Below are 58166 nucleotides of genomic sequence, written 5' to 3' on the forward strand. Positions count from 1 at the left end.
ATCACCTGTGGTGTGGTGTAAATCTTCGCCCCTTTAATGCGACTTTTTAAGATCAATGTGAAATGATGTATTCAGTGCTGTAGCATTAGGCCAGTCTATAAATAGGTCTTCCGAAGTGGAAAAACTTCAGAGTAAATGAATTAATTTTCTCGGTCGTCCCCCCACCCAGCCCCCAATCGTGCCTACAATGAGTTTAAATTAGATTAGCAGTGATTTGAGGGGGGGGAAGTCGAATGCCTTAATCTAGTTTTAGAGTATTTCTCCAGCTACTTTACAAACCGAATCTTCCTTTACTCCACCTGCTGTCCCAGGGCTTCCCTTGGCTACTCGACGCTGATGAATCAAGTTTCCCGTGTGGCTCTTTCAACAAGAAGGCAAAACGATTTTAGAAAGGGGCCGTGCCATACCCAGCCCCCTGCCCCTCACTTCCTTGAAAGCAAACCTGATCGCTGGAGCAGCGCTTAGAAACGCTGAAATAAACATTCCTGCTGGAAGGACACCTTCGCTCGCGTCTGAGGTTTCAAACCGAAGGCTGAGATCTTATCCTCCCATTTCCATCTAGCCCCCTTGTCTGAGATTGTTTTTGTTGCGGGAGTGGGTGGGGGGAGGGAGGTTGGATGAAACTGTTTTGGCGGTAGGTTGAATGTAGACGGATTCCTGCGAAAATTGCGTTGGTAACACACAGAAAGAAAAAAAAAAGCCAGTAAGTTGCGGGTGCTAGGAGAGAAGCGAGTGATTAAATCATAAAGGGGCCTTTTGTTCACTTACTAATCTAATAACCGTGCTGAGAGATCGCCTCGTTGTCTTTTAAAAGCGGCGCAATACACGAACCCGGTTATTTTCTATGGCTCTCACAGAGCAGTCGTGAAGTTGCCACAGTAAGGCCATGCAGAAGGCACCGCCATTCTGGAAACCTGTTGTTTCATAAGTATACAAAGTTTACTTTATTTTTTTTTTGAATATTCCTTTAAAAATCAACAAGAAAGCGGCGGTGCAAAGGCCGCGATTTAAATATTTTAGAACGCGGCACATGATCAAGAACTGCGAAGGATCGGAAAGAAGATCTTCTGTAAGCTGGGGGAGAGACTTCTCAAATAACTCAACTCAAGTGCAGACACATGTTCACAGTTCTACCCAGGTTAGGGGAAACCAGATCCAGGGCTCGGAAACTTGTGACTAACATCTAGAGACAAGACACTGATGTTTTGAAATCACTTAAGTTTTTGAAACAAAACTTTACTGGGCTTGGAGTTTGAAAAGCAGGATGGTTGGGAAATGGGTTTGTCTGCTGTAGGATCTGGCAGAGTCCGAGTTCCCGAGACAGGGCTTTTGAATCTGAACAATGTTTGTAAAACAAAAAATAAAATAAAGCAAAAACCAAACAAATCCGAACAGTGCGAGTAATCTACTTTCTGTCACCAGGCCAAGTGACTGATTCATAAGATCGAAAAAGAATTGTTATGCAATTTACAGCCATTCAAAACATAGGCTGCGAGACGACCATTCTTCATGAAGGAAAAACTGTAACTTCTAGTTAATCCTCGTGAATTTATGAGGTGTCAGAAAAAGCCGATGAAGATTTTCCCTTATTTCCCAGAAATATTGTCAAAACCAGAAGCCCCGGACAGGCCTTAAAAACTGGGCTCCTGCCCAGGCCGAGAACAAACAAATATCCCATTTTCCAACAATAATTATTTCCAAACGTGAAACTCCATAAATTGCTTCAATAGTTCCCACTTAAACAGCTTTGAGCGATTTTTTTTTCTCTCTCGCTAATTTACATTTCAATTGCTTGGAAAAATTAAAGATAGTTAAAAATTAGTGCACAGCTTTTCAGTTTCCAGAGGGCGTATATATCAGCGTCATGGTTTCTATAATCCATGCAATAAAAGGAAGTTCTCATTTAAAAAAAAAGAAATCTTCTTTTTAGTGTTCAAAATAAATTCCACTGTTGTGGACAAGCGTCTCAGAGTGATATTAATTTTTAGATAGAAAAGTCTCTGTCAAATCTCCTGACTGTTATGTTTAAGCTTAATTTACAGTTTAAAGGATATTTTAAGTTTACTTTTGGAACCCACATTTTAAACTATGTCTACAGTAAAATTTGTTGTAGCATATTTCAGGGTTATATCGAAAGGAATTGGAATCAAAGGTTGGGTGTATATCACAGTTTTGGAAAACTTTAATCCATTGGGCTGTATCAACCCGAACAGAGAGAGACTTGTCATAAATCAGGTGATACTGGGTACACAGTCTCCACCTGTAGTCTTTACTCCGGCAACCAACACAATTGCTTTCAGTAAGACTTTTGCAGAAGGAAGGACTGCAAGATATGGACAGAGATATATTGGACTGAGTTTACCCTCTGAACGTCCTGGGCATGTAATATCATCATAGATGTTCTTTTGTACCCTGCTCTGTTTTAAAAAATTCTTGAATACCAAGCTAAAAAAGTAAAGCAAACAAAACAACCACAAAAAAAATCCCCCAAAGACTTTCTTTGGAGGACTCTCCTGTATCACCAAACCACAATCATTCTGCCTTCAGTAGCTTCTGCCGAATGTACAGGATTATTGTTCGCATTTTAGTTTGACATCAGTGGATTTGCTCATTTGGTTAGGAACTTGCGAAAATCAGTCTCTGTATTTCTTGATGCGTAACCTATTATGCAGTGGCCAACTTAGTTCAAGGGTAGTAAAACTGTCTTGTAGGGTGGTGTCTGACACCGAGCTGTGACTCCTAAAGTCAGACATTGCCGGTAATAGCCTTCGGTGTGTCTGCCCCATTAAAAGAACGGTGGACTTGGGACTTGCAAAGGTCAGCTCAGTATATAGAGCTCTGCTGAATAGAAAAGCGCCAGAGGTAAACAGACTCTTAACTTTCAACTTGGCCTTGACCTTCAGATTATGTCTGACCTTTATGCAAAGGAGCATCTTAAGACTTTAGTGTGTTTTTTCCCCCCTGTCTGCAAACATTTGACTAGTTGAATGGTATCACAGCCCGGTTCCCAAGCTCGGAGAATGATTTGGAAACAGGAGTGAATAAAGACAATGGCTGTTTTTAAATATAAATTTAAAAAAATAGCTTTGAAATGAGAATAGCATAGTCTGAAAAGAGAGATTAAATAAAAATTAGGACCATTTGCCAGTTAAAAAGAAATCGAAGGAGAAACCAAACTAAAATTTGGCCAAGACTCATGCATAAGCGACTTCAAGGCTCTCTAGAGAGTGTGGAACAAAACTGATGACAGGCCCTGTTTTGATCTCCAGATTTCGTGTGTGTGGTGAACCTAGAGCCCAATCCTGCTGTCTCCGAGTCCAGTTGCAAAATAAAATTTATCGTTGATTTCGATGGGAGAAGGACAGGACCTTCTTTCCCCCCCACCCCCTTACGTTTTTAAATACATTAAATGACTTTCCGCAGTGAATTCTGCCTGAGAGTTTCAGGGCCGGACTCCGCTTGTCTGAATCCTTTATTTAAAATGGGTTCCTCGTGTGAGTAAAGCAGAGAACTTGCCCGTGATCATGGTTAACTGCAAAGATAATGTCTCATTCCGTCATTGATCTAAAATAGCTAATTAATCGGACACACACACACATACACACACACACACATAGGGGTATATAGATAGACGAGAGAGAGATTATTGGAAACAAGCCTTTCTTTTGAATTCCTTTGCTAAACTGATTTTTTGGGTAAGGATGTCATGTTTTTGGCTTACAACTAATGATTATTTAAAGCTTTTGTCAGAGACCAGAGCTATGGCAAATGCCCCCAAAATATGGTTGCAATAAATTACACAGCGCAAGACATTGTATAAGAAAAGCCAGCCTCCGAACAGTGCTAAGAACAAAGCCATAATTTAAAATCCGTGGACGTTTTAAAGATTTGAGCGACTAGACGTTTGAAAATTTACTTGGACGAATGCGCGCTCAAGACCTCCTTTTAATCCATTCCCTCATTAGCAGCCTCGCTTTATTTCTGATGTGCCCATCCCTATGTTTAAAATATTCTTATTTTTTTTAAAACTCTGGGACATGGTTAAAACCTGTGTTATTATTTGATTGTTAAAGTCTCAGGACGGGGCGGTTTAAGATTTGTAATCGAAAGCAGAAGTCTCCCCATAGGGCGGTTCAGCGTTCCAAAACTTTCTCTTTGCACATTAAAAATAAAAATAAACCTAAAAGAACAAAATCCACTCAGACTAACCTCAAATAGTCATGTGAGGCAAGCGTGTCTGGAAATGCGCGTGGTTTTATGAACACTCTCCTCTGGGCAAAAAAACAGGCGAAGTGGAATAAGTTTCAACCAAACGGCTTTTTTTGAAGGAAAAACAGACACATATTTGTGTGTGAGGGTATATGTGCAGCATTGCAGATACACAATTATTTATTCACGTGTGTACGAGAGAGGAAAACACAGAGATCTGGAAAAATTTCGGATGAATTCATAAATCAGAGACGTGTGTCTGTATGAGAGAGGGTGTGTATATATATTATTTATTCGTTCAAAAACGTTAGATACTCTGTTCCTCTGTCTGGTACACACACCTACGTCTGAATTGTGTATTCATTCAAAAAACTTTTCCAAACTTCTCTGGCAGTGCATGCCCGAACTATTTACTCGCTCAGAAACTCTTCCAGATCCCGAGGCAGCTCGTCTGTAAGCAGCTCTCATTGAAAACCTCGATTTTCTTTAAAAGTGCAGTTATGTTAGCTGAGACAGCGTTCAGTGCCATGCCACCACCCAGTGAAAATAAGAAAAGGCTGTGTCTGGTGTGGATTAATGCAGCTCTTAAAAAAAAAAATCCTCCCAGACTTTCCTTCTGCACATAGTTAGTGCAAGAGGAGTTTTGAGCTTTTGCAATTATATGGCAGACCCAGTATTTTGTAGCATTGCTGATTGCTCCCACCCTTTCCTTCATGGCCTTCCCCTCCCTGTCTCTTCATTCTTTCCCTCCCAGGAGACCATTGTCTTTTACAATTGTTATGTAAACCCTCTCGCTCGCTCGCTGTTTTAAATAAAAAACATATTTTAAAAAAATCAAAAATAATTGAATGAACATTTTCAGCCAGAGAGAGGGGGAAAGAGAGCCACACACTCTTAGCGATGAAACAGTCAGAAAACAGTGCGGTTTTGGAGAGCCGTTATGAACTGCACCAACATGCGAAGGCCTATATTAACTTCTCCAGTTATTCTAACTTTATTCTAAATAAGACAGAAGTCATTCTAAGGACTTCTAAAGTTTCAGAAACAACGAGATTCTGATTTCTTAACATGTTCGGACAATTGTTCTGTCTCCTCATGGGGAAAATATTCCTGCCTAGGTATAGTTTTTGTCTTGTTTGTTTTTTTTAAGTGTAGTTTCTAGTGCAAAAGCAGATCTGCCTGAAAGAGCGTAGACAATGAATTACAGTCATTCCATTTCACCTTAGATTTTTTCTCACTGGGAATATTCGTATATTCCCAGCTCCTTCTCGGTAAAATGCAGTTTGAAAAGCAAAAACTCCCCCGCTACCCGTTTGATTTTGTTTAGCCTATCGCTTGTGCAGAGGTTTATTTTTCCCACAACTGGAATAAAAGCATTTTCGCAATAAGACTATTCGAATGTTTTTTTCCTTCTCTTCCCTTCCCCCTTCACTTCTCCAGTGGGTTCTCAGCAGCCAATGAGTAACTCGGATGGGAGAGCCACGTAGTTTGCGTCAGAGCAGCTTGGCTGGAGGAAATGCAGCCTCCTCTGCAGTTCCCAGCCTTTTAAAAAGATTAGGAGCCGTCCCTCCCAGAGCCCAAATGCTGCGGAGTGTGGTCTGACCAATGCACCGGCCTGCAAGCCACGCTGCATGGACCCGGGGACTTTCGCACGCGCCGAGGAGCTGGATGAAAGCACCAAGACCATGGAGGGGCTCATGGGGGCGGGCAGTTTTGCTGCAAGCCAGTGCAGGAATCTGGTGGCTCACTCTGCCTTGGGAGGGCCCCCTCCTCCTGCCTTGATGCAGGGGTCTACCTACGCCACCCTGGATGCTCCCAGTGCAGGCCCCGGGGATCCCTCCAAGCAATGCATTCCGTGCCCTGCTATCCCCCAGAGTTCCTCCACCACCCCGCCTTTACCTTATGGATATTTCGGCAGCGGTTATTATTCCTGTCGGGTTGCCAGGAGCTCGCTGAAACCTTGCCCCCAGTCCAGCTACTCTGCAGAGAAATATATGGACACCCCAGCGCCGGCTGATGACTACCAGACCCGACCGACAGAGCTGGCTTTCTACCCCGGCTACGCAGGCCCTTACCAGCCCTACCTGGACGTTTCTGTAGTTCAGACCATAGGTGGGCCGGGAGAGCCCAGGCACGAGACTCTTTTACCCGTGGACAGTTACCACCAGCCGTGGGCTTTAACCAGCGGTTGGAACAGCCAGATGTGTTGCCCCAAAGATCAAAGCCAGGCTGGGCACTTCTGGAAATCTGCCTTTGCAGGTAATGTCCCCAACCCCTTGCCCTGCTTTCTCGGCTTAAGGCGCCTCTCTCGGAAGCTTTAGGTAGACGGATGTGCCAGGCAGGTGACTTTGCTGAAATGGTTGCTCTAGTGTGGAACGAGGAAGGGATCTATAAAGAAGTTTTCAGATGTGGATATTCCAGGTCAGGGATGTACAGTGGCAACGTGTCACACTCCAAACAAATAGAAGGCTACCGATATAATCCTGATGTAATAATGCACAGAACTCTGCACACCTAACGCGGTCTAAGAAGCAACTAAATAGACTCCAGGATTGATTCTGATTTAAGAAGGTTCTCTGCAACACGGCAGTGTAAGCAAGTAAACGCATCGATATTATTTTGGTGCAAGAATGCACTCCGCAAGATGCCACAATCTAAGCAAGTGTGTGTGTGTGTGTGTGTGTTATTCCCCTTCAGACATGTACCTTGCAATATGGGACATTCTAAGTGTGTGTGTGTGTGCGCGTGTGTTATTCCCCTTCAGACATGTACCTTGCAATATGGGGCATTCTAAGTGTGTACACACACACACACACAAAAAAGTCAAATAAGTTGCCAGGCTTCCTGCTGGAACCGAATCACATTAATACCTATTTACTCGCTTAGAATTGAGGCCTATTCCAAAGTATATGTTTGAATAGGGGTGTGTGTGTAGGTGTGTGTACATATTTTCCCCTTCAGACATGTACCTTGCAATACGGGGCATTCTAAGTGTGTGTGTGTGTGTGTGTACACACTTAGAATGTACCTTGCAATACGGGGCATTCTAAGTGTGTGGCACACACTTAGAATGCCCCGTATTGCAAGGTACATGTCTGAAGGGGAAAAATACACACACACACCCCTTCAAACATATGCTTTGGAATAGGCCTCAATTCTAAGCGAGTAAATGGGTATTAATGTGATTCAGTTCCAGCAGCGAGCCTGGCAACTTCTTTGACTTTTTTTTTTTTTTGTTTACTAAAAAAGCAGGGCAGGGTAATTGAATGGTGATGAACTCATTCTAGAAAAGTAAAGGGAGGCTTCGTTGTCCCATTTAGAGGAGGGAGCCCACTGGAACGGGATAGAAGAGAAAAGGAGCCATATTTGAAAGTAAAAGCAGGTAGCGCAGCGACCGGAGCGAGATTTCTCTGGGCACCCAGTAGAATCAGGCAAGTCCTGGCCACTTTATCCAGGAGAAAGAAAGGAAGGAGGGGGTGGGGGGAAGTGTTGGCGTTGGTCAGTTACACGCCCTAGCTGCAGCGTTCTTGTCTCTTTCCCCGGCCCCTGTGCGTCCAGCTGGGCTTTCTCCCCGGCCCTAAGCTCTGTTCTTTCTCCGCGCTCAGATGTGGGCCAGCCCCCGCCGGACGCCTGTTCCTTCCGCCGGGGTCGCAAGAAGAGGGTTCCCTACAGCAAGGGGCAGCTGAAGGAGCTGGAGAAGGAATACGCCAGCAGCAAATTCATCACCAAGGACAAGAGGCGGAAGATCGCCGCCGCCACCAACCTGACGGAGAGACAGATCACCATCTGGTTTCAGAACAGGCGGGTGAAAGAGAAAAAAGTGGGGGCCAAAGTCAAAGCGAGCAGTACCCCGTGAAGCAACAAGGACAACAACCCTGTCGTGACAACACAACCGCCCCTGCTCCGCTGTTGGATCTGTGTGGGCCTGAGATGTAAAGAAAAAACAATGAGGGGGGGTGGGGGGGTCATCACTTGGAAATTTGACTTATCTGCACACACCCGCCCCCGCCCCACGCCCGCCAGCTCCCTCCCAGTGAATCCAGGCGAAGGACGCGCTTTTCGGTGCTTCATCTCTATGGCCTTGTTGTCGATCCTTTCATAAGTTAAACCCCCCTGTAAATGCCGATGATTGAGGAAGACGCGACGTGACCCCGTCTGTCTGTAGCGCAGTGTGTGCTGTTTGCCCGTTTGCCTTCTAGTGCGACATGAACGTCCTCGTCTCTCTGTCGCTGTCTCTTTGTAGGGGCTCCGCTCCCGAGAGCGCTTTAGAAAACCGCCTCAATGAACCGAATTAATAAATTCCAAATGCGTAAGAAGGCTCTGAGTGGCGTCGCGTTCCGCGTGTGCACCAGACTCGCCCGGTAGATTGCAAACTCCTCCGCTGTGGAGTTGAGGCATTTGTAAAGGGAATCGTTTTAACGATTTCTTAAAGACTTAGGTGTCAGGAGAAAATTAGTCTTATCAACTACAGTCTGATATATATATATATAGTTATAGTTTAGTTATAGTTATATAGTTATATAGTTATATATATATAGTTATATAGTTATATAGTTATATAGTTATAGTTATATATAGTTATAGTTATATAGTTATATATATAGTTATAGTTATATATATAGTTATATATATATAGTTATATATAGTTAGATATAGTTAGATATGAATACACACATGTGACTGAATATACAGACGTATATATGAACATACACATTTATACACGTTTGCATTCATAAATATGCTTATATATAAATACACTCACTACCGAATATATATAATACTCAAGTGTGTATGTATACAACTATATATATACACTATATATATATATAGTTACAACTATATATACAACTATATATATACATACACACATATATGTATGTGTAAATCATATAGATGCTTATATACAAAGACACATGACTGAATATATATTTATAGTCGTGTGAATTTATATATAGTCATGTATGTGATCTATGTATGTATATATGTGTGTACAAGGCATATATATATATATATATATACATACACACGTGCATACATTATGTTTGTCATATATATTTACACGCATACGTATGTACACACATTTATACATAAATGTATGTAATATAATAATGTCTGTGTGCATAAATGCTTGTATATATGTGTATGTGCATACATGAGTGCGTATAAATATAGGAGTGCGTTTATTTAGATACACATACACACAACTCTATGTATATATGTATACGGACATACACACAGATACAGTTGTGTACTATGTGTATATATTTATACATATCCCTCGCCGTCTCTTCATAATATCCCGTCATATTCGTACATTTGATACCATATGCTGAAAGGATCCCCGGTATAATACCAGTGTTAGATAATGTGAGACTTTGTAAAAAAGGCCTGTAACAACATAATGAAATAATATTGCTAGACCTGTAAGCTTATTTTATCTGTTAGGGTTTGGGGTACGATTTCAGAGAAGCAACTGGTATATTAATTGCTTTTTTTAATTTAAAGTACATCATACAGAATCTTTTCAGTATTTAGAGGAAGAAGCTTCCAGCAGTGATTCCTCCACCACGGATGTATTTGAACTTGACTCTAGCGACTGGCACTTTCGTTTTATGTAGAGGCGAGTCAAATACAAAATGTCCTCTGTCTCCCCCACTTTTCTGGGGGGGGGGGGGAAGCCCTACCCACTCAGCTCACCGCGTGTATCCTAAATAATGACAGACCATTGTTTAACAGCTTCCCTTTGTTCTTCCTTTTGATGGTGTATTTCTCATATTTACAAGATGCCATAATCTTCAATCTGTGAACCCTGACTCGAGGGAAATACCTTAAATGCAGTCCCATAAATATAAAGCGTAGGGTTAATAGATTGGGCAGAAATATCTGTGTGTGTGTGTTGCAATTAGTAATAATTAATCTATTTCCCCAGTGCTTGTACTTTCCCCCTGCTCTTACACATGTCAGTATAACTGCGTAGTAAACTTGTGTGCCCCGACTCCCCCAGGAATGAGTGAATGTTGATGGTGGAAAAAAAAACCACGCAAAAAAGCCAAACAAGATTGTGACATTTGATTTTCCACGAGTGGCTGGTGGGAGGAAGCCCAGGTGCGATAGGTGGATGGGGGGGGGGCGGTGATCAAACTCTCTTGCTCAGTCAGTACTGATGGCAACAACCTAGAGGTGGTTGTGATACGGATGATCGAAGGGAGAGTGGATGGCTGGAAGGGGGGAGGAGCAAATGTCTGTCTCTCTCAACTCTCCAGAGGTGGAGCTCCCAGCTGCGAGTGGGAGGGGCCTTCTCTGAGCCACAATAACTCAGCCCTTAACTTTGACCTCTGAGACCGAGTTCCCTACACCATTAGGCAGCAGTGACCTTGACTCTGAGCATCCCCCCCCCCGCCTCCCCACGAATAATTAGGAAAGAGCCTCCTAGGATCAGAAGACGTTTAGAGATTGGTGTTAAACAGGCGCCTGCTTATTAGAAGTCCAAGAGCTCCATCTTCTGTTTGCTAGTGTAAAAGGTGGCATGAGGTAGGTCTTGCCTTGTAAAATTCAGAGCGCAGTGCCCATCTCACGGTGTCTGTATGTTTTGTCTATTTCGAGATTTGAGTTTCTCTTATCGGGCGTCCCGGGGACAAAAAATAAGAAAGCTCAACACTATGGAAATTCCTGGTGCAGGAATCTGTATTCGCGCGCTCACACACACACACAAACAATTACACACAGTCATACAAATATATATATATATATACACACACACACAAAGAGAGAGAGACCCACACAGACATCCACACACAATCACATACACAGAAACATGCAAACATACAAACAAGCCACAGCCATACACGTCAAAACACGTGCACACAAACACGTTCAGACAGAGACATACAAAGATACACAGGCATATACCAAAGAAATACCTACACACAAATACAGAACATTTCTCTCCTCTGGTATATCAGGACACAGATAGAAGTACGTGTTTAAACATCAGCCCATTTCCAGAGCGACGAATGAGCAGGCGAAGCAGATCTCTAACTTGGCAGCTGAAATATTGACACTAGGGCAGGGATGCAGGGGTCCACTGGAATCCGGAGTGCTTTGCTGCTAGCCTCGGTCCAAATTCTGCTCTGAGTTACCCCGATGAACATCCGGAATAACTCCGGGTTTACACCAGTGAGATCAGAATCTGATTCACTGGAGAATGCAGTGCAGCCGTCAAGATATGGGCTTCGTGGTGGTTTATTTAGTCTCTCTGAAGCGACTGAACTTAACCCCAATTTACCAGCACTTTCCTTTGTTACTTACAAAACATCACGAGCAAGCAGGTCAGGAAGAGCGGTTTCTAGGCAGGGCAGAAGAATTGCTTCCTGGCTTGCAAGACAGAAAGAAGGAAAAAAAGTGAAGAATCAGGCAGAAAATGCCTTTGATGGAAGCTAGCGTCCAGGCATGGGTCTGAGCCACATATGTGCAATCCGCTTTCTTCCAGTGAATGAGTTGGGTGCGGTTGACATTCTAAAGCAAAATAATGGGCTGGGAATTATATCTCCAATACCTTGAAACAATGGGTTTCAGAGACTCAGCAAACCAAAATACTGGCCCCTGTGGGTTCAATTTAGAAACCCCCATTTTGTCTGGTCTTCTGGCGTTTGGAATCGCTCTTGGCTAATCAATTAATTAGAGGAAATCAAGACTTTTACGTATGTTTGGGAAGGGATGCATCTCCTAAAGGTTCCTTCTATGTATCCTACAGGATTAAAGCCATTGATCATATATTTCCTCCCCCCCCCCGGAATCTAAAATAAACAAGCCAAAACACCCGTGAGCAATAATGTAATCAATCAAATTACCATTATCCCCGCCTTCATTAATATTTGATTTAGGATCCTTTCTAAGCGCAGCACTTTAATCATTTCTGAACTTCTGGGGCATGGAAAACGCTAGAAATCTCCCGAAATTTGCATTCAGGTATATTCGCTTTTATATCTAGTCTGAGATCTATTTAATGGAAACCTGGTTGGCGAGACAAGCATAGCGATTTAATTAACGGGTTGCTTTAATTTATTCAATGCAAATAGATTCGGCAGAAGCGCACGGTACAATATGGTGGAGGTCACGCGAGGGTTTGGTTTCTAACAATGGGCTACCTGCCTACCTGTTTGTGTCAGAGGGGTCCTTGGCGCAATGCTTGATGTATTCCATAACGCACACAAGGTTTGTACAAGGGTCTCCTTCATGGAAGATCTTGTGTGGTTTATAACCCACGCACGCACATATACGTATAAGAGGTATAAGAGGCATCTTTGAGCAAGGACTTCTGTATCCTAGTTTTGATATTTTCACACACACACACACACACACACACACACACACACACACACACACACACACACACACACACACACACACGACTCTATACAACTGAGTTGCTCCACGCCTGAAATATACCACTCTGATTTTACGCTTCCTATATTATCGTCAGTTACATCCGCTTCGAACTGAGACGAAAAAAAATGCAGTGGGAGGAAAAATTCAAAAAAGATCTTTTAAATAATAGGGTGAGAGTTATGAAGATCTTTACAGGGCGAGCGCAGAAAAAAACGCTTGGAAGTCTTGTAAAAAAAAGGGTGGGGGGAGGAAACATTTAAAAAAAGGTGAAAAAAGAATTTTCCAGGTAGAATGAATGCCCTTTCTTGCGTCCCGCACCGAGAAGGAAGAATTTTCTGGATTTCTCTCTAATGGCTGCTGAAAGTGATTTTCCCATTTAACTTGAAACCTAGACAAGCCAGAGTGATTGACGTGTGTTAGGTCTACCCAGTCCACTCATATACACATGTACATGCAAGGTAAGAAACGCTTTAAGATAAATAGCTGGGCAGGTTTTTTGACTTGGGGCTGCGGGACGGAGTGAGCAGGATCCTCTGAGCTGTGGGAAACAAAACAAAACAACTACCCCACAAAACCAAACCCGAGCAAAATTGTTATACAAGGATATGAAAGGAAGAAAAAGAGACAAACACGATAAGAAGTTGTCAGCTCTAGAGGGGAAAATGGAAGGGGATCCAGGAGAAAAGACAAACAGAACTACGAATCCTTGGGAAAAGATCATTATTGTTTCCTCATCTAATTGTAGACTAGACATGAATCTCTCTGCTTGGGAAGAAAATCCACTTGGGGAATAAGAAAAAAAAATAGGGTGATTCTCCTAAGCATTCAGTGTATACAACACATGTTGGAGTTGAAAAGAATGTACCTTGTGATGCACTTGGGTGCCTGATGTCTAGCACCACTTTATGTCCCAAGTTCACCAGTATTTCAGTTACTAGGATAACCAGACAGCTTTTCACTTTTCCTGAAATGTTTATTTAGTTTGGGGATTTTTGCGGTTGACACGAAAACATTATCCAGGAGACAAGGAAATATGAGAATAAATCAAGCGGGTCATTCCAGTTCTGCAAATCTAAATGCAAAACCTACAATTCCGGATTTTTTAAAGTGGAGACAAAATATTCTTAATCTAACGCTTCAACCAAAACTGAGCCAGCAGCCATTTAAGTGGGATAGAGTAAAATCCCCTTCTCTTATTGAAAATATTTCAAATAACACTGGGTTCAAAAATCTTCTTTTCTATGGAGCACTGCTTCGCTATATTTTTCTTATCTGATTTAACCGGCGAAAATCAGATAAAAACAGCAGTGACCATATTTTCTTCTTTTCTTAAAAAAAGACATTATACCGCACTTAATGAAAACACATCCGACAGAGCCTTTCATTCAAATATTTGAACCAAAACCGCATCCCTTTATAAATTCGGCTGTTGAATTCAATAAAAGAGCGTGGGACCCTGAAATTAAAGTTTAGAATATACAATTAATGCTAAAATAATTTAGCTATTGTGAAAATTAAGATAATTATATAAACTGGAATACATCAGTATACAATAATTACATATGTAATTACCTATGTGTTCGTATATATAGTTCAAACAAGCCTTTAGTATAATCGTTACTGATTGTTTTTAAAGATCAAATTTCCAGCTTTATATCAAGAAAACGCCTGCATTTTATTGGCATATTTTCATGTTTTTTTCCCCACTCTGTTTCATTTTTATATATGCATATAAACACGCAAATATATAAGTGTTTCTGAAAATCCCAACTGCCTTGCATTGAGAGCGATGGCTTTGCAGCGCCGATCACTGTGAATTTTAAATTAGATAAACATTGTGGTTCTATTGTTGTTGTTGTTGTTTTTTCGTTCTGCTATTTTAAAAGTCGAGCTTAGATCCTTTTAAAAATAGGACCCTAGCTGCATGCTGGCAAGCGGACAGAGATTCATTTCTAGAGTTTCCAGAACTTGCACCGATTCTTGTTTGTTTTTAAAAAGCTAACAGTTCTCCTGCGTTCCTCTCATCCCAGAATCTGAGAAGCGGTATTTGAAGCACGCACTGAGATGACACAGGCTCGATCCTGCTTCCACTGAAATCAAAGACAAAATATCTACTCCAAAGGCACGTGAGGAGAATAAAAACTTCCTTTCCCCCTGTAGTTACTGGAAAACTTAGGGAATCTTTTAAAACAACAACAACAACAACCCTGCAAATGTTGAGGGCTCTCACTGAGAGATGCGTCGCTTTCTTATTAATGGACTGATCTTGCGATGAAGTGAAATACAGAAATGGAACAAATGATCGGGCTGCGGCCAGTGGCATGGGAAGGATGTTAACCCCACATGACTTTAGTAGGAACGTGTCTAACGTCCAGCAGATACATTTGAAACAGTCACTTACTTTCATTCTCTTCCACAGGCTTGAGAGTGGCCATCATGGTTATTCAGTGCTATTTACAAACTCAGTGCCACGGTGGGATCACCATGCTGCTTGTGTGGACTTTAATTTCTGTGGGTTTGTTTTCTTTTCACTCATGGAAGGCGCAGACCCGCCTTGCTGGTGCACCCAAAACTCCCATTAACTACAATGGGAGACTTGGATGCGAAAGGGAAAACAGTATTGGCTCCATATATATTCTTAATCCAGAGAGACATCTGGTAAGGAACATTCTCTGTTCATTCATATATCAAGGCCCAGGTCCAATTTCTTTGCTAATTTTAAATCTTTGAAATCTGCATGGAAGCGCTTCCCAAAGTGCATACACACGTGGGCATTTTCTTTCTTTCTTTCTTTCTTTCTTTCTTTCTTTCTTTCTTTCTTTCTTTCTTTCTTTCTTTCTTTCTTTCTTTCTTTCTAACTAAAATGATCAGGGATACCGTTGGATGTGAGAAAATTAAATATTTCCCTAGGGGGTAACATCTTTGTAGAGTATTTTCTCCATTCCCAGCTTTCTGCTCCTTTCTTTTGTTCAAGTTCACGCTCACCGCACACCGAGGCGGGGTTGGGATTTTTTTTTTTTTTTTTGCTGCAGAGGTTTTTGTCATTGAACTTGACTCCATGTTGTAAACATTCCTTTGACCCCCACAGGCATCCTGAGAGATCCCATTAAAGAAGAAACCTGACTGCTCTGTGTGTGTTTAGCCCTTTTGCAAGTCCTAACAGAATCACAAGCAAACCCAGTCAGGAGAAATCAAAGGTAAATCTTTATTCGACGATTTACAAGTTGAGTTACAAAAGTAGACTTATTTTGCAATAACACAAAACGGTATTGACCTTCTTAAGTGTTACGATGATGAGCATCGTCCCATCATTTTAGCTTAAATAAGAAAGCGCTTAAAATTGCCTCCAGTAATGATCTGAACACAGAGAAACTAAACTAAATAACGTTATAACAAGACATTTACAGGGGAATGTCTTTTTAGTGTGTTATAATGCAAAGAGAGACAACGCAACTATTTTTCTCCACCCCGAATATCAAATCCAGGACCGCTACCCAAGTTAAATGCTGGATAATAACAAAAAGAAATCAAATAAATTAGAATATTGTTTGCAAACTGAATTGCCATTGATAAGTAATGACACCACTGCCGGCTACTGGCATAAAATGTACCATCCAGGGGAAATAAAGCGGATTGATCAGATTCTAACGCCGATGTAGCAGACTGCACACTGCGCACTGAAATGAAATATGTCATTTTCTCCCCGTTTTAAAATTCGAACACCTACAAGGTTTGCCAATCGGTTGCGCTTAAGGAACATTCAATACATGTTAGTTCCAAGTGCAGGCGATCCTGTGTTGAATATAAACATAAAATAGAGGATTGTAACGTATCGTATCCATTCTGCATTGCAACGGATAGAAGCAAGACACGGGTTAATTTCAAGGACAGATTTGCCCTCAGTGTATTTTCTTTGTTGCGATCAGTTAAACAGTGGGGATGTTTTAAATCTTAAAATGTACAGTCATTGGAAAATACACAATGACAATCAAGACGGTGTCGGCCATTTTCTTTCATCGGTAGATGGTGGACACAGTATATTCAGCGACAGGGGGAATGTAGCAAGCTCCCATGGAAATCAATGAGCGTTTTCGCCCAGAGGTGTTTTCAATCTACGATGTCAGTCTTAGGCATCTATTTATAAAAACTGCGTTGTTCAGGGATGTCGAACTGGGTCCAAAATATGCAGCCCATTGCACCGGAGTCAGATCTTGTAAACAATCCCGTTTCCCTTAAATCTGCCTTTGATACGGGTTAGACAATGATGAAAGAGGGCTGGTGTTAGCAGGAGCACATCTTACTCCTGCTGCAGAAAGTTGCGCCTTCAATCTTCTTTTTTTTTGGTCGGGAAAAGCGACGCAGGCGAAAGGCCGCGGCGCGCTGTATGATTAGTTCCGCGGTGCAAATAAGGCTTGCTTTCTTTGGAAGTTGTAGCCTGAATAGTGGCATTTTAAAACTGTGACCCGCAGACAAATCAGGTGCCTTAGGTGCTCCTGGAAGTTTAAGGAATTCCCAGGAAAGACCCAACGAAGAAAGAAAAACGATTTTCTTCCGGGGAGGGGGGTAAAGGCCATCATTTCATTTTGTAAGAACCCAACAAATTACTCTATTTGAATCAAGTATCAGAGGGGTAGCCTTGTTAGTCTGTATCCACAAAAACAAGGAGGAGTCCGGAGGCACCCACACTCTGTTAAAAATCCTTTTAGCTTTCTGCACTGGGACATTTCCTCACAATTCCCACAGGGATTTTCTTTTCATAAGAGCCAAGTCTGTAAAATTCTCTTTATATGGATTTGCTTTTATTGCACAAACTAAGGTGGAAAAGGCACCTGGATAGCCAGAGACAGGTTAACACGCTTAAGGGAAGTTTTAGTTGTTCTTCATGTGAAAATGAGTTCACATTATGAAGAGAGTTAGTTATTTCTGCCTACAAATTAAATTAGTGGGATCACAGTTATTTTCAGGCGCCTGCAGCAGACCAGGTGGCCCTTTCATGGCGTTTGTTGCAAATTAATTCTTAGACACCAACACCATCATCATATTTTGTCAACATTAGATCATTCTGCGGCATAATGTTTAGCTACTAGTGCATTTTCTGGATCATGAGGGTGCCATAAGACAGTCATTATGAAAAAAATATGAATCAAAATGCATTTCTCTGCAGCACCTTAGCTGCTGCACGCTGGCGCAAAAGCACGGTAGCCAATCAGAACGCTGACCTTATGCCTGTGGTTGTAGAGTCCATTATTAATAGTTAAGTGTGTCACCTTTATAGTGTGGCTAGCTGCTGTTGGGCCTACCACCTTATATGAAACCCGTTCAACGCTGCCAGGTTCATAAGAAGCAGCTATATCAAGGTGGTGTAGCTTACTAGAAGTTGGTTCAATAAAAGATATTGCCTCACCCACCTTGTCTCTCTAATATCCTGGGACCCACACTGCTACAACAACTCTGCATTACAGCTGCGGGTGCGTTTGCATCTGCATGTTGCTTTAGCACATTAAACATGCTATCATGTGAGAAAGAGGATGCATAAAATGCAATTGCACATGTATAAACAGAACGACACAGTGAAATTGGTTGATTTTGTGCTTCCGCTGTCTTACTGATTGCATTAGAAGGAAAACTACCAGTCACAACCACCAAGAAAGTCGTGCTAGAAAAACCTCTCACCCCAGCCCCCTGGATATGCTCTCTGTAAACAAAATCATCATATATTTCTTTTGCTACATGCAGTTGTTTTTTTTAAATCAGTTCTGGTAATCTTAAATGCTTTAAGGTTGTGTGCAAAAAGGTAGAATAACACACTGATAATCTCCTTAATGAGAAATAATTGTAACAGGCATAAACGCAAGCCTGTGTGCTATGCAAGAGGAACAAATATGTGTTTAAAATTGATTGTGAACAGCTGAAAATGAAAGATAGATGTTTTGCACATTTAATCAAATTAAAATGTTGGAAGATCTTCTAGTAAGTAATACTAGAAGAAACATTATAGTAATGTAATTCAGCTGTTGATAGTATGTAATTCCTTTTAGACACAATTTGGACATAAGATTTGGCATTTTTTCTCCTTAAAGACACTGTTCGGCAAGGTACATAAGCAACTGTCAAACTTTAGTCACTGAAGGAAGTAAAAAAGTACTTTTCAGAATCAGGGCCTAAAACTTGGTGATATTGGCCCTTAAAATTAAATTATCTGATGCCCGTCTTTAAAATATAATTGTAAGAGAATCAGAATTTCCATGAAATCCAGTATTTATTCAAATTGGGGTGGGTTAAGAAAAAAAGCCCTCAGATCTGGAAACATTCCAATATCAAAAGAATGTCTAGAAGAAATACCATACTGTGAAATTAAAGCTTAGTCTATAAAAGTACATGGGAATAGGATCTGGCTCAGAGACCTGAAAAACACTCTCTCTCTCTCTCTCTCTCTCTCTCTCTCTCTCTCTCTCTCTCTCACACACACACACACACACACACACACACACACACACACAGTATTCGCCCTGCATAGAATTTATCTGAAAAGTGATTGTATTATTTTTATTCCACATTTAATTTAACCTAAATTTGCAAAGTGAAATAAGTAAATACAGTAAAATATGAAAATTGGGGGGAAAATAGATTACATGCTTTTTCCTTCATCACAGAAATGGTTCAAAACACACGCCATTAAGCATGGGACACTGGAACTTGAAAGCTTTAGGTTCCATAGCTTTTAATCATCCGGTATGTCACAGGTTTCAGAGTGGTACCCGTGTTAGTCTGTATCAGCAAAAACAATGAGGAGTCCTTGTGGCACCTTAGAGACTAACAAATTTATTTGGGCATAAGCTTTTGTGGGCTAGAACCCACTTCATCAGATGCATGAAGTGGAAAATACAGGAGCAGGTATGAATACATGAAAGGATGGGAGTTGCCTTACCAAATGTGAGCTCAATCTAATGAGACAATTCACTTAACAGCAGGATACCAAGGGAGGAAAGATAACTTTTGACGTGGTAATGAGAGTGGTCCATTTCAGACAGTTGACAAGAAGGTGTGAGTAACAGTAGGGGAAAATAGGTTTAGGTTTTGTAATGACCCAATCACTCCCCGTCTTTATTCAGGCCTAATCTGATGGTGTCCAGTCTGCAAATTAATTCCAGTTCTGCAGTTTCACATTCGAGTCTGTTTCTGAAGGTTTTTTTTGTTAAAGAATTGCCACTTTTAGGTCTGTTATTGAGTGACCAGAGAGATTTAAGTGTTCTCCAACTGGTTTTTGAATGTTATGATTCCTGATGTCAGATTTGTGTCCATTTATTCCAGTAATGCCCCTCTGCCATGTACATTGGCCAAACCGGACAGTCTCTATGCAAAAGAATAAATGGACACAAATCTGACATCAGGACTCATAACATTCAACACAGACAGATTCTTTTCTATATTGAATGCCTTTACTGTCCAGTAATTTCTGTCTTACAGCAGAAAAAACAAAGTTGGAGACACTTTGATTCTATAACTCAGAGGATACAGTGCAAAAAGAGACCAAAAGTGTGCAGCAAAACCTGAAGTTTTCTCAGCAAAAGTCAAATTGAGGTGTGTGATTAGCTACATTCAGACTGTGTGGAAAAAACTATACAGCGTCTAATCATTTGAAACAATATGTAAACAGATGTACTTGGTTAAGTTTAACAATTTGTGTAAAGCCATAAAGGCCAGTGCTAGGCTGGAAGGCATCCAGGTGCTTCTTGTTAAAATTCCACCACCAAACCGAATGGCAAGTTCAGGTGTAAAAAGAACGAGGAGTACTTGTGGCACTGTAGAGACTAACAAATTTATTTGAGCGTACGCTTTCATGGGCTAAAGTCCACTTCATCAGATGCATGCAGTGGAAAATACAGTAGGAAGATATATATATACAGAGAACGTGAAAAAATGGGTGTTGCCAGACCAACTCTAATGAGACTAATTGGTTAAGGTGGGCTATTATCAGCAGAAGAAAAAAAACCTTTGTAGTGATAATCAGGGTGGCCCATTTCAAGCAGTTGACAAGAAGGTGTGAGTAACAGTAGGGGGAAAATTAACATGGGGAAATAGTTTTAAGTTTGTGTAATGACTCATCCGCTCCCAGTCTTTATTCAAGTCTAATTCAATGGTGTCCAGTTTGCAAATTAATTCCAGTTCTGCAGTTTCTTGTTGGAGTTTGTTTTTGAAGTTTTTTTGTTGAATAATTGCGACTTTTAGGTCTGTAATTGAGTGACCAGGGAGGTTGAAGTGTTCTCTGACTGGTTTTTGACTGTTATAATTCTTGATGTCTGATTTGTGTCCATTCATTCTTTTGAGTAGAGACTGTCCAATTTGGCCAATGTACATGGCAGAGAGGCATTGCTGGCGCATGATGGCATATACCACATTGGTAGATGTGCAGGTGAATGAGCCTCTGATAGTGTGGCTGATGTGATTAGGGCCTATGATAATGTCCCCTGAACAGATATGTGGACAGAGTTGGCAATGGGCTTTGTTGCAAGGATAGTGTTAATGTTTTTATTGTGTGGTGTATGGTTGCTAGTGAGTATTTGCTTCAGGTTGGGGGGTTGTCTGTAAGTGAGGACTGGCCTGTCTCCCAAGGTCTGTGAGAGTGAGAGATTGTCCTTCAAGATAGGTTGTAGATCCTTGATGATGCTCTGGAGAGGTTTTAGTTGGGGGCTGAAGGTGATGGCTAGTGGCGTTCTGTTACTTTCTTTGTTGGGCCCGTCCTGGAGTAGGTTACTTCTGGATACTCTTCTGGCTCTGTCAATCTGTTTCTTCACTTCAGCAGGTGGGTATTGTAGTTGTAAGAATGCTTGATAGAGATCTTGTAGGTGTTTGTCTGAGGGGTTGGAGCAAATGTATCTTAGAGCTTGGCAGTAGACAATGGATCATGTGGTGTGATCTGGATGAAAGCTGAAGGCATGTAGGTAAATATATTGGTCAGTAGGTTTCCAGTATAGGGTGGTGTTTATGTGACCATCGCTTATTAGCACAGTAGCGTCCAGGAAGTGGATCTCTGTTTTGCCCCATCCCCAATCTATCTATTATTTTCAGATAGCACCAGTCTTCATGGTGTCTACATCATTCGGACTCTTAAAAATTTGAAGACCAGTATTTAATCTTGCCTCCATGCAGACAGATGAACGGGATGACCTCTTGGGTGCCTGTGCAGCAGTACAGTTCTATGCGTCTATGATTTTTATCCCCTTTGGTATGCATCACATTGCCTTGAATGTCCATTTTTTCCCCTGGGAAAAAGGTATGTTCATTCTTTAGACTCACCTAAAGGGTCTTCTTCACGCACACAGCCCTCCCATCTTCAGATCACAAAAGTGAGATGCTATGCTGTACTATCAATATGCTCTGTATATTTTTTCAGGAACAAAGTAGAAACATTTTCAACAAGTGACTCGTAATATAAGTTTGTATGCCCAGTTCTGTGACCTCTCCATGGTTATCATTAAGAGAAAGTGCTTTTGTTTAAATAAGAAAACAAATACATTGATTCCATAGCCCTTCTCTTTGAGCACAGGGAAACAAGGTAAGGGAATTTTTATGGGAATCCCTGGTTAAAGTATTATCACACACTGATAAAGACTCTTGATCTTACAATTCATTCTTTCCTTCCTTATTTCAGACAGCCTCAAAATATACTAGGTCGGGGTGGCCAACCTGAGCCTGAGAAAGAGCCAGAATTTACCAACATACATTTCCAAAGAGCCACAGTAATAAGTCAGCAGCACCCCCGATCAGCGCGTCCTGCCCACCAGCAGCCTCGCTGATCAGCGCTGCTCCCTTCCCTCCCCGCACCTCTCAATCAGCTGTTTCCTGGTGTGCAGGAGGCTCTGGGGGTGGGGGAGGAGGGCGGACACGGCAGGCTCAGAGGAGGGGGTGGAGTGGGGGCAGGGCCTGTGGCAGAGCCAGGAGTTAAGCAATGAGCACACACACACACACACCCCGGGCACATTGGACAGTTGGCGCCTGTAGCTCCAGCCCCGGAGTTGGTGCCTGTACAAGGAGCCGCATATTAACTTCTGAAGAGCCGCATGTGGCTCCAGAGCCACAGGTTGGCCACCCCTGGACTAGGTGCTTCACACAAAGATAAAATGTGTATAGTTAGCAGCAAATGTGCACTCTACCAAATACACAAAAGAAACATTGCATAAATAGCAGTGCTGGTGAAAACCTTGTGTAGATACTGTTCTATTGTCAGAAAAAGTCCTTTTGCTGGTAGAGCTTATTTTGTTCCAGGAACTGGTAAAATAAGCTGCATCTTCACTAGGAGGGTTTGCTCCTATAGTTACACAGGCCTGTAGATAAGGCTTTAGTCTTTCGTATTCCTTATTCAGGGGCCCTTTCTGCTGTTTTAGGCCTCAGGGTCTAGTAGTTGCAGCCATTCAAGTTTTTTCCTTGAACGTGACTGGCCTTGACATCTTATTTCAATAACTCGCATGGTCAACTTCCAAACTATTACTAGAGCCCAGTTCCTCCTGCATCCTAGGAATCTCAGCCTTTCCGAATAGCATCTGAGATGCTTTCCATGATTTGTGCCAGATCCTCAGTGGGGGGTTAATTGGCATAGCTCCATTAAAGCCATTATCTTGGAACTGGAATAATTTAATTTTCCCAGAATTTTTCAGTCTGGCTTTCTCACTTATGCTCTTAAAAAATAAATCTAATGCTAAAGTTCTTTCAAAATGTTGGTGTTTGGAATATTAGCTCCCCTGTTCTCTGTTCCTCTCTAACTGCCCATCTACAGAGGGTCTGCAAATGTACAGCGAGGCTCCAATGTCCATGGTATCCATTCCTGCTGATGCAGCTGTTTATCCTCAATTTTTTGTCTTTTATGGGAGAGCTTTTGGCCCCCTTTTTGGTTGTCTGTGCCTAGTCATCATTCCGGCACATTCCACTAAACCTAGGATTACACAAATGCAGAAACCCAGTGGTGGGTGTGGAAGGATCTGGAGATTGGGCAGGGAGGATTGGGTATGGCCATTCTTATGTTTTTATTTTAATTTTTAATTTTTTAATTTTTTTTTTTTTTAATAATAATTAAAAAAAATAAAATTCTATTTGAAAATATTTTTCAAATAATATCTTTCTAAATACTCAAACTTTAACTAATACTCTTTAATAATACTCAAATAAATACAAAAAAAAAAAATACACAAACAAAACACAAAAAACACAAACCAAAACAGGGGAACACTAAGTTGAGGGGTGGGTTGCCTGCTTGCCTTTTTTGTCCACTTGTCCACATGTGTGTTGGGTGCCTTGAGTGCTGTTCCCAAAATTCTCAGTGAGGTGGCAGGGCAAGCAGCTGCTGGACTCTCAGGTGAGCAGTTGGTGGTTGTTGGTTTTTGAGAGGTGAGAGAGGACTGGGAGAGGAGATGAGGGGATGATGGGATGGGGGATGCTGGCTAGGGTGCTGGTCCCCCAGCCCAGCCCAAAGGTCAGGGCTAAAGACCAAATTATTACCAAATGGGGGCAAATTGTGGGGCCCTGGAGCCTGTTTTGCATTCTGGGAGCATGTTGTTGATGATGTTGCATCTCTTCTCTCTCTTCTGCATCTCCATCTTCTTCTCCATTTCGCTTCGCCATGGTGATACATTCCGACCACATTGGCACTGACCTGGCCTCCTGGCCTCTGTGACCGGCCTGGAAAGCTGCATTTCCTTTCTTTCTTTCTCTCTCCTCCTCTCCTCCTCTCTCTCTCCCACTCTGACCAGTCTGTGACCAGCAAGTTTTTCCCAAGTTCAGCCCAGTCTCCTCCCGTCTCCTCAGTCTGTTGGTTGGCAGTAGAGCAGATAGAGGCTCTGTCCTTGATGGACTGCTCATTGCAGGAGCTATGGCTGTAGGAGGAGGGGGGAGGGTGGGAGATATACCAGACAAGTTAGAGATTTTTTAGAGAGCTTTTTTTTGGATTTTTTTTTATTTCTATTAGACTGATCCTTTTCCATTCATTGGGGAACATGGGGAACCTCCCCTCAGACCCACCCCCCCCACCCCACCCCAGGGCTGGAGAGGGGAGCAGGGAGAGCTCACAGCAGCTACTCACCATGTGGAGAGTGGAGTGGAGGGGAGGGGTTGGGCAATGGATGGAGCATTGGCTCCACCTCTCCACCCACCAACGTGGTCTCAGCACAGCCAGCACAGGAGTGGGAAGTGGGACTGCAGGAACACCAGAATTGTCTTGCCGTGCCAAACAAACATCAAATCAGGTGGACTGACTCTAAAATCACACTTCAGTCCTTGCCCTGCTCCTTACATGGGCTGGATTGCACAATGACAAACCCGCCCTACAATTAGTTTTTTACCCTTTATGTTTAAATGTTAGGGTGAAATTCAGCCCTGTGCAGGAGGCCAGCTCCAGGCCTGTGCAGCATTGGAGACCTCAAAATAGAGCTACAGGAGACTTAGGTGGTGCATAGCCCTGGGGCTGCCTCTCTATACTGGACTGAATCCTACCCTTCTTGAACAGCTTTCACATCCTTTAGCTGATTTTCCTGTTCCTCCCACCGGAGGCTGCGGAATGAGACCCCTTTGAACCCAGGGCCCAATCTCTTCGGCTTACCTAGATGCTGAAACTAGAGGTGGGGGGATGCTCTCCATCCCCTGGCTTGAAGTGGTCTCCATTATACACAGGGTTTACAGCGTTGTTCAACGGCTCTCAGCCCCTGCACTATGCAAATTGCTCCAGCGCCCCTGTTGGCTTAAGTACCTTGTTTTGCAGAACTGATGCTGTCCTCTCAGCCTCCTCCATAACATATTCGCACTCACGCACTTGTGTTTAATAAGGAATCGAGGCAAGTAATGAAGTGGGTTTTAGCCCACGAAAGCTTATGCTCAAATAAATGTGTTCGTCTCTAAGGTGCCACAAGTACGCCTTGTTCTTTTTGGAAATAAAACTAGTGTGTTCCAGCTCCTTTCCAGGACTAATAAAATGTTGCTACAGCTCAGCCTTGCACAACCGACACTCCCATGAGAATCCTGGGGAATTTTGAGCCAGATGCATTGTGTAATATACCTGCAGTGATCAACAGAATCCCTGGAGGTCTCGATGCACAGAATTCCAACCCATCGTGGAGAGCTGGGAAAGTCTCTTGTTTTCTGCAGAATCTGACCTTTCATTTTAAAGAGTTTATGGCTCCCTGAAGATCCTGTGGCCCAATGGATCAGGCACAGGCAGTGGTTTGGGGCTCAAGGGAGCAGGTTTGTATTCCTGATTTTATTGGTGACCTAGCGTAAGCCAGTTCCTCCTGTCTCTCAGCTTCCCCAAATTGCCTTCTTTCATAGAATATCAGGGTTGGAAGGGACCTCAGGATGCCCTCTAGTCCAACCCCCTGCTCAAAGCAGGACCAATCCCCAGACAGTTTTTTACCCCAGTTCCCTGAATGGAACCCCAAGGATTCAACTCACAACCCTGGGTTTAGCAGGCCAATGCACAAACTGCTATCCCTCCCCCCTAGATGAAACGTGCTACATGAGAGCTAGTGTTTATTATATTCGACGTTTCACAGCAAACCTTCCAAATATGAGCGGAGGCAAGCTTGGTTCTGATGCAATACCAGGACCGAATCAATATTAAATTTTGCAAAAATCACTGCGGTCCATAAAAGACTGAAGAGATTGCGTGTGAGGGTGGGACACCTTTAATAAACATGCTAGGGGGAGCATGGCAATTTTCCCCACTCTAGCCAAGGCCACGGAGAACTTGCAATAAACACTCATTCTTTCAGCTGCAAGGGATACGAGCGCTGAAACGTGTTGCAAATGTAACTGCCAGCATTAACGGAATGACTGCTGTTTGTCTTTGGTCAACACGTCCGAACCAGCCCAAATGAGCAATCAATTTCCCCTCCGCCCTGAGATACCAGTCCCTCCTGAACCCAAGGAGGAAAAAAAGTCACCGCCTTACCGCGCAGAACCATTGCTCGGTCTTGAGCTACACCTCTATGGGTGGGTGATATGTTAGGGTGAGCCCTAGCACAGCGTGCAGAAGACGTGGGTTCTGATCTTGGCTTCGCTACCTCACTTTGGATGGGGGGGGTCTATCGATAGTGGCTAGTATTAATGGAGTCCCAACCCTGGCTGACGCCTCTTGGTGCTACTGTCATATTAATAATGAAGATACACAGTTATGTCAGGTACAAAGTGCTGCTGTGTGAGGTTTTGTAGGACTTGTCTGAAGTTCGATCCAGTTCGCTTCCACCACTTCATTCATATTTTGGCATGAGCTCACATGTATTTGCCTGGAGACCGGATGACAAAATGCAGGAACAGGTTGAAGCTTAAGATGCGTGTGTGTGTGGGGGGTGTCAAAATAACTTTCAAACTCTTGCCCCCCTCCCTCACTGCTGCCCCATCTCTCAGTGAAATTTCATGGGTACTGAGGAAGCCCCACTGATTCCCAGTAAATATTGATTGCGCCAACATTCGGGACAGATTTCGATTGCCTATTTAGGCACCGATTCAGCAAAGTACTTAATCCTGTTGCTTCCTGCGTAGGTACCTTGCTGAATCAGGGGCCTTAGTTTTGTGCTGTTGGGCAGCCCATCCCTCCCCCCGCTTCCACACACATACTGGTTACTTCGGGGGAAGTTCTCCGCAAAGTAAATTCCAGCTCCGAACGTCCCTTCGGCCAATGGAATCTTGCATTATTTATGGAAGAGCGGGAGGGGGGGGGTCTCTTTTCATTTGGAAGCGATAATTTATCGTAATGCTCATTATATTTTTCATATGACTTGCCTGAGTGGAAGGTGAACAAGAGATATTTAGTATCAGAGGGGTAGCCGCGTTAGACGTATTGGAGCATGAGCTTTCGTGGGTGAATACCCACTTCGTCGGATGCAGGTAGTGGAAATTTCGTGGGTATTCACCCACGAAAGCTCATGGGTCCAAGAGATATTTAGTAGCTGTTAGTGCCTCCTGTTTCAGGTGATTTGAATTCAAAGTAATAACTTCCTTAGCTGGGAATTAATTTAAGGATTTGACAATAGAGCATCCGTTGGATTTCTTGTCGTGGGCAAAGACTTTGAGGTCCGCGGGGTTGCGAGTTCGGTAGCTCTTTTGCTAATGGGAAGCGCATCACCAGTTACAGTTTCATTCATCAGACTCAGGAAAGAAAAATCTAGCGCTTCAGACTTCTGGTTTTCTTTCTCGGATGAGCTTTTGGAATTGTGTTTTCAACCCCATTCTGGCTTCCACGTGCACTTCTCACTCCCTCCTTCTTCCCTCTCTTTCTCCCGTCCGCCCCGTCTCGGTTTGGGGGACTCTACCCCTCAAAGACAGCCGCCATTTGTCCCCCTCTCCAAACATAAGGCTGAGACTTGATCAGGGAGTGAAATGAATTAAGAGAAGGAAGACTCCATGTGTCTTTCTTTCTTTCTTTCTTTCGAAGAAAAGGAAATTGCCACATTCCCTCCTCCGGTTTTCTTCCTTTTTACTGTATATCCCTCCCCAGCCTAGGACTGTCAAATCCAAAGGGAGCACAATCGGAATCCCATTCTGTTCCACCTCACCCTGGGATCCACCCAAATCCTCCAAAAGGCGATTGGACGCGGACTTTGTGGAAAACATCTCCATGCCCCCGTTCTTTCTTTAAATCCCATATTTCGCACCGGCGTCGCCAAATGCTACAACGCCTCTTGCAGCATTAATTCGTTTTCCGTGGGCAAACCGTCCCACGCGGTGGCATGTCCCCATCGCTGCTGACTCTTTCCTTCGTGGCAAATCCCCGGGCCCTTTTCGAATGACACGCCGCTCGTGCAGCTATTACCCAACGCTGAATCCCGGGGGCGGGGAGGGGAGCAGGAGCTGTGGGATCGGAATGTAAATTTGACTCTGGGTTTTGATTCCCACCTCCAACCTTGTAGAGTCCTATCCTGAAAGGCGCCTGATTTGGTGGGTGTACGCTCCTTTTAATCTCAAACCAAATGTAATTCAATTTAAGGGGACGTTTCCCCGCAACCCCCCCCCCATTTTAAAGCAGAAGTCCTTCTCCATTGGAAAGCTCGGACCGCGTGCACTTCGGCGGCACTGCCGTACTTTGTATTAATTTGTGGGAAGCACAAACCTTTTCTTATGGGGTGGGAATGAAATTGCTCCGTATCGGCTTCTTATCCAACTCCGCAGATGCCTGGGGCCCAGATGTGAATTCAAGCATCAAGACCCACAGGGACAGAGATGCAGAGAAATAACAGCCAACACACACACAGAGATGCAGAGAAATAACAACCCCTCACAGAAATACCCCCCCACACATGCAGAGAAATAACAGCCAACAGAGAGAGAGAGAGAGAGAGAGAGAGAGATGCAGAAAAATAACACACACACACACACACTTTCCTTCTTTTCCCCCTTGCAGTCCCCAGCATAGGATGCATGCCAGAGTGACAAGTTTATAGCCATCCAAGGAGCGGTGGGGAGAAGGAGCTGCCCAGGGAAAGATCACGTTTTGGGTGACAAACTGTGACTAAACTTAAATTATTTGGGACCTTTTAATGTACAAGCCTCTCCAAAAAGGGGCGTCTTAATTTTTACAGTAAATCTGCCAGTGGTTTTGTTTCCCAGGGCTGAAGCATAAATTTAATATTTACACTGTACTATTATTGCTGTTATTATTCTTTTCGCGTGTGTGTGGTGGGGGCGGGGAGGGAACGTTGCCATCTGGCTGAAATTTATGTCTCCCTCCAGAAAGGGCTGAACTGTAGACATGCAAAATGTAACCCCACAGCAAAAGGAGCGGGGCTGAAATATCCCGGGGATCTCAATTTTGATATTCCTGGGTCAGTGTACTGCCGTTTCGTCAAATGCTTTGAAATCAGAGCAGAGGGGGAGATTTTCTGCGCCTCGAATACAGTTAGATGGTGATTTCCCCTCCAGCTGCAGTATAGTTGGGCATGTTTCGGTTAGTGCCGAGTTTATAAAAGTTGCCACCTCTTAGAAATGCCAATTCCTTTAAAGATGGCCCTTTGCAAATAATACTAATACTAATACTGATATAATACTAATACTAATGGTTTCCGGCTATTAAAACGCGGACAAGCTGATCTCACTCGGTTCCCGCTGTTCGATTCCACTGACTTCAAATTAACAAAGAGTCCCGTGGCACTTTATAGACTAACAGATGTATTGGAGCATGAGCTTTCCTGGGTGAATACCCACTTCCCGCATGCATCCGACGAAGTGGGTATTCACCCACGAAAGCTCATGCTCCAAAACGTCTGTTAGTCTATAAGGTGCCACAGGACTCTTTGCTGCTTGTTACGGATCCAGACTAACACGGTTTACCCCTCTGATACTTGACTTCAAATTGGGACACAAAGCACCGTTAATAGGGAAGGGAATTTTTAAGCCATTAAATACGGATGATCTAGTCCAGCCACATAATTTATTAGATAAACTTGAATGATTATTATGTTTTTAAATCCATAGCAATCGAGGTTTTAAGGGACCTCAGTGGCTAGATGCAACCCCCAAGATGTTGACTTTGCTGTGTTCCTCAATAATAACTCAGAGTGCTAATCCCCACTGTTTTCAACCCTAAATCCACAGCGACGCACCTGAATATAAATTGCCTATCAGAATTACTGAGCGCACACCGTCCCTGTAGATTCTCAGCACCAGTAAACGCCGGGCTATTCTTAATTAGGTGCTTAGCTCTAGTCTGCAGAGGCCAACTTTGACCATGCTGACCGCACATCATCCGGATAATTATTACTACAAACTATATGCAATAGTTGTTAGAAATTTGATCCTGCTCTTCTCGCCTCCAGTAAATTGGATTTAATATACAAACCGAGAGCCTTCTCAGCTCCTGATAAGTGTCAGAAACACAAATCAGCGAGAGCGGGCAAAAAGCTCAGTGCCTTAATCTCAAGATGTGGTGATGAACAAGAGACTGAAAGTATCAGAGGGACTAACAGACGTTTTGCAGCATAAGCTTTCGTGGGTGCAAAGCTTGCATCTGAAGAAGTGGGTATTCACCTACAAGCTCATGCTGCAAAACGTCTGTTAGTCTATAAGGTGCCACAGGATTCTTTGTTGCTTTTAAGAGACTGAAAATGCAGCCCCTTCTTTAGCTGGGTGAGTTTATTTCATGTGGCCGTTTCAAACAGTAAAGCTGTGTCTTCACCGCGTTCTGACCGCCAGCTAGCTAGTGGAGGTAAGGCACAGTCGGTGTGGGAGAAGACCTAAGGATTTTGTATGTTGGGATGTTGCTTCATCGTTTGTGAATTGTGCACGCAGCTGAAGGATTGTACAGACAAACGCGATGCAAATGGAAACTACAAAGAATGGGGACTTTGGCAGGTGGTAGCTTCTTGCTGTGTAAGCTGAAAACAAACAGGGACGAACACAGAGGCTGTCCTTGACCTCAAAACTGGTATTTGAAAATGTTCAGTGGAGTTCAATGATCAGGGGAAATCTTCGATTCAGGGATCGGCGGGATCGGCGGGAATTTTCGTTTGAATTTCTCCGCCCTGGGCTGCAACAGACAACAACAATCACGGGGATTTCACATCACAGGATCTTGATATCTACGACTGGACTCGCTGTCCCTTCCCAACCTGATAAGCGAGCGTCGTCCTGCCAGTGAAGGGTTCATTTCTTTAACAGAAACGTTTGGCTTTAAAATGATGACGAACAAAACCCATATTTCAACGATCACAATAGCGTTTTTCTCCTCCAGCCGTAGCATCGTATCGAATTACTGCACTGGACTGTGAAATGAGAAATTGACCGAGAAAGCTATTTTCCCAATCTTCGACATAACGACTCATAAGGAATAATATCAGCGTGTACCAAAACTAGACATTTTATCAGCAAACTAAGCTGGCTTTGATTTATGTTGAGCCACAGTAACTTCTGGACTGGAGACTCCCTCTTCAGAAATTCAGAACACCTTTTTCAGCACGCAAAAGGGAGCTGTTCCTGAGATGCTAATTGCGTATTCCGGCTCGAATTGTATTAGTCGCACAATGATCCGGCGATTATCTTTACTTTAATTAGGCAGATACATAATCACAACTAACAATAAGCATGTATTGGCTGGCCTTGGGCGGAATATTTAAAAGGACTAGAGGGCGTGCGATTTCATAAAACACTCCCACGTTACAACCTTGAAAATACATCTGTTAAAGGCAACACTGATCGTATCGAAGCCTGTAGAAAACTATTGCAACAATTCAGAGCCCGTCTCCAACAATTTGTCTTGTTAGAGCCAGAAACCACAGATCTGTATCTAGTTTTGTGTCTACAAATTCTTGAGCCCAGGCCGGTCCGACTTTTCTTTGCAGTTACACTTTCTACCATGATGTTACATGTTTAATGTGTTGGGTGAAGGCTTTTCTTTGCTTTGTTTTTTGGCAGGGTGGGGGGGGGGAAGCAAACGAGCCACATACAGTTTAAACATAATTAAAAGTTGTAGGTCGAGATGAAAAGAGAGAGGCCAGAGACACAAAGTTTCATGAGGAACAGTAAAAAGGAAGTCACTTTCGCCGCCAAGTAAAGGTAGAGGTAAACCTGAGTTGTCCTTGAGTTCAAATGTGCGTTACGGATCAGTTGGCCTCTTCAACAAAGAACCTTTTCAGCCAGCAAACCTTGGCTGCAAATATTTTTAAGCACCGCAGCAAGTGTAGATGGGAAGCGAAAGGTTTGGACCAGACAGTATTTGTTCCAGGAACATGCCGGCTCGCTGTATTTAGAATACGATCGATCAGTCCATTACAAACTAGTGTCGCATTGCTGATCTGATCTGTTATGAAGCCGCAAAAGGGGTTTTAACCGCTGTGTGACTTCGTTTTAAATGTTACTTGCCTAATGCAAATGAAAACACTTTTGTTTTCAATCGCAAGGCCAGTTATGTCTCTATTGGATTGTTGTTTTCAGTATTGTATATGTTTGGTCTCAGGATATTAGAGAGACAAGGTGGGTGAGATGATATCTTTTATTGAACCAACTTCTGCAGGTGAGGGAGCTCTGTGCAGCTCGAAAGCTTGTCTCATACACCAACAGAAGTTGGTCCACACCTAACCCGCCTTTTCTATTGCATCGTGTGATTATTTAATAGCGATTAAGCAGTTAAAAAAAACCCACAAAATGAATTTCACTCTATGTCGATCGCTTCTGTGTTGTTTCAGGAAGCCATGACTTCTTCACTGGAAATGCTTCACTTTATTATCTTAGTGCAATTGCAGAACAAGATTGCTTTTCAGTCCATTAATTGTTATTATTGTTTTCAAACTGGGATCCATATTTCCTAATAAATTCTCTGGAATCATATTTTTTTTATTTAAAAAAAAAGGAATAAAAACCCTGAAAGTGAAAATTTTATTTAAAAAAACCCTAAAAGAGAGACATAAATATGGGTAATCTAGGCTGCATTAAATCTTGGGATGGTGGCTTTTGAAGTAGTGTACCTGGGTGAGAAATCTGTGGCTATTATAACAGAGAGAAGATTTGGCACATGCAAACAACCTATTTCCATAAAAGCCTTCAAACAATTCACAATTTATGTTCAGATAGCAAGGAGAAGCTGGGTACCTGTCAGGAATATTTTTTCTTTTAATTACAAAGTCAGTGATGTGATGTGACTGACGCCACTAATCTTTAAAAAAACCTGCTGGTAACACTCGGCTGCTAATGATAAATACCATGGATAATATTGGTTATTATTCTGAAATTGGATTGGATCTCAAAACAAGCCAGAGTTTCTCAAGATAATTCTGCTATACATTTTCCTTGAAGGGTGATGCATGTGTTTGTTTTTGTAAGTGTGTGTTCATAGACATTTGTGTATGCTTATATGAATGCATGTGTGCATATTCCACTGTATTTTTGCATGTGTGTACGTGTGTATATGAATGCATATATATGTATGTATTCTTGCTTATATATATACACCTGCCTTCCTATGCTTACTGCTTGAAGAAGAGAAGAGTGGGTATTCACCCACGAAAGCTCATGCTGCAAAACGTCTGTTAGTCTATAAGGTGCCACAGGACTCTTTGCTGCTTCTACAGAACCAGACTAACACGGCTACCCCTCTGATACTTGACATGTATGTATACAGTATATCTGTGTCTCTGTAAGGGTGTATATATGTGTATGTCTGTTGATCTCTGCATGTAGGTCTGTTTGTCTCTGTGTGCCTGAAAAAATGTCTTTCCTTTTTCTGCCTTGCCAGTCCCTGGCTGCTTATGGAAATAAACTCCTGAGACTGTCTTTAGATTTAAACTGCAGAAAAGCCATCAGTCTGAAATGTGTCCGAAATTGTAACCAGAGAAAATGCTACTGACAATAGATTGCAATGGGGTTGATGGCCTTTCCTGTATACATGGAGCTGGGATCATTTGGGACATATAACAAGCTGAACCAGGGAACTGTTATGGATGTGAGCCTGCAATCCTTGTCCAGGCAAAACTGCCATTTGGCCTTGTCTAGATTAGGATTCTGGGGTGATATTAGCATGCTTTTAAAAGACAAGCGTAGAAAAGGAACACTGCCTTTAACATGTTTTACTGGTCAAGTTAACATGACTTGATTTCATCATGATAAAATCTCATACATAGCCTGTTATGGACCAGACCATCAAACCCTCAACCAGTAAAGTCTTCTGCTTTAGGGATCCAGCCATGAGTCCTGTATTCTTACTGATCTGTTGTATTAACACCATCTTTTCTCTCAGTCCCAGATGTCTTGGGGCAGGGGATAGGGAGTGGGCTTGAACTGTAGGAATAGGGAGTTGGGGGGAGAGGAACAGAGTTGCATTACATTGTCTGGCAGGAAGCCATATAAAGTGTAAATGGGGGCCATTTCTTGGCTCCCGCCACAGGTTTGCAGCTCTCTAGAACCTGCAAAGATTTGTTCTCTTTTTTTTTAGAATGTCAGTTGCAGTTTTGTGCTTTTGGGTTTTAAGTTCTTGGACAGGCACAATCCAGAAGGCACATGCCTTGTACAAGGTGTTTTTTTTCTGGTTCTTCTTTGATGAGCGCTTTAAGGTGAGTAGTGCCGCCATCAAGTGGGCACTCAGCTTCTCTTGTCCAAGGGGATGCCACATTAGCTAAGGTAACTTCTGCTCATGACAAGCGACTGGTGTTCCTCTACAAGCTCATGGCCTGAGCAGGAGCTTGAAGGAGGAATGGACTTGTATGATGGGCACTGAACAAAGGGAAGTACCCTAGACCCACATGCATCCATAAGCCTGGGCCAGCAGGGGACTTACACCCAACCTGTGAAAGGATTTCAACATGGGAGTTGGACGGTCCTTAAAGATGAGGCCCATTCCTGGAATTGTCCTTGGAAAGTGAAGTTGGATTCCTTAGAGTTGCAGACTAATTGTCTGGCTCTTTGTTCATAGGTCATGTGGCTTCAGAGCAGTGCAAATCTGTCCTGAGGTCTTCTCCAGCAGTTGAACTGGGACCTTGGTGCTACTTTTGACTGAGGACAAAAATAAGGGTCATCTCCCTGAGGACACTCATGGGTATGGTAGACTGTATTGAGGCTCAGATGTTACATTTCTAATCCCTTCCAGACCACCTCACATTTATAGTTATCATGCCAGGCAAGTCCTCCTACGGCTGATTTGGGTTTGAAACAGTTCATGCCTGCACGGCTTTGTGCACGATTGTAAACATGAAGAAGGATATGGTGGCCTGGACCCAAGTTTTAGACAAAGGTGTTGTGATTTCCCTTTGATGGTCCACTAGAGGGTGTCACTAGACCTTTGTTATTACTTGGATAGGCATGATTTTTGGTGTTTATTTCACTAGTGAGTGTTGTATACAATTGTACCCCTGCCCAGCACTGGGAAATGACATCATATAGGACATAACATTTTTTGGAATATTTTCCTTTTCAGGTGGGATGTCTTTTTGTAGGTCAAACCAGCAAGATACAAAAAGCTGGTGTTTCTGTGTTATTGACACTCAGGTGGTGAATCATGAAATAACCTAAACAGAAGGATGGATGGCGAGCATCTTTTTCTTATATTGCTTGTGTCTCATAGATCTTGACTGGGGCTTCGAGGTGCTACTCTAATGCAAATAAGAATGTAGTTGAGATCCCCCCGCCCCCAAGTTTTCTATTTGAAATCCTCCTTTCATGGTTTAAATATCTAGGGACATCTTTAAATAAAATTACCTTGTGGTGAAATTTGGCATGCCAAATCCCGGCTGACATGGGAGAGACTGGGCAGAGTAGGGCAGAGAAAGTGGCAGAATTTAAAGTGTAAATAAATAGGAATTATTGAAACTGCCTTCTGAACAAGAGACGGGCTTTGTGATACTTAAAGGAATTATGCTCATTTAATTCCAAAGGTGGTTCTGGTTTGTTGTTGTCAGGTGTGTTTGTTTGTATACCTTGCAAGGGTCACACAACTCACCTGTACCTGACTGAGACCTTTGCTTACTCACCTGAGACCTGACTGCAGCCCCTGTCAACGAAGTACTCTCATTGTCTGTTAGGGCAGGGGTTCTCAACCTTTTTCTTTCTGAGTCCCCCGCAACATGCTATAAAAACTCCATGGCCCACTTGTGCCACGTATAAAAGCCAGGGCTGGCATTCAGGGGTAGCAAGCAGGGCAGTTGCCTGGGGCCCCATACCACAGCAGCACCCAGAAAGCTACATTGCTCAGGCTTCGGCTTCAGCCCCATGCAGTAGGCCTTTGACTTTCTGTCCTGGGCCCCAGTGCATCCAGGGGGCCCCAGACCCCTCGTTTACAACCACTGTGCTAGGGCATAGTACCAACATCTACAATTGTGAGTCACGCAATCAAGGTTATAAGGAAAGCAAATCATGTTAAAAGAATTCAGGGCACATTATTTCAAAGCTCTTTTTTTTTACTGTGACCCTCTTACCGTGTCTGTTCACAAATTTTACTACCCATTGCTTTTGATGTGGTTGTGTGTGTGTTCATCATACGTTTTGTGTAACATGTGGGGGTGCTGAAAAGCCAAGAATTTCATGGGTAATTGAGCCATAATGAGAATCAGAACAGTCTCCTGCTTGTTTTGGAGACACAAAATGTGCTATGCCCATGAAGAACAAATTCTGAACAACCAGAACGTTCTTTCTATATTATTATTTAGCTGCTTTTTTTCCCCTTTCCCATCCCTACATCCAGAATTGCTCCTTTACTGTTTCAAACAACCATGCTTCTATATAGCATTTGTTTTACAGTGACACCTAGTGGCTCCTAGAGGTAAGTGCTTAGGTGCATTACCGACACAAAGTAACAGACAATCTAGTCCCCAAACAGCTAACAATCTACAGAGGCAAGGGGGAGGAAGTGACATACCCCCATCAGCTGCAGAGCCAGGAATGGAACCAAGGTCTGCTGATCCCAGACCAGTTGCTCCAGCCACAAGCCGCTTGTATCTCTCCATGATCATCTCTTTCTGTCCTAGACATGGCATGACACTGAGTTTCTTTGTTCTTGTCCTTTTCTGTCGAGACCATCAGCTGGAAAAATGACAGACAATGGGCTCTATGCCTCTCGTCACTGTACGACTCAGGAAGAGCAGCCGCATGCAAACGCTGTCCGAATGAGACACAACCACATGATGCGCTCCCACAGTGAGGCTCTGGCAGTGGCCTTCACGTGCAAGCAACACCCCATTGTGTCTCCACCCAGGGACAGGGCGGGCAAGAGGGAGACAGAGCCACTCTTAATGCTGCTCAAAGTAGCTTTGACCTCTGATCTGTGGTGACTTCTAACTCCCTGCCGAACATTCATCCAGACACTGGGAGACCACTGGTAGCCCAGACACCACATCAACCTGGTTTCCAGAGATGGAGGGATGGGAGCCCTGCCAAGGGACAAACACTCCATATTGCTGCTCTGAGAGCTGTAGTGTTGCGGCCAAGTTCCCCGATGGTCTCCAGGGAGTCCCATAATTAGGGTAGCCCTTCCACATGCTCAATCTCATCACCACCTTGGCGAGGGCAAGAATGACTTGGGGTTTAATCAGCCTTGTGCATTTTTTAATGTAACATTCCCCCTATTTGAGATCATTCTCCTACTTATTCTGTCCGTTGGTGGTGGTTGCGGATGTCAGCAGGGTTATGGGTGAGGATTGATTCCAGATGTTCTTTCCACATTGCAGTAGAACCTCCTTGTTACGACCTAGGGAATGGAGGTTGTTCGTAACTCTGAAATGGTCATAACTCTGAACAAAATGTCCTGGTTGGTCTTTCAAAAGTTTTCAACGGAACATTGACTCAATACAGCTTTGAAACTTCACTATGCAGAAGAAAAGTGTGGATTTTAATCCTCTTAATTTAAATGAAACAAGCACAGAAACAGTATCCTTGCTTTGTCAAAAAATTTTTTAACTTTTCTTTCTTTCTTTCTTTGTAGGTTACATTTAACATGGTACTTTACTATATTTATGTTTTTTTCTTTGTCTCTGTTGCTGCCTCATTGGGTACTTCTGGTTCCAGATGAGGTGTGTGGTTGACTGGTCAGTTTGTAACTCTTGTTGTTCCTGACTCTGAGGTGCTACTGTAGTTGTTTTCTTATATTTGAAAGATCCATTTAAAAATAAATATGTAATTTTCCCCCTTCTGTGGGTTTTTCTACAGAAGGGGATGGATTCCGAGATGTTAAGGTCAGAAGGACCCACAATGATCATGGCCTGCTGCATATCACAGGCCCTAGTGGAAGTATTGTGATTAGGGGATTAGGCTAGTTCTTAAGAGAGCTAGGTTTCAACCCTTAATCTGCTATTGACTTTCTGTATGACTTTAGCTTAGTCACTTAGCTTGGCTGCAAAATGGGGATATTAGCAATTCTCTATTGTGTGGGATTGTTGCGAGGATAAATGCATTAAAGATTGTGCGGCACTTAGATACTATGATGATACAGGCTCCCTTACTACTTCAGGCAGAATTTCACCATGTTGTTCATGCCAGGAAAGGAGTTATTCTCCCCTGAACACTCTGAAACCCAATAACTCACTGTTGAACTGTTTCAGAAAAACATTGTAGATACCGAGATTGTAAACTCTTGGGGGCAGAGACCGTCTTTTTGTTCTGTGTTTGTACAGTGCCTAGCACTCCACAGGTTCTTGGTCTATGACTGTGGTGTTTGGGGCATGTAGCGAGGTAGTGACTCACGGGCTGGTGCCTCCTGCTGGTTGTCTTGGGAATTAGCTCTCCAGCATATGGAGCGCCCTCTGCAGGCCGGTGTCTCTCCTGCCGCTGGCCCAGTGTCGCTCTCAGAACCTGGTGCTGTTTACCTCAGGGTTCTGCCCCAGCAGTACCCCCACACTCTGGGTCTCCTCTCCCAGGAGATCCCCCACCCCTCTATACCCACCTTGCCGCAGTGGCTTCTGCCAGTCGTCATCCAGCCCCCGCTCACTGGGGCAGACTGCAGTCTGTAATGGCCACTCATCCTTAGCAAGGGTTAGGATCCGCTGCCTCTGCCTAACCCCAGGCTGCACCTCTGCAACCCCAGTACCTGTGCAGGCCTTCACCAAGGCCCGCAGCCTGGGGGTTTACCAGGCTGGAGCTCCCCAGCTCCCTTGCCCTATTCCCCAGCACTGCTCTAGTTTCAGGTACTGTATGTTCCCCGGCAGCTAGGCCCGGAGAGACACTCCTCTAGCTTCTGGCCCAAAGCCCTTTTATCAGGGACAGCTGGGCCCTAACTGAGCTGGCCACAGCTGTGGTTGCTACTCCAGTCAGCCTAGGTTGGCTGTTTTAACCCCTTTTCCCCAGCCATCTCCAGGGCTGCTTTTACTGTCGGCTACCCAGGGCTGTTTTAACCCCTTTAGGGCTGGAGCGGGGTGACCACCCTGCTACAGGGGATCATAGGTGATTTGTTCGGAATCTTTTGTAATATTCCTCTTCATCAGTAGATCAACTAGACACTCATATGCCAGGCTGAACAAAGCTGCTCAACTTCAATCAATAAATGTTTCCACTTAGCGGAGTGACCTTTGATAGATCATGATAGAGTCTTCCAATAAATCAGTTATGCAACTGCTGCTACAAATCACTTAACTGGATCTCTCTCTAACCATATATACTAACTCTGGGCAAAGGTTTTCTCTGGGCAAATATGAAATTTATGACCTTCCTGGTCATGGGAGTTCCATGCTAACTGCAGATGTAAGAGTGTAAACTACGAGTTCATGTTTTGCATGCGTGAGTGTTTCATTAAAGTACCTCGTAAATTCATCCAGGCTTTAATGTGTTTGTCTTTGCTTCTATGTTATACTGGGGTGGGTGTTGTTGGTTTTTGCCTTTCCAAAGCACCTCATTTTGATTGTCCATTTAAGCTCTGTTCCATGGAGATGAGTACACAATATTTATGCTTGTGTGTGTTAAATAAGGGTAATTTCTTGTCATATAAGATGAGAAAAAATGCTCAGTGATGTGATATCCCTTACAGTAACATGATGGCCTATATCTTCAAAGGTGACGAGTGATTTTGCGTGCCCCGGTCTTCAAAAAAAGTAAGGTTCTGGCACAGCCTTCCAATAAGCATAGTGGGGGCGGGGGGGAGGGGGGGGAGAAGAACGTACCTAGTTTTAAGATGGAATTGTGTGTCTGGCAGGCCAGGTGCCAGTTCTTGCCAATGTCCCCATTTCTCAACTGGACACTAGCAGAAACATTGCTGGAATCTGTCTGGCTCACTTGTGGCTTAATATTGATAAAATATAGATTCGAAATATAAGTAAGTGTTTAGATGATCTTGCATACTTGCGAGTTGCTTCCTGCATTAATCTTACTCATAATATCTGTGATGCATACTGTAATGTGCTGTTTGAGCAGTTGTATTGCGAGCCGCTGTGACCCTATCACTCAGCCTACAGAAGAGGGACATTCATTAGTGTGAAGAACTGCTCTTCTACAGAAATTGTTATGCCCCTCCTGAAAGAGGAGACCCATCAATGCCAGAAGGGTTCTGGTTGGATCTTACAGCTGGAAACGCTCTACATCTGGATTGAGGAATCGTCAACAAAAGGGCAACATACTTTTATTGTTCTTCTCTCCTCCCTGTGAAGATGAGTCATGCAAATGAACTCCTCCCAACAGCTGAGTTTGCAGCTCAGAGCACATGGCAGGAGGGGGATAAAAAACCCGAAACAAAAGGAATTATGTGGCTGTATGATGCTTGGACTCTGGAGGAGCAAGGTGTTTCTAGGCATAAGCAAAAGATCCTCCTCTGCTTAGCATGGGTTAGTCCTAAAGGACAAATGGAGCTTGTTGATTATAGAGGCCTATATTCACTTTTGAAACCTAAGACTGTAATTCATAGACTCGTAGAAATGTAGGACTAGAAGGGACCTTGACAGGTCATATAGTCCAGTCCCATGCACTGAGGCAGGACCAAGTATTATCTAGACCCTCCCTGGGAGGTGTTTGTCTAAACAGTTCTTAAAAACCTCCAGTGACAGAAATTCCACAACCTCCCTAGTAATTTGTTTCAGTGCTTAACTACACTTCTAGTTAGGAAGTTTTTCCTAATGTCTAACCTAAATCTTCCTTGCTGCAATTTAAGCCCATTGCTTCTTGGCTTGTCGGCAATGGATAAGAACAATTTATCACCTTCCTCTTTATAACAACCTTCTATTGTGTCCCCTCAGTCTTCTCTTTTCCAGACTCAACAAACCCACTTTTTTCAATCTTTCCTCGTAGGTCATGTTTTCTAGACCTTTTATCATTTTTTTTTTGCTCTCCTTTGTACTTTCTCCAACTTGTCCACATCTTTACCAAAGTGCGGTGCCCAGAACTGGACACAGTACTCCAGTTCAGGCCTTACCAGTGCTGCGTAGAGTGGAAGAATTACTTCTAGTGTCTTGTTTTCAACACTCCTTCTAATACCTCCCAGAATGATGTTTGCTTTTTTTTCTTTTTTTTTGTGTGCAACAGACTTACATGGTTGACTCATATTTTGTTTGTGATCCACTATAACCCCCACACCCTATTCTGCAGTACTCCTTCCTAGACAGTCATTTTCCAGTTTGTATTTGTGCGACTGATTATTTCTTTCTAAGTGTAGTACTTTGCATTGGTCCTTATTGAATTTCGTCCTGTTTATTTCAGACCATTTCTCTAGCTTGTCAAGACCATTTTGAATTCTAAGCCAGCCTTCAAAGCACTTGCAACCCCTCACAGCTTGGTATCATCTGCTTACTTTATAAGCGTGCTTCCTATGCCATTGTCCAAATAATTTCTGAAGCTATTGAATAGAAGCAGGCCCAGGATAGATCCCTGCGGGATCCCATTCAATTTGCCCTTCCAGCTCAGTTGTGAACCATTGAGAACTACTCTCTGAGCATTGTAAACGGGTCGACTCACCCCTGCGGCACCTCCTGCTGGTTGCTCTGCGAACTTTAGCTCAGTCCAGCCCTGGAGCACCCTTCTACATGGGGTGCTGCCCCCTAACAGTAACCCCTTTCTCTGGGTCTCCCCTCCTTAGGGAACCCTCACCCTCTATCCCTACCTTGCCTCAGTTTTTGGCTACTGCCAGTCATTGTCTAGCCCCACGCTCTGGGGCAGACTGCAGTATCAGCCTACTCATCACAGGCAAAGTTGGGTTTGGACCTGCTGCCTTGGCCTACCCCTAGGTTGCCCTCTGCAACCCCAAGTACCTATTGGCCCACTGCTAGGCCGCAGCCTGTGGCTTTCTAGGCTGGAGCTCCCCGGCTCCTCAGCCTTCCCCAGCCCTGCTGCACTCAGGTATCCAGTCTCAAGCTCCTAAGCAGCCAGGCCCATTTCTCTCCACAGCCAGAGAGAGACTGTCTGGCTTCTGGCTTCCCTGCCTTGTTATAAGGCCCTGTTCCTCAGTTTGGGGCGTGGCCCCCAGCTGCAGCCACTTCCCCAATCAGCCTAGCCTGAAGGCTGTCTTCTCAAGCCCTGCCAGGCCACTTTTTAAACCCCTTTCCAGCAGGAGCAGGGTCCACCCTGCTACACACCTCCCCCCTTAAAACCCCCAACCCTGGGGATAGGGAGGTTTCTTGGCCTGGCTCAGTCGCCCATGTGCCTCCAGTGCCACTCGCTTCTTCTCACTGTCCTGCAGTTTGCAGGCCAGGGCTTCCTTCTCCTGGCGGACCTTTCGGAGCTCTGCCATGGCTGTTTTCCAAGCCTGCTCCATGGCTGAGTCCCCCAGGCCCTCTTCCCTCAGGGTCTGGGTTCCCTTGGTGGCCTGTCCCATAATCACCTGGGTCCACCTTGTTTCTAGGACCCGCTTCTTCTGAGCCCCCGCCTCCTGCGGGGCCCACTCCGTCTGGGTCTCCATGTTAATGACCTCCCTGGTGATGGTCTGGGTCTGACCCTCTCGCAGGGTCCCCACCGTCCCAGTTGCAGTCTTTGCCACCTCCCCTGGGTGGCCCACTGGCCGGTCAGCCACTCTCTCGGCTGCCTCCAGCTGCATTGCCCTCCCCACTAGGGGGAAGTCTTTCTTCAGGTGGCCCAGCTCCCGGCAATGCCAACAGGCTCCCCGCCTCGGTATTGCCCGGGCCTCCTGCTTCTTCCCATTGTCCCTCCCTGGGCCAACCCTTCCTGGGTTGCCCTGGGTCGGGTTCCTCTGGGCCAGGCAGTCCTGCCAAAAGTGGCCCCGCCTCCCACAGGCCCAACACACCCGCAGCCACCTGGGTTCCCTCACCCAGCGTGCCGTCTGAGGGACTGGGTTTTGTCCCAATCTGGGCTGAGGCACCCTGCCCCTAGCCCCATAGGGACAGTCTCGTTTTATGTGCCCACTCCTGGCACAGACATGACATAAGTCTTTCGTTCTGCCCTAGGCCTCCTGGCCCTAGAGCCGGGCTCCTCCCTTGGCCCTTGGCGGTTCCTCCCGAACACATGCCGTAGGAGCTTCCGCAAGGCCCGCTGTTTCTCCACCAGCTGGGCCATCTGTCCTTGGAGGGCCCATTGCACCTCCCACATGTCCTGGTGGGCCTCCCGGATCCCCTGCAAGTGGTCGGTCCCCTTCCTCTGGGGCACCGATGCCGGGGCCCAACCAGAGACTGCATCCGGGGCCTCCGCATAGAAGACCCCCGTATAACAGGGATCCATTATCCCCTGGGTTTCCTACCCTGGCCCCTTGTATCAGGGGCGGTTCTTACTCCTGCCTGGCTTGCCACGTGTAAAAGGGTCGACTCACCCCTGCGGCGCCTCCTGCTGGTTGCTCTGCAAACTTTAGCTCAGTCCAGCCCTGGAGCACCCTTCTACATGGGGTGCTGCCCCCTAGCAGTAACCCCTTTCTCTGGGTCTCCCCTCCTTAGGGAACCCTCACCCTCTATCCCTACCTTGCCTCAGTTTTCGGCTACTGCCAGTCATTGTCTAGCCCCACACTCTGGGACAGACTGCAGTATCAGCCTACTCATCACAGGCAAAGTTGGGTTTGGACCTGCTGCCTTGGCCTACCCCTAGGTTGCCCTCTGCAACCCCCAGTACCTATTGGCCCACTGCTAGGCCGCAGCCTGGGGCTTTCTAGGCTGGAGCTCCCCGGCTCCTCAGCCTTCCCCAGCCCTGCTGCACTCAGGTATCCCGTCTCAAGCTCCTAAGCAGCCAGGCCCATTTCTCTCCACAGCCAGAGAGAGACTATCTGGCTTCTGGCTTCCCTGCCTTCTTATAAGGCCCTGTTCCTCAGTTTGGGGCGTGGCCCCCAGCTGCAGCCACTTCCCCAATCAGCCTAGCCTGAAGGCTGTCTTCTCAAGCCCTGCCAGGCCACTTTTTAAACCCCTTTCCAGCAGGAGCAGGGTCCACCCTGCTACAGCATGCTTGTCCAACCAGCTGTGCACCCACCTTACAGTAACTTCATGTAGGGTACGCTATGTTTTTCTAGTTTGTTTATGAGATAGTCACATGAGACTGTATCAAAAGCCTTACTAAAGTCGAGATATACCACATCTACCGCTTCCCCCCATCCACAAGGCTTGTTACCCTGTCAAAGAAGATATTTGGTTGGTTGGACATGATTTGTTCTTGACAAATCCATGCTGACTGTTACTTATCACCTTATTTTCTGCTAGATGCTTACCAGCTGAATGGTTATTTGCACCATTATCTTTCCGGTTACCGAAGTTAACCTGACTGGTCTATAATTCTCTGGATTGCCCTTATTCCCATTTTTATAAATAGGCATTATCTTTGCCCTTTTCCAGACCTCTGGGATCTCCCTGTCCTCCACAAGTTCTCAATGATACTCACTAATGGCTCAGAGATCTCTTTAGCTAATTCCCTAAGTATTCTAGGATGCCCTGCTGACTTGAAGACATCTAATCTCTCTTTTAGGCTCCCTGGAAAATCCCACCTTAAACAAGCACTAGATGTTGTTATCATGACTAATTTTTATGATTAAAAATATCATAACTGACTATGAAATAGGAGGCTAAAAGTGGAGAGCTGCTCAGGAGACTGGATTTATCACATTGCATAAAACATTCATCAGCATGATTGAGCTTCCTGTTACCTCTTTACAGCTTGCTGGGTGAAAGCTGAGAGCGGACTTTGCCCGGGCTCTGAAACCCACAGAGGTAAAGGTGCTCCTGATTATTATTGCTGTTCTCTAGACTTCAAGGAGTTAACTCCTGACTTGACTCTGTCTCCATCTCTCCCCTAGTGAATTTTATGGGCTCCTTTAACTCACAGCACAGAGATTTGACACTCTGGCCTTTTGTAATAATCCTCTAATTCATGTTATTTCTTCTGGAAACGTCTCTTGCTGGCCTGTGCCATAAAGCCCACATTCCAGTCCTCCCGGGCCAAGGTGGTTTGATCTGAGCCCTGCTTTCCTTTTACACTTAACTCTTAGCAAGAATGAGAGAGAGAAAAGCACTCGGGATTTTTTACCATGGTTTTCCACGTTTATTTTCCTAATACCCCTTCTCTCATCACTCACCAACAACTTTGATCATAGCCTAGCAGCAGGGCCCCAGCAGGAATAAACTGACATCACTCCATGCCCAGACATTTGTATTTGTAACTTCAGTTTCCCACACACTCTTCTTGGAAGTAGCCACCAAGCCACGAGGGTTCATCAGCTGTTTGATCACACATCATAACGGTGCTGGTGGGCCCTGTACTCTGATGAAGCATTTAGGTCCCCAGCCCAGTAAATACTTAAGCCCATGTTTAACTTCATGCACATGAGTAATGACATTGAAACCAATGAGACTACTCATATGCTCAAAAACAACCACATGGATCATGACCTTAGTTCAGAAGAGAGTAGGACTGATGAAAAACACCTAGCTCTTATATAGTGCTTTTCATCACAGTAGATCTCAAAACACTGTACAAAGGAGCTCAGTATCATTATCTCCACTTTACAGATAGGAAAGCTGAGGCCCAGATCAGGGAAAGTAACTTGCCCACAGTCACTCAGCAGGCCAATGACAGAGCCAGAATAGAACCCCTGATCAGCACCTTATCCACCATACCACACTGGCCACCTCTATTTCAGATCAAGCTGTGTGTGTTTTAAGTGCATGAGAGCATGTTGCTTTAAATAAAACAAAATGTGTGGCTGCAATCAACTATTTTGGAACATTTTGACAGCTAGCTGCATACAGGTGTGCATGTGTTTTCCAGAGAATGTACATGCGCCTAGCGTCTCAGAGAGGCTCTTTTAATTATATCAAAATAAATGACGTCATTTAGTTCATTGATTAAATGGGAGCGTCATGAAAAGAAAAGATTAACTCCAATGATTAGATCACTTGCTTGTTGTGGCCAATTAGAAAAAAAAATCTTCAAGTTATTTTGACGGTTTCCTTGTAACTGCAAATAAAAGCAATTTGTAATTACAGAGTGCTGCATGGTAAATAAACACAAACCTTTCCCCTCCCCCTTTCTGCAATCTTACAAACCCTTCCTCCACCACTGTAACTGAGCCCTGGCTTGGAGAGGGCAGCAAATGACAAGAGACATCTGACCTTTAGACCTTTAATTTACCAGCCTGCCTCAGTTCAGTTTTAATCAGAGACTGCCCCCTCCTGGACTCAGAAGGGAATTCATGTCCCACACTCTTGCAATCCCTCCAAAGTCTTGGTTGTATCACCCTAATCCTCTCACAGACAATCTGTTAGGTTAAGGGAGAATTCACCAGCCTTATTGACAGTTTGGCTTCCCTGGATGTGGCCTGGGAAGAGATCACCCTCTGCTGGACTGGGAAGGTCCCCTACTGTCACATTTTACACTTGAGAACTGTGTTAAACCAAAAGTCCATTAGAGTCAGCCAGTGACGCTGATCTTATGGAACTATTGATTTCAATGACATTGATGATACTCACATATGTCTGTCTTTGCCTCTCCCTCTCTGGCATTGTCTGCACTAGAGATATTTAACACGTTAGCCACTGTTTGGTTCCCCTGGCACATTTGTAGCACACATTCAAAAGTTTGAAGCACACAGATGGTCCAACCACCATGTGAAACAGCCATGCAGTGCTAACCAGCATGTGATCCTCCAGCACACCAATTTTCCACCACTCCACTGCCAGCATCGATGGAGATCTTGGGTGCAATGGTCCCAACAGTGTGAATAGTCCTACAACAACAGTCTTACAGCCTCCTGGTGGCTGGTCTGAATTATGCTGATTGTGATTCCTTCCTGGTTGTGCCACTAACGTGCTCTGTGCCTCAGTTTCCCCATTTGAATAGTGGAGGAGAGTAACATTTACCTACTTCACAGGGGGATTGTTAGGGGTGAATGAAGGTTCGTAATGTGATTTGAGCTCATCTGTTGAAAGATGCTATAGAATTGCAAAATTATATTCTTTAGGTGTTTGTTTATTATAATCGAAGCTGAAATCTCCATTTGGCCACTGCCCTGGTGCCCTAGAGAGCTAGTCTGATATGAAACAGATTTTTTAAATGTTGTTGTTTGTGTAAGGGCACCATCAGGAGAGAAAGCCCATTTCTCTGCCTAATGGTGCTTCAAACACTCCTGTGAAGTTGAATTAACACCACTAAAGGGAAAGATTAGAAGTCTCTTTAAAATGGCTCTTGGGAAAGTTTTCAACCCAATCTATCTGCACCCATGACACAGTATAAAGATCCAGATAATGTGAGTGCAATAAAGCCATAAACACAAGCAGCCTTGGTTTTAAATTAACAGGAGTGTTATTTACATCTGGGCAACTGGATACAGTAGGGCTATTGCATAATTTCCATTATTTTAGAGAGGGTTTTTTTCCCCCATGTGTGCAGGGAATGTTCAGGTTCGTTAATTAAAAAGGCAATATAGAATCTTTAGTGGGGAAGGGGGCGATTTCCCCCTTTTCCTCTTTTTTTAATTGAGTGCTTCATTTTTATTAAGGTTGGTTGGTTTCTGTCTAGGTCAATACATAATACCAGCATTTAATTCTCAAAGGAGCAGCTGGATAGGAAGCTAATAACATTAAAATGATAATAAATCAGCCCCACGGTAGGTTTTATCATCTCATTTTGGTTCAATTTTCTTAATGAACAAGTCAGGCTTTCCACCCAGCAAATAGCTTTTCAGTCAGAGGTTTCTTTACTGAAAGCTAGTTTGCCTTTTTGGGCCTTTCTGGCCCAAATCCTCAGGTATTTAGGCTCCTAACTGCTACAGAAATCAGGGGCAGTTAGGAGCCTAAATATGTCTGAGGATCTGGGCCTCTCTCCTCTCCCCAGCTGCAGCCTGATCCAAAGCCCATTGATGGCAATTGGAGTCTTTCCATTGACTTCAATAGACTTTGTAACAGGTCCTATATTAATTTCTGCTTCATGTCATATAGGAAATGTATCTGCCTGGATTAGTGCTTCATGTGAAGGAAGGGGTTAGTAGGAACATAGGAACTGCCATACGGTTCTCAACATTTTTCCTACTGGGGACCCCGCTCCTGGCATCATCCTCCCACATAGCTGGGATCTAGCTGGGCCTGCTCTCCCATTTAGCCATATGGGAAGGGAAGTGCGTGTTTGCAAGGCCCTGACACCTGTCTGTGACTCACCCATGTCATGCGCTCTGCATCGACGGTGGGGCCCTTGTAGACCAGCCTCTTGCCACCAACCGTGACCAATGCCACTTACTTCACTGACAGCTGCAAGAGGGCAACTATGGCATAACCTGTCCTGAAGGGAAGTTTCTTCCTACCAGACTAACTTGTGTCACTTAGGGGTTGGCTTATGCCCTGAAACAACTGGTGAGCCAATCGATGAAAACAAATGGCTGGGTCTACCTGCCTTGCATTGCATATGAGGCTGGACCAAAACCCTTGCTTTCCATTTTGGGGAGTTCTTTTGGCTGGCAATTTCAAAAGTATACACAAGTTGATCTGGGACCTAACACCTGTAGCATCCCCCATAATGAACCAGGGTAAACCTGCCATTACACACTATCCATTCACTCAGGCCCAGTTCAGCAAAGGACTTATTATGCACATGTTTAGATTAGCTTCCAAGGGACTTCTGCATTTGCTTAAAGTTAAGCACATTCTTAGGCCATTTGCAAAACGGGGGCCTAAAAAAGGATGTGAAGGTAGATGGCCAGACCTAATAATGTGTTTGTGAAAGGCCTGGTGAACAAAAATCTTGCCACTCACCTTGGGCCTTAGGTTTTTCCTGAAGTCTTTCCATTTACTTCAATGGGCTTGGGGTCTGGCCCAGACAGAGAGGTTAGACCGCAAGGAATTTTTTGAATATACATTGTGGCAGGTGTGTGTACTCTCTACCATGCCTGCTTATGCCTGTCTCATAGTTAATGGTTCTGTTGTGAAATTGTTAGATCTCTTGCTTTCTTTTATGTCATAGACACATTCCTCCAGAGACATTACAAACACATTTTGAAAGCAAATTTATGGGCCATTATTTTATCTGACTGCATCAAAGCAAAGAATCAAAAATGAGGCAGAGGGGGAAAAAAAGGGTTTTGTGCAAGCCACTTAAACCAAATTGCCTTGAATAAGATTACAAGTGCACCGGGACATGGCCTTTGGAGTCCTTGGATTACTGTCGTATGGATCCTATTGCTGCACAATCTTTTCATGTAAATCAAGATAATTTCAGCATGAAATCCTGATGAAAGCACTAGTAATCTTTTAGCTCTGATTTGTTTCCTTGCTCCAGGTTTGTGCTCTGGATTGGTAAACCTTTCTTGATTAATTAAACTGAAACCAGGGCGCCCTCTAGCGTCGCCTCGCTCTCCAACTGCAGTTAGCAAAGACTTGGAACACATTCTAAACCTCAAGTTTTCGCATCTCCTTTCCACTCAGTGGAAACCTGAGCCATAAAATGAAAGAAAATTATACTAGGACCCAGTGTTAGGGGAAAGTGCCGCATTTCAGCAAGGGCAGCGCTATGTATTTTTCGCTCTCACTGTTTACCACAGTCCAAAGAATTCAGTAACTGTTGGACCTGTAACGATTTGGTATGTACTGTGGCCAAACGTTGTCTTTGTTTGCATTCTGGTGTCACGTGTATTGCATGGGCCGACCTACCCCTTTCCCATGCACAAATCTTTATACCCAAACCCCAGCTGAAAGGGTCTCGCTAATAACTGCCCTGTAGTGATAATAACTGGAACAAACGTACCTCTCCAAAGGATATAAGTAGGATTGGAAGGATTAGATTTTTGTAGGTAAATGTTTCATCGTACATACACAAACTGATGATTCCCCCCCCCCTCACTAAGGATCAAAATATACGGATAGTCACAGTAGTTTAGTATCTAGTATCTAGTATCTATTTAGTATTTAGTTTGTTGCTTAGTAAGAAAAATGTTGCTTGAGAGCTTATTAGAGTTTGATTTAGGGCTATTACCTTAATATATTTTTGACATGTGACATTGGCAATTTGTCTTTAAGTTATAAGGCTTTAACTCTTCGAATCTCAGTGTCTACTGTCATTAAGTCACTATTGTCTGATCCCTGTTGCAGGACCTCTGCCCCATAATTTCCCACAACTGTGAAAATGTAAATTGAAAAAAAATTGGCGGGAAATGCTTAAAACCCATAATTCTGTGCAGCTGTGAAAATGTAAATCAATGCAAATAAAATTTTAAAAAAATAAACATAAGCATTATCCACTGGAATTATATATATGTGTGTGTATATAAACATTGGATTCTGACAAGCCTACATATAAAATGTAAAGGAAAGATAGAGACCACAGGCTGACGACAAGAATTTGAAACAGGCAAAGGAATAACTGGGTAATGGCAAAGCAGAAGATTGGCTGCAAATGTAGCAATAATTCACACGTCATTTTGCACTGTGTAAACAATAAACATGGACAAAAATTCGCCTTACACTTATTTTCCTCCAGCTGTATCTGTAAAATCAATTTCTCCGAACAGTAAAGAGAAGTAGAGGGACTGTGTGCTTGTATGCATGACTCTATCTGTGTGTATCTAGGATGTATGTGCATGACTTATTACTTAATCGGGTCTCATTGCAGGGAGGGTGGACTAGATGACCTCTTGAGGTCCCTTCCAGCTCTACATTTCTATGATTTCTGTGACTCTGTGTGTACGTAGGAACATAAGAATCGCCATCCTGGCCAGACCAGTGGCCCATTTAGCCCAGTATCCTGTCCCCAAAGGGCCCAGTGCTAGGTGCCTCAGAGGAAGGTGTAAAAACCCACAGTAGGCGGTTGTGGAGTAATCCTCCGGGTGGTGGGACCAGGGGCAGTGCGGGCTGGCACCCTCACAATGGAAACACTGTGAGGGGGTGATCTATGTTTTCACTCCCACGCGAGTTGTTTCACATGATCAGGCCAGGCGGGACTCTGCAGCTGCTGGGGCAGAGGTGAGAGTGGGACCTGGAGGGATAGGGTGACGGTACGTCCCATTTGAGCCAGGACAGTCCAATTTTTAAGCAGACATCCTAACTTCTCTGGCAAAACTGGACAATTGTCCCATTTCCTCTTGCCCTAGTGGGGGCACGGAGGAATTTTTCAGGCAAGAGCAAATGGGACAAATGCCCAGTTTTGCCAAAAAAAAGTCCTGACATCCATCCGTGATGTCAGCTCAGGCAAGCAGCGACGCCAGGCGGCTCAGGCCAGCCCCGCGTGGCAGAGCTCAGGCAATCCGCGATGCCAGGTGGCTGAGGTTCGCCCTGTGTGGCTTCCCCAGTGTCCCCTTTTCAGCTGAGAGAAATATGGTCACCCTAGGGATGGGTTGAATCTAACCCCACAGCGTCCGGGAACAGGTAGGTACCAGGGTGACGGGGCCGAGCCTGGGAGCAGCTACCCACCCTGCCAGCCCTCTGGCCATACCTCCCCCTCCCAAGTGTCAGTGGTGGCATCTCTCATTTCCCATGCTGAGCACCCACTCCACCCTCCTTCCTATTCCTGACAGCCCTCCCTCTCTACCCCTGACTCACCCTGGTTCGCACCCCAACTTCCCCCAGCACCCTGGTTCCCACCTCAATTTCCCCCAGCACCCTGTCTTCCTCCCTCTACCCCTGACTCACCCTGGTTCCCACCCCAACTTCCCGTCTTCCCCTCTCTGCCCCTCACTCTCCCACCCTGCTCCTCATACTTCATACAGAACTTTAGCATGTTTAGGTTTCAGTGTGCACCTCTTCCCCTCACATCCCCCATTCAAAGCGAGTTTCGTTAGGTCTCTAATAGAAATTGGTTTTAAACCGTAAAGCACATGCAGTTTAGTAGCCGACGCAAGAGTTTTTGTTAGCTGTAGCAGCGATAGCCTTGGATATGCTTGTTACCCAAACAGATGGCCAGTCCCATTTTTAGACGTGCTAAATTCTTTCCTCATGTGTATGGATGACTATATATGTGTGTGTATGCGTGTAGCTTGTGTATGCATGACATGATTTTTATCTCTCTCTCTCTCTCTCTCTCTCTCTCTCTCTCTCTCTCTGTGAGTGTTGCTGACTGCCTTCACCAGTCTAATCTCTGGAGGTCACAGCTACCAGGGCTTCCTTCAAAAGAAAGGAGAGTGACATTAACTTTTTCAAATATTTGTCCTCAGTTGATCCCTGTAAGTAACCAACTGTAGTGCTCTGTATCGGAGGGGTAGCCGTGTTAGTCTGGATCTGTAAAAGCAGCAAAGAGTCCTGTGGCACTTTATAGACTAACAGACGTTTTGGAGCATGAGCTTTCATGGGTGAATACCCACTTCGTCGGATGCATGTAGTGCTCTGAATGATCTTTGGAAGCATAGTTCCTAGCATTCCTCTCCTTGCCTGGATAAACTCCTTGATCAACCCAGTGATGTCAATGGAGCTACCCTGATTTACATCATCTGAGAGACTGGCCCAGTCAGTTCTAGTTTACTGCAATTTTCAGGTGTACTGAACGCTCGTTCTCTGAAAGCAACATATTATTTGTCGCTAAACAAGAAGCAAACCCACCATTTCTTCAAATAATCCAGTGTGCAGTGTGAAGAAAGGTGACTGCACAGTGCCAGACAGCATCTGCTGCCGTTAAAGATATGACAATATCTACCTCAGATATTTATACCTCAATATCTACCTGCACTTGTGTTGAAATACAGGGAGACAGTTTTATGCAATTCATCAGCCCCCTGGTTCTTCAAATATGTATGCATGTGTTTAATTTTAATGCAATGGAACACAGTGGGAATACTCGCCTGCATACAATTAAGCAGCTACTTAACTAATTGCAGGACTGGGGCCAAATGGCTTCAGTGATATACACTGGTGCTCAGCATTCCTGAAAATCAGACCATAACATTATAAAATTATTTGTTTTTCAAAGGGTACATTAGGCCCTGGTCCTGCATGCACTCAAACACCCGAGTAACTTCGATTTATGCGAGTAGCCGCATGGAACTTGATAGGACTCCTCAACTGTATAAAGCTACACATGTGCGTAACAGTCTATAGGATGTGGGCTTGGTGACCGGTGCCTAATTAAACAACCCTGGAGAGTGAAGTCCTCTTTTCCTCAAATTGGTACCATTCAGATGACTCAGCCATTAAATATACTCCATTCCTGATTTGGAGGGACCATCTCTAGGGATGCCTATAGAGAATTCAGTTTCCTTGGCCCACTCACTCCCTTGGTCTCTTTGCTGAGACTACATAGGACAATTTCTAATTGTGATTTGTACACAAGAATTCCTCTCCAAACTGGACTGGCATTGCCAGTTCATTTTCACATAAACAACCTACCAGTCATGAACTGGCAACAATTTTTGGTCCTATATGTTTCGTGTCTCTGTAACCCTTACCAATCTCCTAAACCATTAGAACTCATGGAAAGGTGCATCACTGCTGATTGAAGTAGTTTTGTGTTGTTTAATATAGGGTTTTAATCACTGAATAGCTGTGACATCCTCCTCTCTCCACTTGGGAATATTTATGATACTTGTAATACTTCCATGTACAGACCTAGCACCATTTGCAAACATGAATGAAGTTTCACAACAATGCTATATAGGAGGCATGTATTATTATCACCATTTCACAGGTGAGGAAACTGAGGCACAGAATGGTGATGTGATTTGCCTAGGGCAACACAATAATCCCATAGCCCAGAGGGAAGAGAAGAAGGGTGTTTGTGTAGTGAGGCCATTGGACAGGGATTTAGGTAGCAGCGATAGCCTTGGATATGCTTGTTACCCATACATATCCAGGTGGCAGGGACTTGGCTACTGGCTCTGCCACAAACTTCCTGTGGGACCTTGGGTGCATCACTTCATCTTTCTTGCCCTCTATAAAATGGGGATAATGATGTTTCCTTTCCCCTAGCAGTGTATTTAGAATAAAATCCATGTCAGTTAGGCACCTAAATATCTTTGAGGATCTGGGCCTAAACTCTGTGGGCAGAATTCTCTTTCTCTGTGTTTGTACCTAACCCAATGAGACCCTCTTCTCAGCTGTAGCCACTGGACCCTCCTAGAACATAAATAATAAGATCTTGTGGCTTCAGCCCTCTTTCCCTCTCCCCCTCACACTTCCAGCAAATGTGTCAACATGTTTATTTTGCTTTATCTGCAGATATTTGATCACCTTGAGGAGGTCCATAATTCTTGAGGGAGGAGTCTGGTTCTAGTACCAAACAAAAGGGGTTCTTTTTGTTGGCAGCCTGACTAGTCCAACTTAGTCTTCTGTAAGAGTCTGTTCCTTATTCAAGACCATGACCTGTGACCTTCAAGGTCAGACATTTCTAATCCCAAGAACAACTATCCTTGGTCAACTGGGGATTCTGTCTCCAAATTCCTAGCAATGGAAGGAGCTGTCTATACAAATCCCACCCCCTCCACGAGAGAGAACAACCTCACATTAACCCAAATAATATATGAGAGCCAGTGGCGTTTGGGGAGGGGGGGAGAGTCTTTTAAAAGACCCCATTTCAGAGGGATGCTTATTAAATAGTTTCAGGGTGATGTAGTGGATTGGCCCTCCGCCACTGAAGTAGACAACCAGCCAGCCTGGAACTCCTGGAGGTTCTTTGTGCCTATGGATTTTTGGATCTGCCTTTTTATTTTATTTTATTTTATTTTTAATGGCGGAAAAGAGGAAATCCATACGCCTTCCTGAACTAGAGAGCGGAACTAGAGATTGAGAAGCTAGATATGGCCAAGTTTAGCCGCCTGTCTGCTCGGTACGCAGCTCTGTAGTAACAAGGGTCCATTCCACTTTAGGTGCGGCGAAGCTTTGACACTGCACAGCGAGGAATCATAAAAACTTCCAGGGAAGGTCCTCAGACGAAGAAGGGGAGGAGAGCAAAAGAAGGCTCAAATCTCTTCACTTTAAAGTGGACTTTAGCTATGACTTTTTTTTTTTATGGCATGGGCCTTAAAAGGAAGGATCAAAGACACCTTTTGCAGAAGTCATGGCGTCTGAGCCACAGGAGGAAAAAAAATGTATCTGATTACTTTCCTGCTCGAGGTGTTGAAACTGTGGCTGGTTGAGGTGTTCTTCTGGTTATTATTTTCCTCCTCCTTTTCCCTGCCTTGAGGGTGATTCGAGTGGCAAGCTAAAGGCTGAAAATCCACCCAACTGAGAGCAGGATTCAACGCCAGATGTTCTGACAATACCGCGGTTTCAGACCAAGTCGCGAGTCAACTCCCGTTGCAAGGTTTGAGTATTTATATTCGTGCTAAATCTCTAGGCATCTGAGTGAAAAATCAAACGCACAAAGAGAGAAAAAGTTAAATGAACGAATGATATGAAACTGTGTCTTGTAACTTGGGTCATAAAATAATTGTTACCTTGTAGTTTTCGGTGTAAAAGTCAGGTAACGTGACTTTTTACAAGAAAGATTTGTGAGTTTGGTTTTTGTTTGGTTTTTTTAAAAAACAGGCCTCTAGCTTTAAAGATTACACCCCTTTAGTGAGAGCAGTGGCTATGATAGATAGATAGATAGATAGATAGATAGATAGATAGATAGATAGATAGATAGATAGATAGATAGATAGATATTTCTAATATAGGCAAGATATTTTAATACTTTAGTTACCATCACAGTTTGCCAATGAAAGCAGTTTAAGGTCTTACATTTTAGGCTGGAAATGAAGTCTTTGTCAGAAGCAACTTTGTCAACATCTGTTTTCTGATTATCATGTGGCATCATTTCAAAACCCTGCACTTTCCATGGCTTCAGAGCAGCTCAGTAGACCGTTGGAAAGGGTGGGGGTGGGGGAGGGAATCCACTGTCGGGTTTACGTAAAAAACACCAAAGAGAATAAGGAGGATATTTAAAATGTTACCTAAACAACGTCAAACAAATCGTTTCAACATATCCTATATGATATACTCTCCAGTGCTTGATCAAATAGCAAGTCTAGCATGGAATATAATATAATATAATATAATATAATATAATATAATATAATATAATATAATATAATATAATATAATATAATATAATATAATACGGATCACATGAATATCTGTCGATTCTCAGAAGTGTGACGCCATGGGGGGAGTGGGGGAGGGACATTAAAGACTGTGGAATTAGTGGGTGATTAACTGGCCGGGTGCAATCGGAATACGGCCCATTGTGTATTGTGGAGTGTGTCCATTTAGCGATGGCCATCATGTGACTAGACTCTACCGTCTGCTTCACCGAATGTCACAAGGGCAGTAGATTTGCTAAGATTTCGATTTTCGTCGTCAAATGCTTAGTTTAAAAGGGGAGGGGAAGGCTGCTTTTAAAATAAAATTACCTTCCTCTTGCCTTCTACTGCTGGAATACAGGCGCTTTTATTAATATTGATCCGTCCCCACGTCTTTCAAAGTATAGATTTTTTGGTGAACTTGAAGGGGATAATTAAATTATAAGGCGAGATGGTCTTCTTCTTCTTCTTCTTCTTCTTCTTCTAGTAAGGCCAATAGCAATGCTATGTTATAGATTTCCCCAGGCTATCCCCTTTCCTGGATCTTATCCAATTACCTTCCTCTCTCCCCCCTCCAGGAAAATTAACTGCTAAAAATGTCTGCCACACTAACAGATTTGTACGGGTCATTCAGAAAACACATCGAGTTGAATACGCTCTGAAAAATTTGCAATACTTAGCCGCCACGTATAACCATATCTGGTGGCACGAGTGTACTTCATGCTGAAGGATACTCTAATTCTCTTTATCATGTTGCTACCCTTAAACCAGATTGAGATGATATTTTGAGACACAAAGTAAACCTGCAAAGTAACTCAAAACTTTGTTAGCAGCAAAGGCCGATCCCGAAGGCAAAACTCTCACTGAACTACAGAGTCCAGCATCCAAGTGTTCTGATGGGGATGGGTGTTTGGAAAGGTCCGACCATTAGAAAAAATGTTTTGTCTATGTTTGCAAAATCCCATGTAGACAGCAAAGGCGGAGAAATTTTTACACAGGAACGCCTAGAAAGTAAACACTGTAGTGTGGGGAAAAAACTTCCACCGGGTGTGTATAGTTTGCAGCCACGATTTAAATACATTTATCAGAGTCAGTTACTAATTATCCTTAATGTAAGACTATTTTAAATTCTTCTGATTGCCAGAGATCTATTATCTAAGTAGGAAAGTCTCACCCATGAACGCCTTCTTCACGTTCCATGTCCGAAGTATTCATTCAACATTCAGTGTTGATTTTAAAAAAAATCTCATATACAGTCTGGATCAGTTTGAAACATTTAAAAATTACACTTTAGAAGTAAAAGACGACTAGAGGATTCTGTGCACAGGCACGGCTAGTTTATAACCAAAGCTTTGCTTCTTTGGGAAGTTTTGTTAAATAGTTTTTCGAGTTCTCAAACAGCTGTGCAGATTGTCTTTCTTTGAGTGTATTAGCCGCTGTGATTTACTAATCTCTTACTTTTTAAAAGACTCAGATAAAATAACCCTATGTGTGTGTGTGAGAGAGAGAGCAAGTAAGACATCACATGTTATCGCAAGATTAGCTTCAATCAATCTGTGGCGAAATATCTTCCCTGCCTGCTTATTCCTTAGAGGGCGGCTGTATTTCAAGACGAAATTGGATAAGCAGTTTCCAAAGATTGCCTCCATCCCGCAGTTTATAACTCTCTGATCCAAACTGCTGAAAGTGCCCATTCAACCACCTGAAAACCTAAAGGTTTTTCAGTGAGAGCAGGGGGAGGATTTTGTCACAGATAACATCATTTTTTTTCTAAATAGCAGAGTTAGGAGTCATTCCGAATGTTTTTAAAATG

General features: G+C 43.8%; 1 protein-coding gene and 1 long non-coding RNA gene across 2 annotated transcripts; both read left to right on the top strand.

Moving 5' to 3' along the window:
• The first annotated feature begins 5746 nt into the window (after positions 1-5746).
• Positions 5747-8651, top strand: HOXB13 (homeobox B13). Its single transcript, XM_039516864.1, has 2 exons — positions 5747-6468; positions 7815-8651. The coding sequence occupies exons 1-2, from the start codon at positions 5841-5843 to the stop codon at positions 8063-8065; spliced, it is 879 nt and encodes a 292-aa protein (XP_039372798.1). The 5' UTR covers positions 5747-5840; the 3' UTR covers positions 8066-8651.
• A 6032-nt stretch (positions 8652-14683) lies between these two features.
• LOC120392309 lies at positions 14684-16589 on the top strand. The gene is made up of 2 exons (XR_005591661.1): positions 14684-15255; positions 15686-16589. It is a non-coding gene; the product is annotated as an uncharacterized LOC120392309 (long non-coding RNA).
• Positions 16590-58166: the final 41577 nt, after the last annotated feature.

This window comes from Mauremys reevesii, linkage group 27 (assembly GCF_016161935.1).
Source record: "Mauremys reevesii isolate NIE-2019 linkage group 27, ASM1616193v1, whole genome shotgun sequence".
Lineage (NCBI taxonomy): Eukaryota > Metazoa > Chordata > Testudines > Geoemydidae > Mauremys > Mauremys reevesii.

Coding starts and splice junctions, on each gene's coding strand:
- HOXB13 (XM_039516864.1), top strand. CDS start 5,841: ATGGACCCGGGGACTTTCGCACGCGCCGAGGAGCTGGATGAAAGCACC. Junction 6,469..7,814: donor CTGGAAATCTGCCTTTGCAG/GTAATGTCCCCA, acceptor CTCCGCGCTCAG/ATGTGGGCCAGCCCCCGCCG.